This window comes from Carcharodon carcharias, chromosome 32 (assembly GCF_017639515.1).
Source record: "Carcharodon carcharias isolate sCarCar2 chromosome 32, sCarCar2.pri, whole genome shotgun sequence".
Lineage (NCBI taxonomy): Eukaryota > Metazoa > Chordata > Chondrichthyes > Lamniformes > Lamnidae > Carcharodon > Carcharodon carcharias.
In genome coordinates this window covers 20270164-20342252 of record NC_054498.1, presented here as the reverse complement: position 1 = coordinate 20342252, position 72089 = coordinate 20270164, and the positions used below count along the sequence as shown (strand labels likewise).

At 42.8% G+C, this 72089-nt stretch overlaps 4 protein-coding genes across 6 annotated transcripts in view; 1 reads left to right on the top strand and 3 right to left on the bottom strand.

Moving 5' to 3' along the window:
• crabp1a (cellular retinoic acid binding protein 1a) overlaps positions 1 to 737 on the bottom strand; it is a 16811-nt gene extending 16074 nt beyond the window's left edge. The window contains exon 1 of one of the 2 annotated variants that reach the window (XM_041178545.1): positions 607 to 737. The gene's annotated coding sequence lies outside the window, so the exon portion shown is untranslated. Of the gene's footprint in view, positions 58 to 606 lie in introns of those variants that run through there. The other variant, XM_041178544.1, reaches the window with a different exon arrangement.
• Positions 738 to 16720: 15983 nt separating this feature from the next.
• Positions 16721 to 29658, top strand: wdr61 (WD repeat domain 61). Its single transcript, XM_041178188.1, has 11 exons — positions 16721 to 16878; positions 17080 to 17137; positions 17226 to 17253; positions 19329 to 19434; positions 21676 to 21848; positions 23004 to 23152; positions 24405 to 24498; positions 27726 to 27819; positions 27922 to 28014; positions 29033 to 29111; positions 29250 to 29658. The coding sequence occupies exons 2-11, from the start codon at positions 17126 to 17128 to the stop codon at positions 29337 to 29339; spliced, it is 918 nt and encodes a 305-aa protein (XP_041034122.1). The 5' UTR covers positions 16721 to 16878; positions 17080 to 17125; the 3' UTR covers positions 29340 to 29658.
• A 5092-nt stretch (positions 29659 to 34750) lies between these two features.
• On the bottom strand, positions 34751 to 51756 carry LOC121272132 (dnaJ homolog subfamily A member 4-like). The gene is made up of 8 exons (XM_041178622.1): positions 51616 to 51756; positions 51241 to 51379; positions 43076 to 43256; positions 39469 to 39573; positions 38384 to 38611; positions 38057 to 38287; positions 35472 to 35572; positions 34751 to 35387 (listed from the first exon to the last, which is right to left on the bottom strand). The coding sequence occupies exons 2-8, from the start codon at positions 51370 to 51372 to the stop codon at positions 35175 to 35177; spliced, it is 1191 nt and encodes a 396-aa protein (XP_041034556.1). The 5' UTR covers positions 51373 to 51379; positions 51616 to 51756; the 3' UTR covers positions 34751 to 35174.
• Positions 51757 to 68236: 16480 nt separating this feature from the next.
• Positions 68237 to 72089, bottom strand: part of LOC121271973 — a 22411-nt gene continuing 18558 nt past the window's right edge. For both annotated transcript variants that reach the window (XM_041178234.1, XM_041178233.1), the window contains one exon: positions 68237 to 69061. In XM_041178234.1, the coding sequence (XP_041034168.1) occupies positions 68514 to 69061 (548 nt within the window). In that variant the 3' untranslated portion in view covers positions 68237 to 68513. The remainder of the gene's footprint in view (positions 69062 to 72089) is intronic.

Below are 72089 nucleotides of genomic sequence, written 5' to 3'. Positions count from 1 at the left end.
GATCCAGAAAAGATTCACAAAAATGGTTCCAGGGATGAGGAACATTAATTACGTAGATAGATTGGAGAAGTTGAGACTGTTCTCCTTGGACAGGAGATTTGATAAAGGTGTTCAAATTCATGAGGAACCTGGACACATTAGATAGGGAGAAACTGTTCCCATTGGCGGAAAGGTTGGGAACCAGAGGATACTGATTTAAGGTGATTGGCAAAAGAACCTATGGTGACATGAGGAAAATTTTGTATACGCTGCCAATGGTTAGGATCAGGAATGCATTGCCTGGGAGTGAGGCAGAGGCAGGTTCAACTGTGGCTTTCAAAAGGGAATTGGGTAAGAACCTGAGAAAGAAAATCAGGACTACAGGGAAAGAGTGGGGGACTGGGACTGAGTTGCTCTTGCAGAGAGCCAGCACAGACACAATGGACTGAATGGCCTGCTTTGGGTGCTGTAACCATGAAACGTTAATTGGTTTGCTGAACTGCACTCAGAATATTATAGGCCTGGGCTTAATGGATTGTTGGGGTTGGGAATAGAGGACAGTCAGGCGGGGGAGGGCATTGGGGGTGGGGAACCAGGCAGCAGCAAAGCACCCCACAATCCCCCCACCTGTTAAATGGTGCACTCCTTCATGATCCTTCCTCCTGGATGATTTGCAGGACTGTGGAGGAAAGAGCAGGGGGCAGTGGGACTACTTGGATAGCTCTTTCAAAGGGGCTAGTACAGCACGATGGGCAGAATGGTCTCCTCCTCTGCCATATCATTCTCTGATCCTTCCTGTCAGGCTCATTAAGAGGACAATCAGTCCCACCATTTGTTGCCTTTCAGCACACAGTGAGACATGTTGAACTGCAGAAGCCCCACCATAACACTGAACTAAAAGCAGGCCTGGATTGTTTTCCTTCTTCTCCCTTTCCAACGGAATACAAGATCCTCGTTGGAAATAAAAAGACTGGAACACAGGAGCACTCAGCAGTTCAGGCCTGTGGAGAAAAAAACAGAGTTAATGTTTCAGGCCGATGACCTTTCATCAGCTCCTTGTCAGAAGCCACTTCAGTGGAAATCTGGTTTTTATCATTCACCCAGCATTGCTTGGCCACTTTTCCAACAGTTTATTCACCCATTTGATTTGACGAGTAAACAATAAGCATTACAACAACAACTTGCATTTATATAGCTCCTTTAAGCAAAAAGGCACTTCTCGCGAACAATTATCAAACTGAGCCACCTGAAGAGATATTGGAACAGATGACCAAAAGCTTGGTCAACAAGGCAGGTTTTAAGGAGAACATTCAAGAAGGAAAGAGTATGAACTTATTAAATGTTCATTCACTAATATCATCAATGGGAATTCACAGGTTTTTTTTTATTCTTTCATCATGATGGTGGGCATCACTCATCCTTAATTGCTCCTGAACAAAGTGGCTTCCTAGGCCATTTCAGAGGGTTGTTAAAAGTTGCTGTGGGTCCAGAGTCACACGCAGGCCAGACCAGGTAAGGATGGCAGATTTCCTTCCTTAAAAGACATTATTGAACCAGATGGGTTTTTATGATAATCAATGATAATTTCTTGGCACCATTACTAAGACTTTATATTTTAGATTTATTAAACATAATTTAAATTCCACTACAGACCATGGTGAGACTTGAACCCATATCCCCAAAGCATCAACCTTAGTCTCTGGACTACTAGTCCAGTGACATAACCACTACACCACCATCACTCCTTACAGGAGATGGATATGCTGTGTTACACTGCACACAGCCATAGAGGGAGTCATCCATCCCAAAAGACAGTGAAAGAGAGCGCTGAGGGAAAATCCAGGGCCTGTCAGCTGCAAAATAGATGCCCAAGAGATAGGTGCATATGGGGCACTTAAAGGGATGGAGCAAGGTTGTGTGAAACAGTACTTGCAGGTAGGTTGGGCAAACAGGACAAGAGGTCACAGATGAAGAGCAAGTTTGGACAGACCAGGAAGTATTCCTTCCAGTGGGAGATGGTGGCATATTCAATTGTTGTAAAAACCCATCTGGTTCACCAATGTGCTTTAGGAAAGGAAATCTCCCATCCTTACCTGGTCTGCCCTACATGTGGCAACATGGCTGGCTCTTAACTGCCCTCTAAGCAGGCCACTTAGTTCAAGGGCAATTAGGGACAGGCAATTAGGGACTGGCCTTGCCAGTGATGCCAAACCCCATCCCATGAAAGACTCAAAAGAAAATATTACACAGAGCGTGGTCAATAGCTGGAACATACCGCAGGTCAGGGCACTGGACTGCTATACCAAACAACTGGACCGTGTTGAGGGAAGAGAGGATGATTGGGATTCTGAGGATCCTGAAGAGGTGAATTGCGCCATGCAGTTATCCTCAGTTTTCCTTTTCTTACCAGATGATGTGAATTGAGAAAATGCATGTCTGACTCCGTCCTATAACAGGGTCAGATTTCACTCTTGCGTGAAGATAAGGGCTTTGGATGACATGTTGGGCCTGTTGTAAATTAGGCTACAAAGCCTCTGTTTATTTTAGCAGAGGGAACAGCGCTGCTGAATTTGTGATGAGACAAGACACTGAAGAGGAAAATCTGGATTATATCGCTCACTTGAAGTATTAATTCATTCCTGATGCTTTAAACATCAAGGGTATTGAAAGAGATCGCATATCTGCAATGCTTAGATTGATGACTTTACCTCAGGTTTGAGTGTTAATGATGAGGATTTAAATTTCTCCTTGTAGAAGCCCATATGTGCACAGCATGCTCACAGATCAAGATTGACATCACTGCCCTTTAACAGCCCGGTTTTTGAAATCGCTCCCGGCAGTCTATGTGATTTCCTTTTCCATCATTAAGTACCTCTGAGGCTACTTTTGTGTTGAGAAAATTGGGTCATATGTTGTATTCAACATCTTATTGGTGAAGCACAGGGACCTTTACCATTGGAAGAAATGATTTCTTCAGATTTGCAGTTTTAGACAGGATACTTACCAGCCAGTGATTACGTTAACATCAATAGTTAACTAGAGATGTCACTACAAATATAGACAGCGAGTGTATAATCTGTACAAAATACCGTGTACTGCTGGTCACGCCCAGGAATTAATTTAAGGCACATGACTTACAGCATAACTTGAATATAAATTATTGAGAACAAAATTTTTAATATTTAAAGATTATTTTTCCTGCTACTATGCCTGTGAAGATTATTGTACCATTTTCCATTCTCTACCATAAATCATACTTAAGCACCTTTGAAGATATAAGTCTGTTCATGGTCACATCAAATTGACTCCCATATTATACTACTGGAGCAAGCAACTTGTGATCATGACACCAGTCCTTTGTGTTAATCACAGGATCACAGAATTGTTACAGCATAGGAGGTGGCCATTTGGCCCATCGTGTCTGCACTGACTCTCCGAATGAGAGAGCAATTCATCTAATGCCATTCCCCCACCTTTCCTCCGAAACCCTGCACATTCTTCCTTTTCAGATAACAGCCAAATTCTCTTCTGAATTCTTTGATTGAACCTGCCTCCACCGTGTTCTCAGGCAGTGTATTCCAAACCCTAACCACTCGCTTCATGAAATTTTTTTCTCATGTCATTTCGCTTCTTTTGCCAATTACTTTAAATCTGTGCCCTCTCGTTCTCCATCCTTTCACCAGTGGGAACAGTTTCTCCCTGTCTACTCTGTCCAGGCCCCTGATGATTTTGAATACATCTATCAAATCTCCTCTCCGCCTTCTCTTCTCCAAGGAAAATAATCTCAACTTCTCCAATCTATCTTCATAGCTGAAGTTCCTCATCCCTAAAACCATTCTCATGAATCTTCTCTACACTCTCTCCAATGCTTTCATATCTTACCTGAAGTGGGACGTCCAGAACTGGGCGTAATAGTCCAGCTGTGGCCGAATTAGTGTCTTAACAAGCTCAACATAACCTCTTTATGGGCTACTGCTGCACACTCTTCAACTCCTTGCCCTCACCCACCTTCCAGACGTACCTTGACGTGCCCTGTTGCGGCCTGACGGCAGAAGTCCCCAGTGGAGGGCTCTCTACCCGGGGGTCCACCCCCTTACAATTGGGGACCTGGGGTGGAGGATGTTGCACACAGCAATCCCATACAACCGTAGGTTGGTCAGTTCACGGACTTCCAAGACACCTGCGTTTGTTGCAGCCTTGTGGAATTAGTGGACCACACATAAAGAGGTTGTAGTCATTTGCACCCCCTTTTTACTTACCTTAAAAACTCATTACTTAATTGTTGGTTGCACTTCAGCCCCACGCTCCTGATATTTGGGCATCCGGTGTGGCGGGGCGGGAGGGAGGCACTTTCTCGTAAGCATGCTCCTGGGCCTGGCCAAGCTGCCAGTAACAGGCCCGGGCAGCAAGCGGTTGAGGGGGTCGCCCAGCCCAACTGTTTGCCCCTCTTTCACGGCTACGTTTGCGGCCGGATGTCCCTGGGAAGGGAGCACGCGGTGCCCACCGGCACACTTGGAGGTCTGTGGACAACGTGGGGGCTGGGGTGCATTGCTGATCCCCTAAATCACATTTTGATTTCAAGTTTGTATGTTTCATTTGTGATTTTGTCTTTTTTATCAAGCTTCCCTTTAAAGGGGTGTCCCTTTATTGTTAATTTGTCCCTCAGTTCATTTGTTTTATTTGTTCTTTTGTTATTAATTTTTGTTATAATTCAAAAGAGTGTAACCTCCTTGCTCTTGTACTCTATGCCCCTATTAATGAAGCCTATCATACTGTATGCTTTATTAACTGCTATCTCAAGCTGTCCTGCCACCTTCAATGACTTTTGTACAAATACACCCAGATCCCGCTGCTCCTGCATCCCCTTTAGAAGTGTATCCTTTGTTTTATATTGTCCCTGTGTTCTTCCTATCAAAATTAATTACTTCACATTTCCTGCATTGAACTTCATCTGCCACTTGTCTGCCCATTTCAGCAACTTGTCTCTGTTGTTTTGAAGTTCGACACTACCCTCCTCACAGTTTACCATGCTTCCAAGTTTCATATCATCCACAAATTTTGAAATTGTGCCCTGTGCACAAGGTCTAGGTCAGTAATATATATCAGGAAGAGTAAGTGTCTCACCACTGGCCCCTGGGGAACTCCACTACAAACCTTCCTCCAGCCTGAAAAATATCCATTAACCACGTCAGCTGGTGGAATTTAAATGCAATTAATAAAATCTGGAATTGAAAGCTAGTCTCGGTAATGGCGACCATGAAACTATCACTGATTGTTGTAAAAACCCATCTGGTTCACTAATGTCTTTTAGGGAAAAAAATCTGCCATCCTTACCCAGTCTGGCCTACATGTGACTCCAGACCCACAGCAATGTGGTTGACTCTTAACTGCCCTCTGAAATGGCCTAGCAAGTCACTTACTTCAAGGGCAATTGGGGATGGGTGACAAATGCTGGCCTTGCCAGCGATGCCCACTTTCCACGAAAGAATAAAGGAAAAAACAAAGCAGATTATTCCTTTAGCAGTAAACAGACTATGGCATGGAATTCTTTTTAACATTTCATTTGAGAAATTAAGGGCCGAAGAACATTGTGACCCATTTTTGGACCTCCTAAAGTTAACTTTGAAGAAGTTGGAGCAAGTTGAAAGATTGCACCATGTGCATATCATCATCTGGGACACAGTGAGTCAGCACGGTACTTGACAAAAATAGCTGAAGGCATATTTGGCGACAATGGGGGATTTCAACCATAACAAAACCATAACATGTCAATATGAACTAAGGCTGCACATTTGGTTGAAAGTGAATAAAATAGGAGATGAGGATAAACTGGGCTAGTTTTTACACCCTACCCTGCCCCAGCTGCTGGGCGTGTTTATGGCAAGGGTGCGTGTAAAATATATCAGGTGGCTAGCCCGCTGGCTGCAGGCTCACCCACCTCCAAGCTATTCCCCATCATATGGTGGGTTGGTAACGCATCTGCCAGCCCACCAGGCCTTAAGCCTACTGAGATGTTTAACAGCCCAATTAAGTGGCAAGTAAGGCCCTAATTCTGCCTTCACTACTATAACATGGTTGGCAGTGGAAGAGGGATGTAAGTGGGCAGGCCGATCTTTCATCAACTCTGGTGAAAAAGTGGGAAGGAGGGTAACCTCATTTGGGTGTGCTCTGTGTGCATCAGGGCCGCTCATCCCCCCACCCCCCACCAACATGGTACCCTTCCCTTTGTGCCTCCCCACACTGACCTTCAAAATCTGACACCCACACCCCTCCCTAGGATGCCCGATCCCTCACTGCCCAAAACTCTTGGACTTATGAGTCCAGTATCCATCCTGTCTTCTTCATGGAACTACTTACAGTCCCAGCAGCACCCACTACCAATATCTGGTGCTGCCGGGACTGCAAACTGCTGACAAATCAGATTAGCTAGCAGCTCTCAAGGGTAGGACTTCCTTCCATTGAGGGGCAGAAGTCTCACACAGCTTATTAAGGCCACCCACAGCACATTATCACTCCAGGGCAGCCTTTGTGAAAGTCAGGGGGTAGTGATCAATACACACTGCAAAACTCGCCCTAGTAAATGTTTTCCTCATCATGATGGGACCAGATGCTTTTGAGGCACTGCCTAACCAATGTTACCCACAAGACCCCAGTACTATGGACCGTTCTGAAATTAATGAGATTTTGGGTTCATATTATGGCACAACTAAGAATGAGATTTCACTAAGAGTTTCATTCTCACAAAGGAAACAGTTGCCAAGGGAGACTTGCAGGTTACATTCTCGAATTAAAGGAACTCTCTCATCACTGTGGGTATGGCACGAAGTTGGGTATCGACCTTGAAGACACGCTCGTAGGAGGCCTAAAGAACAATAAAATCCAGTCCAGGCCTTTATGTTTTGGTAGTGGTTACTGTGACTCAACCTGTTAAATTTCAGGTATTGTTGATATTGGTTAAGTCATATTTTATTCTGGGATATTATGTATGTGTACCATAATTAGATAAAGTTTTTTTTTGAAGTGGGGAGGGAATGTAATATATTGTAATAGCTGAACATTCTGTTATATTACCCTCTGTGTTTGCATGGTTCAATAATGGTTGCCTGCAGTTGAGCATGTGTTAATCATACTCAATGCAATACACAACACAAATTATTCCTTTAACAGAAGACTATTCTATTTACATAATAACACAAGAAATAAGAGCAGGAATAGACTTTTGGTCAATGTCAAGCCTGCTCCACCATTCAATACAATTATGGATGATCCTGGGCTTCAACTGTACTTTCCTGCCCACTCCTTATATTCCTTGCTTCCTAGAGAGACCAAAAATCTGACTATCTCAGCCTTAAATATATTCAAGGATGGAGCAACCACATTACTCTGGGTAGAGAATTCTAAAAAATCACAACACTCTTGAGTGAAGGCATTTCTCCTCATCTTAGTCTTAAATGATCAACCCCTTATCCTGACACTGCGCACCCTTGTTCTACACTCCCCAGCCAACGGAAATAATGTCTCAGTATCCACCCTGTGAAGTCCCTTCATAATATTGAATGTTTCAATGATAACCTCCCTCATCCCAGGGACCAACCTAGTAAGCCTTTGCTGTATTGCCCCTTATGCGAATATATCTTTCCTTAAATATGGACAGCAAAATTGCAGTTTTCTACCAGAGCCCTATACAACTGTAGCAAGGATTCTTTATTCTTGTACTCCATTCCCTTTGTAATAAAGGCCAACATGGCATTTGCTTTCTTAATTGCTTGTTGTACCTGCATGCTATCTTTTTCTGTTCCTTGTACACACATTCAAGTCTCTCTGAACAGCAACATTTTCAAGTTTCACGTTTTTAAAATATTCTGCTTAACTATTCTTAGGACCAAAGTGAATAATCTCATACTTCCCTATATTATACTCTACCTGCCACCTTGTTGTCCACTCACTTAACCTGTCCATATCTCTTTGCATCCTGTGTCTTCCTCACAGATTACATTCTCACCTAGTTTTGTATTGTCAGAAAACTTAGATACATTTCTTTCTGCCTCCCTGTCTAATTCATTAATATAGATTGTAAATAGCTGAGGCCCCAGCACTGATCCCTGCTAGTCAGTCTGCCAACTTGAAAATACCCATTTTATCCCTATTTTCTGCCTCCTGTCTGTTAACCAATTCTCTATCCATGCTAATATATCACCCCCAACTCCATGAGCCCTTATCTTATGTAGTAACATTTTGTTTGGCACCTTATTGAATGCCTTTTGGAAATCGAAGCATGCTACATCTACTGATTCCCCTTTATTGACCCTATCAGTTACGTCCTCAAAAAACTCTAATAAATTTGTCAAATAGGGTTTCCCTTTCCTAAAACCATGTTTACTTGTTCTAATCATACTGTGGTTTTTAAGTGCATCGTTAACACTTCCTTAATAATAGATTCCAGCATTTTTCCAATGACTGATGTCAGGCAAGCTGATCTGTAGTTCCCTGTTTTCTCTCCCCGTACTTTCTTTTACATTTGCAGGAGTGCACATTATTCCTTTAATAGGAATTTTTTTCTTTTAACAGGAGTGTATATTATTCTTAAAATGTTCTTACACAAAGAAGAATTTTAAATTTAAACTAATTTCTGTACAATCCATGCATTTCAGTCACAGCATGTTCATGAATTTGCAAGTGGGCAAGATTTTCAAATTTTAATGTGACCTTTCCTTATGTATAAAAACCCATTAAAATATATTAAAAATAGAGCAGGTCTCAGTGAGGATAAATATTTGAAAAACATTCAAAAGTTTTTAATAAAACATCAAGAGAATGTTTTTTTCCTGTGGCACCTGAAAACCTCAAAGTGAAGGTACGCTTTGAACAACGCTAACTGGAGTATACTCCCAGTTGGAGTTGGAGTACTCTCCGTTGGAGTACACTCTCCGTTGGAGTGTCAGAGACGAGTTAGTTTGAGGGGTGCAGCCTCATTCAGAATTCCATAGACTGCCACAAAGAAAATTCCGCAACTTGGACATTACACAACCACAATATGTGCAAGTTCCACCCTCCTTTAAGCCACGTAATTAGTTTACAGATTATGTTGTGCCTCTGGGTGCAAAATATCCAGACCTAAACCTTTAAAGGCTTGTATTTTGTATCTTTAACAGGAGTTAACATTCCCTTTGTGCTCACTTCTATATAGTGGCATAGAGAGTCCCTCATCTACTTCAAGGAATACAGAAGGACAACAAGCAATACGGAGACAGGTTTACAATGAAGTGTGTAAACGCACAGAATGTGGTGAATAAGGTTGGTGAGCTACAAGCACAAATACCCATGTTAGAAAGGCTGGCTATGCTTAGACTGGATAAGTCCGGATGGCTTGCATCCTAAATGCTAAATGCAGTGAGGGTGTAAACAGCGGAAGGGCTTACAATAATCTCCCAATCTTCCCCAGATACAGATGACTGGAGAGTGTGACACCCCTATTCAAGAAAGGGTGTTTGGATAGTCCTAGCAACTAAAGGCCAGTTAGTTTAAGATCAATGGTGGGTAAGGTTTTAGAAACAATAATCAGGGGAAAAATCTACAGGCATGTGGAGAGGTTTGAGTAAATTAAGGAGAGATTTGTAAAAGATGGATTTTGCTTAACAATCTAATTGAATTTTTTGATGAAGTAACAGAGAAGGTTGATGAAGGGAATGCAATGGATGTTGGCCAGATGGATTTTAAGAAAGCCTTTGACAAAGCACCACAAAAAGTGTTGTTGACTAAATGGTGGCTCAAGGAATAGGAGGGATAAAAACTTGGATAAAAAAATGGGCTTAAGGACAGAAAACAGTCATGATAGGTGAGATGGCTCATGGACACCCTTTCTGTCCTGCTGTCAATTGAGGCCCTTAACTGGGTGATTAATATCTGTTTAAAGGCTTCATCGTGCCAGTACGTGGGACAGTTGCACATGAGAAGCCCAAAATACAAAACTTGGGATTGCTTGCTGCCTTCTGGGGGTAGGGGAGGGCAGGGGGAACCCTCATTGTCAGGCACTCAGTATTGGGAAGGCAAAGTCCCTGACAGCCAACCCCTGCCTTTGCTGCTGACCCCCTTCTTCTACCCTGCAATCCACACCCCACCACCCTCCTCCTGCCATCACTCACCTCTGGGTCCTTCAATGATCTTGGGGCTCAGGTGGGTGCATTACTAGCAGCAGCCACCCTCTCCCCAGTGGTGTTGCCAAGCAATGCACCACTCCTAGCCTCTGATTGGCCAATAGCTCTTGGGAGGGCAGGATTTCTGTCAGGTGTCTTTGATCCTGGGGAAGGCCCATGACTACCTAGTTAAGTGCCTGATTGGCACTTAATTCAGTTGGACCTTCCTGAAAGTAGGTGACACAGGGCTCTTGCCAGCTCTCCAGACACTCCTCACCCACATTAAATTCTGCTCAATGATAATGATAAAAGTTGGAGAGGTGGCAAACAGTGAGGATGATACCAATTGTCAGCAACAGGATATAGATAGGCTAGAAGAGTTGGCAAACAAATGGCAGGTTGAATTTAATAGAGAGAGTTTTTGCAGAAAGGTAGGGAGAGGCAAAAATAAACAATGGCACAGTTTCAAAGAATGTGGAGGGACTCAGGGACCTGGGGGTCATGTGCATCGATCTTTGAAGGTGGCAGGATATATTGTGAGAGTGATTAGCCAAGCGTAAGGGATCTTGGGCTTTTTAAATAGAGAGTAGAAAAGTAGTGAAGTTATGCTAATCTTTATAAAGCTCCAGTTAGGCCCCAACTAAAGTCTAGTTTCCAGTTCAGGTCACCCACTTTAGGAAGGATGTCAGGGTCCTTGAGAGGGTGCAGAGGAGATTTACATTCTGGTTCCAGGGATGGGGCATTTTAGGTGCAAGGTGAGGTTGAAGAAGCTGGGGTTGTTCTCCTTGGAGCAGAGGAGATTGAGAGGAGCTTTGGTAGAGGTGTACAGGATTATGACAGGTTTAGATACAATTGATAAAGAAAAACTTCCCATTAGCAGATGGTACAAGGACTAGGGAACTCAGATTTAATATTTTGGGAAAAAGGTGCAGGGGGAATGTGAGGAAGAACTGTTTTATGCAGCAAATGGACTTGGGACTCGCTGCCTACTAGAGTGGTGAAAGTGCAGATGATGAATGATTTTAAAAGAAGATGGTTGGGTGCTTGAGGGAAATAAATGACAGGGCCACAGGGATAAAGTGGGGGATGAAACTAATTGGATAGCTCTACAGACACACAGCATGGATTCAACATCTGTTATGGCTGCAAGGGCAGGATTTTCATGGTCCCAATGGGACAAAATGGCATTGGGAATGGGAAACAAAAAAGAGACCACTGAGCATTTTTAAATGAAATGAAGACACTAAAATCTCCACAGAAATTGAGACAATTAATTTGAATTCATTTACACATATATAGATATGGGACTGGAGTTTAATTTTAAAGATTGAAATGGTATCAATTGAGTCAGGGAAATGAGTATCATATTTAGAATTCTGAAAAGGAAAATGAATTAAACTGAGGCAAGGTGACTAACTTTCAATTATGAGAAAGGTTTTGAACTTCAATTTAAAAAAACTGTGAATTTAAATTAAGGAAAAGCATATAAGTGAAACAATGCATTTGAATTGCCTAAGAGATTGGGAAGAATTTAATTTCACAGAATCTCTCAGAATGGTACATTGGCCATGCGTCCCAACAACTGGCAGATCATATCAAACAGCACATACCTTCACCTGTTTGCAACTCAATCACCGTTTGCTTGCAAACCTCAAAACATAGTGTCCAACATTAAATGTGTTTCCACGATTGTTTAGCAAGTGTTGTCCAATCCCAATTGTGCTAAGAATTACGCCAAAAACCAATTTAAGATTATCAGTCGGGCTCACAATGTGGCTCACTTATACATGCTAGAAGCCACGTATATGCACACACAGAGTCCTGTCCTTTGCAGATAGAAGGAGCATGTCCACGTATTGCACCTTTTTCAACTAAACAAAGACTTGGGGGACAGCCATTCCCTGGTTCAGAGTTGACCTGCCTGGTTTGAAGTTGAACAATAGCTTGGCATTTAACTGCTGCATTCTCCATCGCAATGCCCCTACCAATCAGCATCCATTTGCCAAACCAATCAGCACTCTCTTCTCATGCGGTATAAATTGTTGTTCCCTTTACTGTTGGTAATCTTGCGATCTGTCCTGATGGGTGTAAGACAAAAAGCTTAGACCTTATGTCTCTTTTTTTCAGTAATAATTGTAGAATTGATACAGCACAGGAGGAGGCCATTTGGCCCATTGTTTCCATGCTGGCTCTCTGAAGGCACAATTCACCAAGTGCCATTCCCTCGCTTTCTCCCCATAACTCTGTACATTCTTCATTTTCAGATAATAATCCAATTCCCTCTTGAATGTCAAGATTGAACCTCCACCAGGCACCCTCTCAGGCAGTGCACTCGAGATCCTACTTTCTTCTTATATTCCTACTTTCAAGGCTTTGAAATCGAATCAAGAAAAGGGGATGAGGGGATTTTTAAAAAGGAAAGCTGCTGGACTACACAAGAAAAAAACCATTTGAACTGGCAAAAAAGATGTTTCAATGAATTCTGCAGAAATCAAGTTTCCCTGATTGTAAAACTCCACATCGCTGGCAATCATGGGAACACCATCACCTGCAAGTGCCCTTCCCAGTCACACACCATCCTGACTTGGAACTATATTTTCACTGCCACAGGGTCAACATCCTGGAACTTCCTTCCTAACAACACTGTGCGTGTACCTACACTACATGGACTGCTGTGGTTCAAGAAGGCAGCTCACCACCACTTTTGCAAGGGCAATAGTGTCCTCAGCCCAACCATCTTCAGCTGCTTCATCAATGATCTTCCTTCCATCATAAGGTCAGAAGTGGGGATGTTCACCGATGATTGCACAATGTTCAGCACCATTCGTGATTCCCCAGATATTGAAGCAGTCTATGTCCAATACAGCAAGACCTGGACAATAACATTCGCGCCACACAAGTGTCAGGCAATGACCATCTCCAACAAGAGAGAATCCAACCACTGCCCTTTGATGTTCAATGGCATTACCATCACTGAATCTCCCACAATCAACATACTGGGGGTTATCATTGACCAGAAACTGAATTGGACTAGCCATATAAATACTGTGGCTACAAGAGCAGGTCAGAGGCTAGGAATAGTGCGATGAGTAACCCACCTCGTGACTCCCCAAAGCCTGTCCACCATCTACAAGGTACAAGTCAGGAATGTGATGGAATACTCCCCACTTGCCTGGATGAATGCAGCTCCAACAACACTCAAAAAGCTTGACACCATCCAGGACAAAGCAGCCCGCTTGATTGGCGCCACATCCACAAACATTCACTCCCTCCACCACTGACACACAGTACACACGGCTGCTACTATATACTAGATGCACTGCAGGAATTCACTAAGGCTCCTTCGACAGCACCTTCCAAACCCTCGACCACTACCATCTAGAAGGGCAAGGGCAGCAATAAATGGGAACACCACCACCTGGAAGTTCCCCTCCAAGCCACTCACCATCCTGACTTAGAAATATATCGCTGTTCCCTCAATGTCGCTGGGTCAAAATCCTGGAACTCCCTTCCTAACAGCACTGAGGGTGTACCTACACCACATGGACTGCAGCTGTTCAAGAAGGCAGCTCACCACCACCTTCTCAAGGGCAACTAGGGATGGGCAGTAAATGCTGGCCCAGCCAGCGATGCTCACATCTCACGAAATAATTTTTTTTAAATCTGGGAAATAGAGAAAAGCTTCAACTTTTCTGCCAAGCATGACTCTCTCTTCACAGTTGATTGTCTGATATACTGATTGTCACGCTGATTGCAAGTTCCTGTACATGGGCTCCTGTTCATCACCTATTTTATATTGCTGAGCTTTTGATCTGGCTGTGTTTAATCATCCTCTCATTCTGCTGGTTACTGCCTCTTTCAGCTCTTTTCTGCCATCTGGTGGTTTAATTGCAAACATAAAAGGCTGATCATTCTGCACACATTGTGAATAAGATGTGGATAATTATATAAATGTAATTCGATGTTCATGCACAGATCCATAGTTTGTATATTTGTATCAAGCCCTTTTGTGCTGTAAATCACTCACGTACAGTCTGAATCTCAGTTTTAAAATTCTCATCCCTATGTTCAAATCCCTCCATGACCAATCCTCCCTCTCTATCTCTGTAACCTCTCCTGCAACCCTCCAGGAATGTTGTGTTTCTTCAATTTTGGCCTCTTAAAACATGCATTCCTATTTTTAATTGCTCCACCATTGATGGCCGTGTCTTTAGCTGCTGAGGCCCTAAGCTCTGGAATTTCCTGTGCATGCTGCTTCTCCTCTCCACCTCACTTTCTCCCCTTTTTAAGATGCTTCTTAAAACATACCTCGTTGTCTCAGCTTCTGATCAATCTGTCCTAGTATCTCCTTCTGTGGCTCAGTGTCAAATTTCATTTGAAAACACTCCTGTAAAACAGCTCAGTACATATGCCTGGATGGGTGCAGCTCCAACAGCACTCAAGAAGTTCAATACCATCCAGGACAAAGCAGCCCCCTTGATTGGCATGCAATCCACAAACATTCACAACCTGCATCACCGACGCACATTGGCAGCAGAGTGTACCATCTACAAGATGCACTGCAGCAACTCTCCAAGGCTCCTTCGACAACACCATCCAAACCAGTGACCTCTACCGTATAGAAGGACAAGGGTAGCAGATGCATAGGAACACGGCCATTTGCAAGTTCCCCTCCAAGAGACACATCATCCCGACTTGGAAATATATCGCTGTTCCTTCGCTGTCAGTGGGTCAAAATCCTGGAACTCCTTTCCTAACAGAACTGTGGATGTATCTACACCACATGGACTGCAGTGATTCAAGAAGGCAGCTCACCACCACCTTCTCAAGGGAAATTATGGATGGGCAACAAAAGCTGGCTTTGCCAACAATGCCCACGTCTTGTGAAAGAATAAATAAATGGTGCTATATAGATGTAAGCTGTGTTGGTGTTGTTTCTTTTTTAATTCTTTTCAGAGAGGATGAGAAATCCCTGGTTCTACCAGTTAACACATTAACAATGGGCTAAATCTATCATGGAGTGGCAATCACTGTCAGTTTGCAACTCCGTTCCTACTTACTTACCTTAGACTGGAGCTGCACATTTCTCACCTGGACCTCTGACCTGGGTCTCCTGAGAAATGTGCAGTGCAGCTGCTCCAGGCGTCCTTTCTGTGTCAAGGAAGTGAAGCTATGCCACATTCTTAAGGGTCAGGAGGGTAGTGGGAGGTTTGGGGGTTAGTTGGGCAGTGGGGGGTAGTCAGGTGGGTGAAGGGTGTAGTCAGCAGAGTCAGAAGGGTAGTCAAGGTTGTGGGGCAGTAGGTATCGGGGCTAAGGGTGTAGTTGGGGGGGTGTCAGGAGCATAGTCAGGGGGTAGGTATGGGGCAAGGGGGTAGTTGGGGGTGTCGGAGGTTAATCAGAAGGCTGGGTTGTGGGGTGAGGAGGTAGTCATGGGCTCAGGAGGGATGGGTTAATGGTCGGAGGTTGGGAGGGTGAGGATAGTCGGGAGTTAGGTGGGGGAGGAGGATGTGGAGTTTTGCTGGGGGTTGTGAGGTTATCCATTTTGTTCGGAAGAATAAAAAGGCGACTTATTATTTAAATGGAGAGAAACTTCAGAATGCTTCAGTGCAGAGGGATCTGGGTGTCCTCGTGCATGAATCGCTGAAAGCTAGTATGCAGCTACAGCAGGTAATAAGGAAGGCAAATGGAATTTTGGCATTTAGGGAAGTGTTGTTGCAACTGTACAAGGCATTGATTAGACCACACTTGGAGTACTGTGCACAGTTTTGGTCCCCTTACTTGAGGAAGGATGTAGTTGCATTGAAGGAGGTTCACTAGATTGATTCCAAAGATGCAGGGCTCGTCTTATGAGGAGATTAAGCAGTTTAGGCCTATACTCGCTAGAGTTTAGAAGGATGAGAGATCTAATTGAGGAATATAAGATGCTAAATGGGATAGACAGTCGACGTGGAGCGGATGTTTCCCCTTGTGGGGCATTCCAGAACGAAAGGCTATAGTTTTAGGCTAAGGGGTGGTAGATTTAAATCAGAGATGAGGAGGAATTACTTTTCTCAAAGGGTCGTGAATCTGTGGAACTCACTACCTCAGAGTGCAGTGGATGCCGGGACGCTGAATAAATTTGAGGAGATAGATAGACAGATTTTTAATTAGTAATGGGTTGAACGGTTATGGGGAGAGGGCGGGAAATTGGGAGTTGAGGCCGAAATGAGATCAGCCATGATTGTATTGAACAGGCTCGAGGGGCTGAATTGGCTACTCCTGCTCCTAGTTCTTAGTTGGGGTGGCCATAGGGTAGTCAGGTGGGGCACTGGGGTCAAGAAGGGCTGGGGGATATTAGGCCGTTGGTCAGGGGTCCAGTGTTATCGTCACCCAGGAGTTAACAGTGGTTTTAATCCTTCTAACTATTCCGGTAAGAGAGTCGGGACCATAAGGGTCGCTGCAATTTAAATCGGGAGTGTGGGGTGGTTCCAGATGCGGGCTAATTGCCCATCGGAAGTTTAAACTTCCCTCGCAGTTCCTCCCACTTGGCCGCTTTCCCGAAGATTCCGTGCCCTTCACATCACCCCGGCCGCCCGGAACGCGCGTTTGCGCACGCGCAGTCCTGGACCGGAAGTCCCTTGCCGGGGCGGCGGCGTCGTCATTTCCTCTGCGCGCGTTGTCATGGCGCCCGAGGCCTACTGAGTCTTAGCGGAGCCTGGAGCTGCTCCTTCATCCATGCCACCCGGGGCTTCAACAGCAGCAGCAGCAACAACAACAAGAAGCGCAGGTTAGTCCCCACTCCGAGGAGAGGCATAGCTAAATCCGTGGGCCCGCCCCGGCTCCCAGGGAGGCGAGTCCTCCCGCGAAGGAGCAGTGCATATTCACTCAGTAACTGCGGGATCTTGCTGTGCGCATTGGGGGCGGGGGCTGTAGCTTTTGCCTCAGAGACTGGGGGCTGTTTCAATCCCAAATCCTTCTCTCTTTGCAGAGTAAAGTCATCGGCCCACGGTGGGGGCTGGCCAGAAGCCAGGAGGATGACCACACAGGTAGAGCAATAAGTTCATCTTTGTGAAAGAAGCGAAGTGTCTTGCGTTCCACTGATTTGTACACTGACCTTTACCTTTCTGTTTCCAGTACAGTATCCTATTCAAGCAAGAGCATGGTGAGTAGCTCTTAATATTCATATGAATGGGCAAAAATACCCGGAGTTTTGGAGAAAATATATTTAACGTTTCAACAATATAACCATAACCTTTGTGCTAAAGGGGAGCCGAATGCTAAAAATCAAATTCTGCACTGAGCATACACTAAAAATGAAAAAAAACCTTGCATTTATATTGCATCTTTCATGATTTATTTCCCTACAATTCACACTGATATAATTTGCGCACCATACGAATGATTGTGATCACAGCATTTATGATAATTCAAATACAGCAGTACATATGGATTGTTTTTATCCCTTTGTAAGGGAGGGGAGGTTATAAACATTAGCTTGAAAGTTTAATGTTTTGATTCCAATATGGCCAAACTTTCTGCAGATGCTGCTAAACCTGCTAAGTTTTTCCAGTACTTGCTGTTTTTATTTCAGACCTCCAGCATCTGTAGTAGTTTGCTTATATTTTAGCTTGAAGGTTGACTCCCCTCAAGGGTGAGAAACAGAGAGAGAGATGAAAGTCAGTTGAACCTTCACATTATACACTGGGATACTTACAGTTAATTACCATAGATGAATTTACACATTCACAAAGAGAGATTCAAACAGGAGAGCAAGAAGGGAGACTACCTTAGAGCATTTTAAAAAATGTGAGTGATATAGGAGACCAATGGTTAGGTATTTACCAGTATATTGTCATTGATAATATCAAGGAGAATTTTTTCCACGTTAGACACAAACAAGAGTTTTGTTGAACAGGTTTGTATGTCCAGGGGTTTGAATTCCACACATCTGGGTTAGCATGTTTTATGGAATTATGCACAAAAGCAGTTTGTGGATTGATTAGATGTATATAAAAGGAATTTTTGATCTTGTGATATTCCAAAGTGCTCTGGAGCCAATGAAGTCCTTTGGAAGTTACTGTAGGAAAGATTACAGTCAATTTGCATATAAGCTCCCACAAACAGAAATGTGGTGAGTATATCATCAGTTTTAGTGATGTTGATTGAAGGATAATTACTGGCCAGGACATTGGGCCTTCCAAATAGTATCGGCAGAACACCCCCCCCCCCCACCCCCCTCGCTAAAACGTTATGCCTGTTGTACACAAAATCTCAATGTTAGCTTGCACAGGGACTGTTTCTCAATCTGGCTGGATGTTCTGCTGTCCCTGGTGCACACCCTCCTACTTAATGTTTATTGATGACTTGCTTTTTGCTTTTGCTGATTCACATCGCTGCTAACTCCTCAGCTTTTCATCGTCGCATATCAGGCTTCTGAACTTCTTAGATGCTGCTTCTTTGGTTCAAAACTGCTTCCCGTTGGGAAGCAGCCATTTCTCATTGTCCAGGTCCAGGGAAGTTTGAACTGTTCTGCCTAGTCTTCGTGAACACAGAAACTCAAATAATCCACAGGTTAGATTAAAAGGTCTTGTGGCATAGTTTTGCACTATTGAACTGTGTTACACACTGCTGCTTTTGATACATATTCGGTTGGTTACAACAACAGTCACTTGACAGTACAGCACTTGAATATTACTGAAAAGAGATACATATTGTCAAAGCTTTTCACCTTGCACTCATCAGGACAAACACAAGAATCCAAAAGTTCAAAGGATCACAATTTTATACTTCTGGAGAAAAGTGTGCTAATTGGTTGGCAAATTGACTCTGATAGGCTAAGGTGTTGCCATGGAGAAAGCCATAGGGAACTATAGGCCCTCCCAACTCCAGGTAATTCGAAAAATTGTGGCAGCATAAACTAATTTCTTAAAAGGTGTGCTTTTGACCTTAATTGCTTCAAATAATCCATCAGTAAGACCTGACCGATATTAAGTTCTTATCAGCTATTTCATTGTTTTCCCAATTTTTTTAAAAGAATACTGGCATCTGGAGGAATCATCATCTGTCAAATATCCAAAAAAAAGTAGATTTTTTTTTTAGGAAATGGATGTTTCCTGACTCTGCAATTGTACTAGGATTTTGTGATCCTTTCAGCCATTTACTCCAACTAATAGATCAGAAAGATAAAGATTCACATTAACATGCAATAATGAGCCTCTGGTTCTTATTTCTTGAAAGCTCATGAAGACTCCATCTGGTCTGTGGCTTGGGGAAAGAGTGAGAAGGACAGCTCAGAGACTATAGTGACTGGATCACTGGATGACCTCGTTAAAGTCTGGAAATGGTGGGTGTAGAATATTTCAATTCATGGAACTTAAAACTTTGTTTTGGTTGCTGCAAATGCAAACTTCAGCATAGTTGGAGCAAATAACTTTGTGGTTTATTTTAAAAGAATACTGGCAGTATGGGTGTGATAAAAGTAGAATTTTTTTTGTCTGGCTTGGTGCCTTTTCCCTTTGATCTAGACCTGGGAACAACTGGCTGCTGCTCAGAACCTTCTGCCAAACCTATGTCAGCACAGTGTTACAAACATTCATCGTTGCTGAACAGAGGAGTAAATAATTCAGATCAGAGATTTGCTGTGTGACTGGTGACTTTTTATTTTTGAATTCTCAGATATTCAAGATTCTGGGTAACCCAGTAACTTTTACGGTTTCTGTTCTGGGGTGGTCAGTTTGAAATTCTTAGAAGGGAGAGGAATCAATTTAACATTTCCACGACAAACTTTAGAATCTTATTATCTGTCATGTGATATTTTGTATTGTCCAATAGGGGAGTTGGATAATAGGCTTTCTTCTGTAATTAGAAGTCAGTTTGTTTAGTTGCTTGTTTAATAAATTTGCGTGGTGCTTAAAACAAGGACTTGTGGATGTTTTACCACCCCTAGGAGGTCTAGATACTTCCAATAGTTGAAGTAAATTAACAAGTGATTTTGTTTTTTCATGGATATTTTCCTGAAAGCGAACCTAGAATTTAAGGCACAGATAGACATTAGGATTCTTCCAAAAAAGTGAGAATTGAAATAATCTACCAAGTACAAAGATTAGATAAAATCCAAAAGTGTGTAACAGCACAAATAGTTATTCTAATCTATTAATCTTACTATAAAATTTAAATATTTAACCACTTCACAAACAGGCTGTCTAGTACCAGTTTCTGTCATTTTTTTCTTAAAAATAGCCATTTGCAAAGTGCACAAATTTTGAGAAACTACAGTGTTGACAATCGTTCCCCAAATAAAACCATGGACAGAATTTTATGGACTCCCGTAGGTGGATTTGCAGGTGGGAGGGCACTTGTAAAATTCTGTGGGTGACTTTCTTGCCACCTACCTCTCTGCCCCCAATGATTTTATGGGTGGCGGACGAGGCTTAGGGCTTGCCCCAATTGAGGGCCTTAGGGTTTATAACATACAAATGATATAGAATGCAAATATATACTATTCACTTTATATGTTCTGTAGTAAACGTTTGCGTGCCTTCATTTGATTTAAACAGTATTTTCTACATCTATTTTAACCATGTGGAGATATTCTAAGCCACAGATGGTAAAGCAATGTCCCCCTCCAACTCACCCAGCAATGCTACTTGAGCTCTGTTGGTAATATATACAAACATTAGGCCTGTACATAACCTGATCTGTACACAATCTAATTGAATGGTGGAGCAAGCTTGAGGGGCTGAATGGCCTACTCTGGTTGCTAGCATATTTCAATTTGCAAAATTCTGAGACTAAACAGTCCAACTGTGGATGACCTGAAACTCTGAGTACTTGATGATTAGACCTTGTGGTCTTGATGAGACATCTGCCAAGTAATACACTGCGTGTTACATGAAATAAAGCTGCTATTCTCCTAAAAGAACCTATAATCAGACTGACTAAGAATAACACCAAAACAGATTTTCTAGCAGACCTCTAGAGATATACAAGCAGCTGGGTAACCTCCAGAGGAAGAAACAGGAGGAGAGCATTAGTCCCTTGAGCCTGTTCAATGAGATCGTGGCTGATCACGATCAAACTCCAATTATCGTCTTTGCCTCAAGTCCCTTAACAATTTTGTTTAACAAAAACCCATCAATCTAAGATTTAAGATTAAAAATTGATCCAGCATCAATTGTCATTTGCAGAAGAGAACTCCAAATTCCACCAACGTTTGTGTGTAGAAGTATTTCCTAATTTCACTCCTGAAAGGTACAAGCTTAAGTTTTAAACCTAGTTCTAGAGGCCCCAACTAGTAGAAACAAATTCTCTCCATATACCCTATCTGTTCCCCTCATTATCTTAAACTTTGATTAATTCACCCCACCAACAGAAATTATCCTCTTATTGACTTTGTGGTTTGCCTGTTTTCCTATTTACAAATTTGAGCTTGTGCTTAAAGGTACTGGTCACCTTTAGCAGCTGAATAACGAATTGTGCAGTGTGGGTTATTGGGCTGCTGTATACTTTGACTAGCTCTAAGCAGTATAAGGAAAACTAATATTCTTTGGTTTTGCTTGAGTTTCATGGATTTCCTTTGCTACAGGGCGGATGAGAAGCTTGAACTCCAGTGGGCTCTAGAGGGACACCAACTAGGAGTCGTGTCAGTTGACATTAATCACACAGGCACCACTGCAGCCTCCAGTTCTCTGGATGCACATATCCGCCTTTGGGATTTAGAGTCAGGCAAACAGATTAAGTCGTTGGATGCTGGGCCAGGTAATACATTTACAACCTATCTCAATAAATTACTGCTATTTGCTCGTGTGACTATAACTTGTGCAACTAACGATGTATTAGTTGAATCCTAATGATTGAAATCAGCAAAAATAGCCTACGTATGAAACAATCTAGTGGATTTGGCTGCTATTGTGGATATCGTCTACAGTCACTCCTGGAATTGATTTAATACTGAAACTTGTCGGTTTATCCTATATGTCTGTACTTGACAGCACCCTCTGTAGTCATTTCAAGTCAATCCATTAGAGGTCAGCACATATCCAGTATAAGGTCTGGGTTCGGTATGCCACCAGTGATAATACCCTGAGCAGATTACTAGATGCTATCCTGCATAGTAGTTCTGGTTTTAAGAGAAGAGAAACTTCGATTTCAAACAAATTAGTTCAAAAGCTGTTTGATGTTCTTAAATCTGTGAAATTTTTCAGGGGATGGGGCATAAAATAGAGGAATCAAAAGTTGCGAACCAAATAGTAAACACAGCCAATGAAACCTGATCAGTAAATGTTTAAAATCTCAATAAACATCAAACAATAGTCGTAAGAACCTACAGATTCTGTGAGGAATCAGAAATCGGTTCAGTATACCCTGCAATAATCTGTGGAGTAAATCCCTTGTTTAAATTTGGGAGTTTTTAGCTGTAAAGTTGTAGATAATTCGCGGTTTTCCATGTAATCTTCACCTTTATACCACTGTGCAACCTGATCATGATGGGCTGGGTTAAACTCCATTGAGCCCTCAGTGAAACTTGAGAGAAATGAATGACTGGTTCTTTGTAACACTGGAGTTCAAATGTGTGAGGAAGGGGTAAGATCCATGACTGCCTTTCTATTTTTCCATGTTTGCCTTTGACTTGCTTTCTATTTTTTTTTTGTTTTTTTTTCTGCCACAGTCTGAGTTTACTGCTGTTCTGTTGCCCCCCCACCAACCTCCCACCTCCTATCTTGCTGTGCATCTTCTTGTCCCTACCCCCTCGAACATGTTGAAACTCTGCAGTTAGATCTGTAGGATCACCAAACCAAAATGTAGATTTTTCAGCTTTTTTTGCAATGAGCTTATTTTTCTTCAGAGATTTTTAATGCTGTCTGTTAACCAACTAATACTGTAGTTTTAATGAAGTCTTTTATTCTCTTACAGTTGATGCTTGGTCAGTGGCCTTCTCTCCAGATGGCAAGTTTTTAGCAACAGGGAGCCACTTGGGAAAAGTTAATATCTTTGGTGTTGAAAGTGGAAAGAAAGAATCTTCCTTGGATACAAGAGGAAAATTCATCCTCAGTATTGCATATGTAAGTCAAACTAGAGGAGTAATTTTATTCACGGTTTTACATGTGTGCTGAGGGAGAACCGAACCTCTGGTAAAGAATGTGTTTGTGTTAGATTAGGCCGACTAGATGTTCTCTTTGATTCAGCTTCAGTGGTTTCTCCTGTAAGTGGAGCAGACATCCACTACAATCAGCAAGAGTTTACCTCCCAATATCTAGTCATGTGATGGCATGATCTGGAGCCATTAATATTAAAAATCTGGTGTTATATGAACTGGTTGGACTCCATGACCTCACACCACACACATGTGCACACTATGGTAATCACCAGCCATACAACTCTCTGAAATGTCTCTGTTCCTCCTATTTAGGTATTTTGTTTCATCCGCAATTTTCAGAGCTGATCATTAATGGCAGTGTCTTCAGCTGCCTAGGCCTTAAATTCTGAAATGCCTCTGACTGCTCTCTGCTCATTTAAGACACTCCTTAAAATCGACATCTTTTCACCTGTCCTAATATCTCCTGATGTGGCTTGAAGCCAAATTTTGTTTGATAATACTGCCGGGAAGCGCAGTGGGACAGGTGACCATGTTAAAGGTGCTATATAAATGCAAGTTGTTGCTTGCTTTAGTCGCTCGCCTGTAACCGCGTGACTTTCTCCAGTATTCTGGGAAAGAGGCTGGTTAACACTTTAATGGAATGAGACCAGATAAGCATCAAACTGCTTCACTTCACAGTCAGTAAATGAGCCTACGGAGTAACAGTTGTACTAAATCTTGCCTGCCTTCCTTAACCTGGCCAAACCTGAATGACCAATAGCAAATAGGCATGAGAAGTTAGTGAAGCCCACACCCCATGAACGAATAAAAAACACAAGCTCTTATCTGCTGGCTGGACAAGAAGTTAGCTGTTTGATCTCTGACCCTATCCCTTTTGCAGGGATTGTCAAATAAAACTATTAAATAAAATTTGCTCTTGCAGAGAGCCAGCAGAAACCTGACAGGCCAAATGGCCTCTATCTGTGCTGTAACCGTTCTGTGATTTCTTATGTACTGTGCGCTGTATTAAAGCTTGATATCTGATGGGGTTGAATGGAATTAATTAGCTTCAGTGAATCATAAACTGTTTGATTTTTAACATTTACCTATGTTTTGTGCCTAGTATACGTTGCTCTACAAAATATGAGAACAGATGTGTAAATTGTTATTTTGTTGGAGTAGGGGGTGGAAACCATGTTGATTCACTTCATAGGACACAAACCTTGTGTTCACTGCAGAGTCCTGATGGGAAGTACCTCGCTAGCGGTGCTATAGATGGTATCATCAACATTTTTGATATTGCAACTGGAAAACTGCTGCATACGCTGGAAGGTAAAATAGTAGAGTTGTATAGAAACGACAAATAGAAACCAATTCACTGGTGCAGTGTGTAATCACTGCACCAGGTCAGCTTGTTGGAACATGATGGAATTCCCTCCACTTGCTTGGATGAGTGCAGCTCCAACAACATTCAAGAAGCTCAACACCCAGGGCAAAGCAGCCTACTTGATTGACACCCAATTCAACATCTTTAAACATTCACTCCCTCTACACCAACACACAGTGGCAGCAGTGTGTCCCATCTGCAAGATGCACTGTAGCAACTTGCCAAGCCTCCTTCAACAGCATCTTTCAAACTTGCAACCACTACCACCTAGAAGGACAAGGGAGTAATATGCATGGGAACACCACCACCTACAAGTTCCCCTCCAAGCCACACACCATCCTGACTCTATCACCTTTCCTTCACGGGTCGCTGGGTCAAAATTCTGGAATTCCCTTCCTAACAGCACTGCGGGTGTTCCTACACCATGTGGTGGGCTGCAGTGGTTCAAGAAGGGCCGCATATGCTGGCCTTGTCAGCGACACCCACATTGGTCACTTAGGCTGCGCCCACCATTTTTAAATAAAAAGAGCAAGAATTTAAAGGGGCCTTTCAGCTGTTAACATTCAGTTGGAGCTTCATAGCAACTTTGCTGCCTCGGACTCTCAAGCCCACAATCTCGCCTCACGACCCCACTGGGGGTCATGACCCACAGTTAGAAAGCCCTGAAATAAACTATCCTGACAATGCTTTTTAAAATATTATTAAAATTTAGCTTAAAAAATTATGAATCAATAAACAGCACTCTACATGATAAATTTTTTTTCAAGGTCAATTCAGTTGTTCAACAACAGTTAATAATTGCATGGCCATTAAAAACCCAGTTGTACCTGATTAAACGAGATTTAATGCCTTCAGGGTTTCCAGTGGCGTTATGGGGATGAGGGGGTGGTTGGGAACATTGAAATTCTCACTAATTTCAGTGATGACTGGTTCTATGTTGGGGTTTGACGGGGGGGTGATGTCCACAGCACAGATTGTGTCAAAGCCCTGAGTGACAGACGGGCAACGATTTCAGGATTTCCTCACTAATCTGCACCTGCCTGACTGTTCATTAAGTAATGATAGTGACTACTGATGGTTTGCTGTTGAACCACCCCCACAAGATCCAGCCCATTGTTTCTGAGTCACAGATGGTGTCTGATTAGAAAAAGAGGGAGACTAGCTTGAAAAAGAGTTTAAAACAAAAACAGAATTACCTGGAAAAACTCAGCAGGTCTGGCAGCATTGGCGGAGAAGAAAAGAGTTGACGATTCGAGTCCTCATGACCCTTCAACAGAACTAGTTCTTTTCTTCTCCGCCGATGCTGCCAGACCTGCTGAGTTTTTCCAGGTAATTCTGTTTTTGTTTTGGGTTTCCAGCATCCGTAGTTTTTTGTTTTTATCATTGAAAAAGAGTTTCCCTGGGAAGAAATCATGATTTCCTCCCAACCTCTTTCCCCTGTGTGTGTTCCCCACCCCGCCCCAGCAGCTCCATTTACCGAAAGGGGCTGTGGAAGATCTAAAATTCAAAATCACCTCTGCCTTGACTATATTGTGTTATTTATGGGAGAGAAATGACCAAGTTAGAACTTCTCAGTTTCTGAGTCGATTAATTTTGAGACAGATTACTTGTCATGTTTGTCAGTTGGGTTGACTTTCAGGATTTTCCCATACCATAACTGTGAAGGTTCTTGTTTAATATTTATAAACATAACAAAAGATAAAGGAGCAAGAGTAGGCCATTCGGCCCCTCAAGCCTGCCCCGCCATTCAATAAGATCATAGCTGATCTGCCCCAGGCCTCAACTCCTCTTTCGTGCCAGCTCCTCATAACCCTCAACTCCCCAATATTTCAAAAATCTATCTACGTCCTCTTTAAATACTTTCTGTGATCTAGCCTCCACAACTCCCTGGGGTAGAGAATTCCAGACATTCACTACCCTCTGGGAGAAGAAACTCCTTTGCATCTCAGTTTTAAATGAGTGTCCCCTTATTCTGTAACTATGTCTCCTAGTTCGAGATTCCCTCACTAGTAGAAAAATCTTCTCAACATCGACCCTGTCAAGCCCCCTCAGAATCTTGTACATTTCAATAAGATCACCCCCTACCCATTCTTCTAAACTCTAATGAATAAAGGCCTAACCTGTTTAGCCATTCTTGATAAGTCAACCTCTTCATCCCAGGAATCAGCCTAGTGAATCTCCAATGCCAGTATATTCTTAAATAGTCTCCAGTGTCCCTGTGCCCTGCTGGATCTCCTTTCCAAACCTCATCTCTTTGGTGCATTTCACCATTCACCTGAAGGATCTTGATTCAACCACAGCCCAAGCAGATACCTCTCAATCTTTCATACAAAAATATGAATAAGAAGCAGGAGTAGGCCATTCAGCCCCTTGAGCCTGCTCTGCTATTCAATCAGATCATGGCTGATCTGACAATAACCTCAAATCTGCATCCCACCCACCTTTAATAACCTATCGCCCCCTTCCTGACCAAAAATCTATCTAGTCTTGCCTTAAAAATATTCAAAGATGCTGCTTCCATCGCATTTTCAGGGAGAGTTCCAAAGACTCATGACCCTCTGAGAGAAAAAAATTTCACATCGTCGCTGTTTTAAATGGGCGACCCCTTATTTTTAACAGTGAACCCTAGTTCTAGTCTCTCCCACAAGAGAAAATATCCTCTCCACATCCTCCCTGTCAAGATCGCTCAGGATCTTATATGTTCTAATCAAGTCACCTCTAACTCTTCTAAGCTCCAGCATATACAAGCCTAGTCTGTCCAACCTTTCCTCATAAGACAACCCGCCCATCCCAGGTATTAGTCTGGCAAACCTTCTCTCAACTGCTTCCAACACATTTACATCCTTTAAATAAGGAGACCAATCTGTACGCAGTACTCCAGATGTGGTCTCATTAGTGCTCTGTATAACTGAAGCATAACCTCCCTACTTTTGCATTCAATTCCCCTTGCAATAAATGACATTCTATTAGCTCTCCTAATTACTTGCTGTACCTGCATACTATCTTTTTACGATTCATGCACTAAGACCCCAGATCCCTCTGATTGTCAGAGCCTCTAAAGCATCCTATCTTATGTGACTGCTTTTCCTTGTTGTAGAATATTTGGAAATTAAATTGTCATCAAGTCCTCCGAATCTTTATTTTGTAAATCATTCAATTCTTTGACTTTCAGGTCACGCCAAGCCAATTCGATCTCTGACTTTCTCTCCAGACTCTCAACTTCTAATTACAGCCTCTGATGATGGTTACATCAAGATTTATGATGTGTAAGAGATGTTATTACAATTGTTTCATTTACTTGTTATAGATGAGGCTTCGGCAGCTCCGGTCCATTGCAGTTAATATAATTCATCTGATTCTCCCTATAGCCAACATGCAAGTCTTGCAGGTACCCTAAGCGGGCACGGATCCTGGGTACTGAGTGTGGCTTTCTGCCCAGATGACACGCATTTTGTATCCAGGTAATTATGGATTGACTGTGGAATAAATGTTCTTAATTTTGAAATTCTATTTGAAACTCCCTGAGGCCTGAAATTATTTGGCTGGATACAAGCATACAAAGACTTAAGACCGAAATTCCCTTTCTGCTATTTCAATGGGGGCATCAACCAGTTTAAAATGAATGGGTCAGAGGAATTTCAGACTAGCTTTAGTTGTACCCTATTATCCAGTAATGTAGTTTCACGGCTCAAGTGTCCTACTGAATTCTAGAAATGTAATTTATAATGCTATTCGGCTGACCTAGAGTATAGTAAAGCTAACAAATTAGCTACATGACTGCAGTACAGCTTCTATTCTGTAAACCTTGGTTTGATCCATGAGAGCAGTATTTGTTCATTGCTTTCCTTTTTGCCAACAGTTTCTGTGTGCTGTGGGGCAAGTTACCTGTCTAACACTAAGGGCAGCGAGGTGGCTTGCTTTTGAAACCTTTGCTAATTCCCCAATAAAACCAGTGTTTAGACAATGTGTGAAAACGACTGGGAGAAGGGTTGTGGTGGGTTGGTGGAGGTTGGGGGTGCAGGGCCAGGGTGAGACTCCAGCCTTGAGAGGGAGAACTTGATCTGAAGTCAGGTCTTCTTCACACTAATATGACTAAGATCAGGAGTGGTGGAATGTGGTGGGGGTGGGAGAGGGTGGCGGGGAGGTGTTTGTATGTGCGCACACTTACCATTTCACAATGCTTAGGCTGTGCTATATTTTTAACAGTTCTGCAGATGATTTTAAACTGTGTTCTGAGCAAAGTAATTTCAATTGAAAGGTAAATGTGCAAATGCTGCCCATTGTATTTATTTTTGTTCACTTTATAATCGGGGTGCTGACTTATAGAATCTTACATCACTGGAGGCCATTCGACCCAACATGCCTGTCCTGGCTCTTTAAAAGAACTATGCAATAATTCTGACTCTGCGGTTCCCATAGCCCTTCTTTTGAGTTAAAGCAAAGTATTGTTTGTAACCAGCTGCTTCTATTCTGCATCAGCTCTTCTGACAAAAGTGTAAAGGTTTGGGATGCTGGCTCAAGAAGTTGTGTGCATACATTCTTCGATCATTTGGATCAGGTAAACTATTATTTCAATCTGCCAGTGAACAGTTTCAGCCAAATTGAGTAATAAATGTTGTAGTTCTGTCCCCTTGTTGTTTTATAATGCCTTACTAGATAAATCTTTTAAATAAAAGCATTTTGCATTTCCAAACAGGTCTGGGGTGCTAAGTACAATGGGAATGGATCCAAGATAGTCTCTGTTGCAGATGATCGTGAAATCCATATTTATGACTGTCCCATCTGAAGTTTTCTTCCACTATTCCCAATATAAGCCTGCTTCCAAAGTTCTCCATTCACAAGTACAGACTGGTGCCTCGGAATGTGTAAAAGCCAGTAACCTGCTTTTTATAATTGAAATCTGCAGTATATTGTGAAACCAAAGGAGCCATCATGAAGTCTTGTTTGGATTAGATAAACAATTCCAGGTTTCATTTTAATTTGGTGTATTTGGCTTTTCCCATCTAAGGAACTTTTATTGTATTTGAGCTTATGTTGTACCCCTTGTGTAAGGTGTATTTTTGGTTCTATTTTTAAAGTTGCTAAAATAAACCTGGTTTTATAAATGTGGTTGTGACCTGAATTCATGCAAATGCGGTGGTGCACTGATAGAAACATTAGCTGATGAGCTGCTTTAGACTGTTACGAGGATGAATTTGTCAATGCCACTGTGTTCTTGGGCTGAAACTTTGATTATTTGCAGAAAACTAATTGTTGGCACTTCCATTTGAATCCAGCCTAAAGACCATCATGATAATCTGTGATGTTAGTTCCCCACATTGAAGATTTTACCCACTCCTTTCTATAGCAGCTCTCCTCCCATCCAAAAGCTGCAGTGTCTTCTAATACAACTTTGTTCCTTCATCAAAGTCAGTAATATATATATTGAAACGCTAAGGTCCCCATACATACCATTGGGGAATACCGCTTGTCACATCTTGCCGATCAGGGAGAAAACCTTTTATCCTGTCTCTCTGCTGCCTGGCCAATTACCCATCCATGTCACAAGGTTACCTTCAATTCCATGCACTTTCATTTTTGTTAATCTCTTATGTGGAGCTTTATTCAATGCTCTCTGGTAGTCGACATAGAAATAGATATGGACAGGTTAGGTGAATGGGCCAAAATTTGGCAGATGGAGTTTAACGTGGATAAGTGTGAGGTTATCCATTTTGGTCGGAAGAATAAAAAGGTGGCTTATTTAAATGGAAAGAAACTTCCGAATGCTTCAGGATCTGGGTAGATACTTCTGCAACTCAATTTACTCAGGCAGTGTCACACCTTCTCCTTGTTCCCAGTAAAATCTTTTTGTTTTCCCATCTTATACATTGTCTCTGGTATGACATTTGTACTTCAAGTACAAGCAATGTAAACTTGTATATGTGTGGCCAACCACCACCAATTTTAGCTGGTTTACATCAAGCACTATTGAGCTTCATTCGCCTCTACATTAAAAAACTACACTTTGATCAGGAAAAGCAAGATAACCCCTCTCCATCCCAGTGTCAGGAACACAGGGATATCTTTGTTGTCAAGATTAAGACCATCCGTTCAGCTTCTACATTTCCAGCCAAGCCTCACTCAAGGCACAATATCCTATAGCTGTCTAATTTCCTTTGTATCTCTACTCATCTGGACAAGCTGGGCATAGAGAATGAGATTGGCTAATCCTACTAAACATATGACCATCTAACTTGCATTCCTTGTTGCCATGCTAGCTGCAACTTCCCTCAAATACTAATCCCCATCCTTTACAAAACCATCTGCTCTTGCAAATTAGCACCCCACCTCCAAAGTCCAAATTCATGCCAATCTTTCCTGCTACTCCAGAATCTCCTACAATCAGATTTGTATCTGTCACAGTGCTGAAACAGCATTAAAGTTGTAAATGACATCCTCCATTGACTTACAGTGGGTGTTTTTTGCCCCCTCATTCCCTCTGCAATTTGATAACGTTGACGACATAATTTCCCTCCAGCACCAAGGGAGGACCTATCTAATTGTAGCTGCAGCATCTCCAGAAATAGATTCCCTTCCCTTTACTGTTATCATTGCCTCTGGTGTACTTCAAAGATCTAACAATGGTCCCCTCTTCATCAACACCATTTGACATGGGATTAGCTTCCGTTTCTGCAAGGTCAGTGTCCAACTCTGTTTCTCCACTACCACCTCAGTGTTATCCAGTCTTGAATGAAATGTTTTTTTCCAAGTTAAATATTGAGCCATCAACTTCAGCCCATACTATAAATTCCATATCTTTGCCACTGATTCCACCTCCCTCCCCAGCCAGTCTCAGGTTGAATCAGACTGTTGGCATTCAATTCCAAGTTGATTTCCAATCCTACGTCCTCACTGTTGGATTCCTATGACATGGAACGTAAACCCAACACACTATGTATATTAAAACTTTATCCTTTTGCTATTTCATATTTTTAAACTGGACTTTCCTGCTGAACAAAGACAATTGAGATGGTTGATTTTCTGTCTGGGGAGTCCCCAGCAGTCTCCAGAACAAAAGAATTCTCTCCTCAGTTTCAAGAATGTTGCACCTTGTTATGACTAAGGAGCTATTAACGGACAACCTGGGACTGTTCAGACCAGTTTCAAAGGGAGCTACAGGAAGGTAATTTGCATTTGATAAGTCAATCTTGCTAGCGGAGTTAGTGGGTCTACTATTGGCATTCCAAACACTAGATCCTCAATACAGATAATACCACTTTCAACCCATAATTGCTGAGATGTTATCAGTCCTGAAAACAAAGCCAAATTCCAGACCCTAAACATCCTTTGTTGCTAAGTCATTGTGGAGAAGGTCACATGACCCAAGACTTTGGCTTTTGGAACAGTTCAATATTACTTTTCTGGCCTGCAGTTTGTTGTTTCAGCATCCGACTGGCAAGCCACAAAGAAGCCAGCTCTGTCCAGACAGGACAACTGGTCCATCTAACCTGACTGATAGAAAATTTTGAACCATTACCCACAGAACCAACTCAACCTGTGTGCCTACTTCATCTTGCGACAACACCACCACTGGACAGCAAATCTTACAATACCGGTCTCCAGCCAGCCTAACTCAAAACGCCTAGGTGAAAGAGTTCCTCGTTGGACTTGGACTTTGGAACTCACGTGAACCAATGCTCTTTTTTTTCTGTGAACCTTGCTGTGGAATACTAGTAAAATTGGATCTCACAAAAACCAAGGGGTTTGAAAAATACATCACTGCTTATTCTTTAAAAACTAATTCAAAACACATTGTTTACAGATGGGTGGTAAGAGGAAAACAGTGCTGTTTCAACTGACCCCTTCCTGTCCATAACATCACCATCACAAAAAACACCTATTTTTATCTGTGTAACATCACTCATCCACTGTCCCTGCCTCAGTGCTTCCTGCTCTTTTAGGCCTTTATCACTTTTAGGCTCGACAATTCCAATGGGAGTCTCATCTTCCATCCTTTGAACTTGAGCTCATCCAAAACACTGCTGCCCATATCTTATCTTACACCAAGTTCTGCTCATCCATTACCCCTTTCCTTCCTGACCTACATCCTGGTTTGCAGAACTTCCGATTTAAAATCTCATTCTATTGAACAAATCTCTTCACAGTCACACACTTCCTTAACTTTGAATCTCCTAACCTGAAAAGCTCTCCCCCACAAAGTCTATTCCAACTCTGGCCACTTTGTGCAACCCCCACCCCCTTTGGTGACCATATTCAACTATTGCAGGCCTCACATTCTTGAATACTTCATCTTTCCTACCTTAAAGGCTCCTTTAAACTCACCTCTTTGATCCCTCTATCTTTAGCAGCTATTTTCTCTTTGATTACACCTCTGTGAATCACCTTGGAATATTTTCTACATTAAACATGCTAGATAGATGCAATTCAAAAATAGAAAATGCTGGAAAAACTCAACAGATCTGGCAGCGTCTGTGAAGAGAGAACAGTTAACATTTCAAGTCTGTATGACTTTTTCATTGCTAAAGAGAAATAGAAATGTGATGGAATTTAAACTGTTTAAGGGGGGTGGAGCAGGCAAAGCAAGATAGGTCAGTGATAGGTGGGGGCTAGGGGGACATTGACAAAGATGTCATTTGCAAGGGTTAAAAAAATAAACAAATACATTTTTTAAATGGGAAAAGGTTTTAGAAAGGGTTAAGAAAGAGGAGAGAGTTCATGGTCTGAAGTTGTTGAACTCAATGTTAAGTCCAGAATGCTGTCAAGTGCCTAACTGGAAGATGAGGTACTGTTCCTCCAGTTTGCGATGGGCTTCAGTGGAACATTGCAGCAGGCCAAAGATGACATGTGGGCATGAGAGCAGGATGGTTTAGCCATGCAATTTCAGTTCAAAGCCTTGATGATCAGAGCATTAGTCTGATTTTGTGCTGACAAATTTTATGCTCTTACAATTTAAATTGTGTCATAGATTTTTAATTATTTATGGCATTCTGAAATGCACGATACCAAATACTGAAATGTGATTCAGCCTTCTAATGACAGTTCTTACACAGGATTTTCTGCAGCGTTCCACAAATCTGCGTGATTGCAAACATTCTCACCTTGCATCAGCTGTATTCTGGTATTCATTAAATAGACAACTATATCACATACTGCATACTTTTTCCAGTCTGTGCACTTAACTATTCCAACGTTCTCTTGGCTGGCCTCCCATCTTTCAAAATTCTGCTGCCCATATCCACACCAATTCCTGTTCACCCATCATCCATGTACTCACTGACCTACATTGGTTTGTGGGTCACCACCACCACATGCTACAAGCTCCCACAATGTGGGAATGATCAAGTAATTTGTTTCTGTGATGTTGATTGAGGGATAAATATTGGCTAAAAACATTGGGAGAATCCCCTGCTCTTTTTAAATCATGCCACGAGATCTTTTACACCCACCTGAGTGTGTAAACAGAGCCTCACTTAAACATACACTTGCTTCTGACAGAACGGTCTGTTGATCTTCCACCTGTTTCCTATAATACTTATTACCATTGATGTACAATTATTACAGTCCACAAATGTTGGTCAAGATTTCAGTGCCATCTCTCTGCTTTTATAAAAAATACCTAGTATCATGTGCTATGACAAAATATGCTATTTTCTTTGAGGGGAAAATTTTATTAAAAATATCTCATACAGCACAAGCTTTCTTCATGTCAGCATGACAATGGAAACAGGATTTAAAGACATCATTGTGGAAATTGATGCTATTAAAAGAATTCTTCCGTTAACAACAATGCCCCTATTGATTTATTGCACTATAAACATCTCAGTGCTGGAACTAACTGGACAACATGTATAAGTTACAAATATATCTGATCCTTGTTATTTCTCTACTTCTCCAATATTTCAGCAGAGTCTTCAAAAGCCTTAGGTTCATATACTGCAAACATTTGCTTTTTCCTTTGGGAACACATCTCTCTTCCAAATTCTTACCTCTTCAGCTATGCTTTGTTACTTCCCCTACTACTTGTAGTGTCTCTCTTCTGTGAAGCACAGTGGGATGACTGAAAAAGTTGCTACATAAGTGGCAAGCTGGCACAATGTTCAAAAGATACTGTAGTTCTGCTTTTTTTCAGCTACAAGAAATGTTTTTTTTGGGTAAGACTGAATTATTTCAAATACACTCATATGCAGTAACAAGTGATTAGTTTTCATACTCCCACTTTAATATTGGAAGACCAAAAAAACAAAACATTACTCACTTATAAGCAATACCAGAAATGACAAATTGAAGTACACTTAGACATTGATAGAATGGCCATGTGTTGATGTCCATATTCAATTCAGATATTGACATATTATCACGTGAACAGAAATACATTAAACACTGGGCAAATGACAAGGAAGACAAAGTACATTGTTTCAGTACATATAAATTCTTAGGTAACAATAAAAACTGGAGTTCGTATTCTCCACCAAAGCAAAGGAAAAAAGAAACTAGTACTACCTTGTGGTCATATGATGCATAAGAAATTAGTCTTTTTTGGGGATAACCAATGCAATGCTTTTTAATAAAATAGTTTTGAAGCATTACAGAATCTATTTTTCTAACACTAGCCACACATTGTTTAGGATGTTTGACATTGAACACCTCCTCTAGGCTTTTGATCTTCCTCATATACTTCCCCGCTATAACTTCTGTGTTGCTCTTCCAAGAGGCATTCTGTTAACTCCACTGGTTCCATGTCGTCAGTGATCATTACCTCTTGACGTGGTGGAAGTAGATCCTCTAACTCAGCCAAGTTTTGTGGTGGAATCCAACCATATGGTGGAAACTTCACCTACAGATGATGCAAGAATAATGTAGCTATATAAAATTATAAATCCTATCTTAAGTAACCATTACATTCTCTGATAATACTTACTGAGAATTGAATAATCAGCAGTCCTTTCTCAAATGGATCTCTGTAAATAGGCATACCTTCATTAAGAACACATTTAAGGCTGCCAACTTTTATGACTTCACCTAAAAAGATAAAAATTCAGGTTCAAAATAAAATAAACAGTAAAACATCAGACCATTTGGTACAATACATTTTATTGATCCTTTAAAGGTAAGAGAAAAGGGCACTAGATTGGGAAAAATTTATATAGCAAATTAAAAAAGGGACTTTGCCCAATGAATGAACAGACTAGCAATGGGGCATATTCAACAGAAGCGGTAAATTATCACAGAAAAAAAATATATTGAAGGCTGAGGTTTCATTGGAGAATAAATCTGAAACTAAAAACGAACCATTCAGGGCACATTAAACAAAGCTAGGTCAAGCTAAAAGCTACTAAAGAGTAAGAGAAATTTAGCTTAGAAAGTCTTTGTCTAGGTCACTGCTAATAATGATTACAAACAGAGTCAGCAATCTTGCAAGAGTGGAAGAACAGCAAACATATTCAATAGTTTTATGTAAATTTCAAAAAGATGATGAATTTTGGGATATTAGAACCACGAGCTGGATGAAGATTTCAGAGTTCATTATTCAGAAAGATAGCAAAGAATTTGTTCAAATTCTGGGTTAAATCATCAAGATCTGGGAACAAAAGGAACAGAATAGTCCATTCAGTCCCTTGCACCAGTTCTGCCATTCCATTAGATCAAGATTAGATTTGTATCTTAACACCATCTTGGCTCCTTATTCCTTGCCTAGCAGTAAATCCAATTGCTTACATACAAGGATCTATCTGGAGCAGAAACAGAGGCTGACTACAATGCTAAACATCCTTGGAAAGAAATTATGCCAGAGGACTAGAGGATAGCTAAGGTAGCATCTCTCTTTCATAAAGCCAGCAGAGATAAGTCATTATAGGCCAGTTAGTCTTTGTTCTGATGTTGGTAAAGTACAAGGTAGAATTCCTGTACTCCTGATTGCCTGTTGTCATTTTGATGGAGGCCTGGGAGAAACAACCTAATCACCTGTAAAGGCTATTCCTGTTTAAGTTACAGCAGGATATTGGGAGCTTCAAGCCTTAGAGACTATATAACATAGGATGAAATTACTAAGCATTTGGAGAAACAAGAATTAATTAAAGCCAACCAGCACAAATTTCTAAAAGGCAGGTCATACTTGATCAATCTAAAAAACAATATGAAGTTAAGAGGATAAAGGTAACGCAGACCATGTAATTCATATGGATTTTTATGAAGTTTTTGATGAAGGTAACATTATGGCAAAGATAATAGCTCCTGGGATTATAGGGAATATTGGTGGAAAGCAAGTAAAATCAAGTTTCTCAAACTTGAAAGAAGTGCTCTTCAAGGACCTATGTTAGGGTTGTTTTAAATTTACTATACAGGCTTTTAAAGAAAATTCGTTCTTGGGATATGGGTGTCACTGCTGGGCCAGCATTTATTGCGTATCACCAATTGTCCATGAGAAGAGGGTGGTGAGCTGCCTTCTTAGACAGCTGCAGTCCATGTGGTGTAGGGTACACCCACAGTGTGTTAGGGAGGGAGTTCCAGGATCTTAACCCAGCGACAGTGAAGGAACAACGATATAGTTCCAAGTCAGGAAAGTGTGTGGCTTGGAGGGGGAACTTGGTGGTGGTGTTCCTACGCTGCCCTTGTACTTCTAGGTGGTAGAGGTTGTGGGTTTGGATGGTGCTATTGAATTTGAATCAACAAATGTTAATGAAATTACCAAGGAATCAATTACTAATCTGAATTGAAACAGGAATAAAAACTTCGATAACAAATTTTGACTGGGATTGTGAAATACTGCAAAGATCACAGTTGGGATAGGTGGCCAATCCACCCAATGTTTAATATAGGAGAATGTCACAATACCTTTTGGATGAAATAGGGAAATTATATAATCCTTAAATATTAACATTTTAAATGGCATAAAGGAGTACAGGGACACTGGAACACAGATACACACTAAAAATTAATGGTATAAACAGATAAAGCCACAAGGATACAAACAGAATTTTGGTATCTAGTAACAAAAGGAGTGTAATGTTGAACTTGTACAAGAGCTTTGTTGAGTAAAAAAGAGTGTTTTGTACACAGTTCTGAATATCCAGACATTCAAACAATGAAAACAGTGCATGGGATGTTGCCAGGGTTGAGGGATTAGTCAGGCGATGTTATAAGTTAGTACTTCACACCCTCCAAACTAATTCTGAGAAAGTTAAGGGTAACTTGATGACAATCTTGAAAAATTATCAAGGATTATGATTAGGTAAGTGATGGCAAGATTGATTTCTCTTGCACCAGTGGAAACAAAAAAAAGTTTTGCACAGTAGGTAGTTAAAACTCAAATCTATTAAATAGTCTATTTTTGCACCAGATTATTTGAAGTGAATTTTAAAGTGCTATTGCAACCAAATATAAAATAATATAATTGTGCCAAACCAAACCTGAAAAACGTTAGTGGATCTTTCAATAATATTAAGATGTCATGCTTTAGAACTTCTATATACTGCTAAAAAAGAAAATGATTTCTCTGATATTAACCTGGTTTTGAAGTAATCAGCAGTGTCCTTTTGTCGAGTGTTTCTATTGTTCTTTTGAAGCCACATAAAGCTTCCACCAGCAGGATTTCCATTTTCATTACTAAGTCATTTCCATGCCTTCGGAATGTGTCATGGTCCTTTTGATCCAGTACAATGATAACGTCACCAGGTTCTAATCCAGGTTCCTGATCGCCCTCTCCACGGAATGTTATCTTCTGCCCATCTTGCATACCTGAAGTAAACTCAGTAATTAATTCCACCAGTCATTAAAATAATCATACAGAACAGCTTTAAGATCCAAACATCACAAGTACCCTTTATATCTTACCTTTGTCTACGTAAACTTCTAGTATTTTTCTCTCTTTTACAATTTTGCGTCCATTACAATTCTTGCATCGGTCTTTTGGATTAATCTGTTCACCCTGTCCATGACATTCCGAGCACATTGTCTGAATCTGTTGTACCATTCCGGGTCCAATTTGTTGTACATGGATTTCAATCCCTCTGCCTTTGCAGTTTGGACATTTTTCCACAGCTCCTTTCTTACCTCCACAACCTGATAATAAAAATATACAGGTAAGATGAAAAAAAATGAAATAAACCCCTTTTCCTCTTTTGTCATACAGAGCACTGTATAATGAAACAGTGTACACTGGGGATAAAAAATTAGAAATATACATTGTACTATGGCTTTCCACTTAACTCTAGCTCATTTAATGAAGATTTATTTCTTTTGATCACTCCATACCATGTCTTCCAATACTTCCTAAATTATCTTAGCCCCTAATTATAATATCGATAAAGTAGAATGCTATTACATTTGCTAACTGCCATGCTGCTCCATTCGAATTAGTGTCTCCTGTTCCTTGACTATTTTGAATGCTCTGTGCAACATATAAATAACCAGTGCAACCTATTAATACTCCAGCAGCCTTTCCCAGCTTTCTCTTATTTCTTTCCTTCACCATAATTTGTTTCTCCATACCTTTGTCTTCAACACTTCCCCTGAACTTGCTGGTAGATCAGTCCTTCACTATATTTATCTTCATCACTTTAATGAGTGCTACAAAAAAAAATTCTGCTGCTATCCTCCCAACCATCTTATCAGGTGAAATCCCTCCCTTTCAACTGTTAGTTAGATAAAGACCATCCCATCTCTAGAGCTTCCCCTGCTCCAGAACTCATTCCACCATTCCAGAAACAAACCTTTCTACTACACCATTGGTCCGGCTATGTGTAGATGTATGCAAGACCATTTTGAGTTGTCAGCGTTTTGTGGAATTGTGTCAGCTAATTTGAAGGTGTTAGCCAGTTTTTTCCCCCCACCCTCCCCAGAGTTAGATGCTATTTCAAGTTAAAGCTTCAGCCCAACTTCCTCTTACTTAATGTTTTGAATGAAATTTGTATACTCACCATCACATTTGTCACAAATTACATTTTTCTTCAATGCCAGCTTCCTTGTTGCTCCATTGTAAAGATCTTCAAGTGAAACAGCCAACTGGTGAACAACATCCTTACCTTGATACAAATAAGCAACACAGTCAGGACATGTGAAAATGTACATCCAAACATTACCTTACAACTGAAATTCTTTTAGCATCAAATGTAAATTATGAGATTAATTTAATACTGAGAAAATTTAGTTAAATTATTTGGAGATCACGCAACTAGATTGCTGTCTATACTGAGTTCAGGCTGCTGAGCAAGCACACTTGAAAGAATCCTGTTTGTGTTCAAACTGATTGCCTTGGTTCCTCTGTCTGACACAAGACAAAGCCATCGATTGACATCTTTATCAATTTTATAAAGTTAAACATGATCTCTGAAAATGAAGCAAGCTTTTAAACCGATGTACCATAGAAGAATTAAAGTAGCCAAAAACCAAGGCATATATTAGACAAGATGCTTAAACCTGGTATCCTTGGCTGGCATCTGCTGGACTGCACAGTCCTACATTGATATTTCTGCAATGTCTCAATCACTAGAGCACCCATTAGTACCACTTGCTGGTTGAATCATTCACCATTCTGACATACTATCACAAGATAAATCTTGAAGTCTCAATATTACATGTTTGGAAGATTCGCAATATCACTCTACAGTTGTGCACTGGACCATCACTCCGATAAACAATGCTAACACGCAATACCGTTTTGAGTCACCAAGACCGGTTTGACAAACAAAAACTTGGAAAGCGATATGCTCCTGGCCAAAAGACTAAGAACCTCCAACAGTTGATTAGCTGACAAGCACTCAATGCATAAAATAGATCTTTTTTTGACTTGTGTCATTGTGTACAACTTATGGTGCATGCAGAGTACACAAAAGACACATACTTCAAGAGTTAGGTCACTCGGACTCTTAACTCATGATTCTTTCGAAGTGTTGTGTAACCAAAAACACAATCTCTTCTATGCAACGGCCTTATCACAACAAAGCATATACCTTGGAAAGGTGGAAAGAGAAACTTGGTAGGCTATTGAATAGTGTTGAACATTATGGAAAATACCTTTGTGTTTTACTCTAGATTATTTCTTTCAGGTTCAATACCACTGCATGGCAGAACCCTCACTCCCTGAGACCCACTCACTATCTTAATCATTCATAATGAGCCCAATTATCCAACAGAAAACCTTCATTAGTGTATTTTGGAACAAGATGGAATAACCACAGTGTAAAGCGTGTATTTGGTTATAAATTTCTAAACAGATTTATTGTTGTAAATGAATAAGTAAACAAAGAAATGATGTACTTTAGACTTGCTTAATTTTAACTAATCCTCCTTAGATTCAATAGAAAAGTAACAAATCGTATCAAACTAGAATGGATGAGCAAAGATCCATGATTATTAAACCTTTACATGATGCTTTGTTGCTGATTGTCCATGGCACACTCCCTGGTCTATATCTCAATCTGAGTTTCAAATGTATTAGCAAATTTGAAGAAGTTGAGAATTTGTTTTTTTTAAAATTACCAAGATAAAGAAAATATAAAAGCATGACTTCTAAGGTCTGTTCCACAATGTCTGCAGCAGGAATGCCCATTTACAGCTTCAAATTCAGCCAGTCAGCTTTAATAAAAAAGGATGCATTATCAGCTGACATTTCACCCCCCGCACTTATTGGCAGCACAAAGCTGTCAGATACAGCTTGAGTTCAGCTATCTGGAAAGGATATTCTCCAATGCCATGCTTAATGCTTAGAAATTACATTAAAGTGAGGTCAGCATACAGGAATCTACATGAATAGATATGGATTCAGCACAGCATGCCCTTGAAGACAAAGCTGAATGTCTATACCTCAGTAGCGCTCTCAGCACTAGTACAGCCAGATATTTTACAAGCAGCAAGTAACTTGCTAATTTCAACAGAATTAGTTGACTGGGTTTTATTGTATGACAGTCAACAGACAAACATTAGACAACTTGAAATATGACCAATATCTACTGGAAAGGCGCACTGCTTAATAGACTGCAAAGTTAGCCCCACTCCATCTGTTGATGCTTTTTACTTCAGAAATTAAATGCCTGTTGACTCAAAAATAAGATCAGTAAACTACTTATCAGGTACAACTAATAGCTTAATTCCAACCTGCGCAAAGAGATTTCTCTGTCCTCAGCCTCCTACAATGTTCCAATGAAACTCAATGGTAACTCCAGGACTCATCTTTCAATTGGGCATTTTACAGCCTTCTGACTCTTGGGTTCAACAAATTCCAATCATAACCTCTACTGCCATTTTTTTTTTTCAGACAGTAGCTGCTGGTAATGGTTCTTTTTTCCCCCCTACTTTCTGCTCTAGACTCACTTTTGTTTCTTTTATTGTTCCATGACCACCAGCTTTTGCATTGTATCATCAACCCTTTTGTTATTTAACCACACCTACCTTCCATCCTATCATAGACCTTCCTTTTTTTGTTCTTTCCTCCGTCATCCATTTCCCTGACTCTGTACTTGCTTAAAGTCTTTTGCATTTGAAACTTTTCCAGTTCTGATGAAAGGTCATCATCCTAAAGTGTTAATTCTCCACAAATGCTGTCTGACCCGTGAGCATTTCTAGCATTTTCTGATTTTGTTTCAGATTTCAGCATCTGCAATATTTTTGCAAGATGGGAGTTCCCCTAAGTACATGGTGCAAAATTCAAAATTTGCATACAACAAAAAAAAAAATAGCATGCTAAACTGAAGTGATCTCTGGAGTCAAAGACAGAGTAGTAGATTGGGCAAGTGGATGTCAGATGGAATTAATATGGAGAACTTTCATGAAAGGATAAGAAGCAAACATACACATGATAAAAATTTGAAAGATATTTAGGAGTTCTGATAAAAAACATCTTTAAATTTGAAAGACAAGTTGATGAAGCTGTGAACAAAAAAGCATATAGCACATATTTCTCTATTAAAACTAAATCAAAACAAGGTCTATATGAATCGTTGGCCAGGATACAATTAGAAAGAACACTGTTGCCAGATTTGGGAGCTTTACCTCAGATTAAGACAAGGCCACAAAGAGGCTGCAGAAGAAATTCAACAAAGTGGGGCCAGCGATGAGAAGCATTTGTTTGGACGAGAGTCCAGAAAAACTTGGACTCTATAACGTCTAGATGCACTACTAAAGTCAGAAGCTATCCTTCCATAAATTAGAAATATCCAGAATATATTCACAATAGAAATGATATTTCCATGAACCACACATTACCCATGTCAAATGGCAGCACCTCAACTCTAACCTAGTCTATGAATATTTAGCTAGGCGAGAGAGTGGCCAGGTTGACCTTTTCTAGCTTTCCTTCTGGAAAATTGTGCTCCAGCCAGAAAATGGTATTTCTAGATTAACCAGAATATATGGAAATTGCTGGAACAATTTGTATTTGAGTGTACGGTCATCTTATATGTGGGGAAAAATGAGCCAACACAAAATTGCTTACCAGCTATTTTGTATTTCTACGAGAATAATAGATATTTCATTTGTGAAATTTCTCCTCCCAAACCTCTATTGAACTAGGGAAATGACTTTGTGTACCTCTTTTCTCCCTTTGCATTCTGCCACCACCACCAAAGAACATGTCGAAGATGTCCATGGGCGAGGAGAAACCACCACCCCCTACTCCTCCTTCCTTAATGGCTTGTTCACCACCTTGGTCATATAGGTCTCGCTTCTTAGGGTCTGACAAAACCTCATAGGCCTGTGATATAAGCTTGAACTATTAAAAGGAAGAAAAAAAAAAGTAACTAGAAATGAATAAGAACATTTGAATTATCTACTGCAGATGTAAACATTTCTAACATCAATAAATCAAGAATTTAACATAAAACTGAAAGATTTTGTTAGGGTCTTTTTCTCCTATGAGGAGCTTTCTCTTTGACATATGATTTGAGAACAAAATCTTTTGGAAAACTGTTGAACTGATTTGCCCAAGTAAATTCAGATATGAAAAAACAATCTTGTTTTAGAATAAAATGGTAATTATTTTAAACTGCTTCCATAAAAGGAACTCAGCACAAACCAAAATAGTGAAATTCCCATTATGTCACGACTCACTGTAGATAGTGCGCTGTAATATCAAACCCCACTGTTCCCTGAGCCACGACAAAGGTGAAAAGTTTGACCAAACCACCAGATTGCCCCAAAATTTATGTTAACAGAATACAAGCACCAGGTTAACTTAATAACTTAATAAGTAAATAACTGTTTATTGAACAAACTGTCATTAACCAGTGGCAAAAGAAAGAAATATGAACTGCTAACTTCTAATACTATAACTTAAACTCTTCTTAAATCCCTACACACACATGACACATAAGACACACTAAACGTGGATTTTAAGAGTGGGATAAAACAGTTCAATAGCCCCAATTCTGGAGTACAGGATTCGATGGGTTGATTTTGATCAATGTCTTCCAAATTCCTTTCAGTTCCTGTTGATGATACAAGGTGTTCTTCCAGCACTTTCAGTATTTAGTTCACTCGTTGAACACTTGCCTTTCAATGTCGCCAACAGTGGTTTTGCCCTTTTTCTTTTCACAGGGGTTTCCTCAGAGAGGTTATAGAGATATGAGGAAAAGAGATTTGAGATGTTTTCTTTTTGCAGGCCAGGAGCTTTTTTGCTTCCCTGCCCTCAAAACCCTGGTCAGGAGCCACTTAAAAAGATGTTGTCAGGCAGCTCCCTTGGTCCAGGACTCCTTTCCGGCACCATCCTGTCTTTCATGGCACACTGTTCCAGGACTGCAACATTGTATATATCTCTCATCCTGTCCCAATGGACATGTCCTTCAACCTGCAGCCTTTGCAATTCTAATCCACAGTCCAACAGAAAATAAAAAGATACGTTCCTTACAATTAGAACACTCTTCCAACAAGGGCTAACTAGGACACTAGTCTAAAGGAGTTCTTTAATGAAGTTATTAAATAAAAGTACTGCCCAGGTTGTTGGGTATTCTTGGTCATCTAGACAATGTCAAGTCTAAAAGTTAACTGAAAAAAAATCATACAGTAGATGATATCAATGATGCTGTTTTGCAAAGCAAGAAAAAATATTTGGGATTTTCCATGACTGCTCATTATAATCCTCAAATTTAATAACAAAGATTTGGTAACAGACCATTACTCACTAAATCTGTAACAAGAATCAAACAAACATTAAGGCACCAAAAACCATGCAGATTTAAAAACCAGAGCACGGCTTACAAAAAAAAACAAAGCTTCAAATTCATGGCCTGCCATTGATAATGGATACCACTGAGCCTTTAAAACATTTCTTAACAATAGCAGATATTGCCATGTGAAACATGAATAAGTTATAGACATCACTCCACTATTGTAACTGGGACATAATCCCCAAATATTAACAAACAAAACCATTCTAATATAAATATAGTTTAAGCTGTTGCTTTTACCCAATCCATGGACTTAAAATCTTCCATCCACAGTATCAAGGCATTTCCAACATTCAGGCTTGCAACAAACTTTCAGAAGGGTCGGTGTATTTTTTTTTAACGATTCATTCACAGATTGTGGGTGTCACTGGCAAGACCAGTGTAATTTATTGGTTATCCCTAACTGACCTTAAGAAGATTGGGGTAAGCTGCCTTCTTGAATCCCTGCCATCCACAGTTCTGTTAGTAGGGAAGGAACAGTGATATATTTCCTAGTCAGGATGGTGCATGATTTGGAGGGGAACATGGAAGGTGGTAGTGATTCCATGCACTTTCAGCTCTTGTCCTGGCAGAAGCATTTTCAAACCTTAGCAAGTTGTAGAAGTGCACTGTATATAACATGCAGCGCATTTTATATACATAATGCAGTATATATAGTATATAGTATGCACTAGGTTGTGGGAGGGAGCAAACGTTTAAGGTGGTACATGGTGTTTCAGTCATGCAGACTCTTTTGCTCTGGATAGCATTGCGTTTTAACTGTTGTTGCAACTGGCAAGTGAAAATATTCCACCATACACTTGGCTTGTGCCTTGTAGCTGGTGAAAAGCCTGAAGACTAGCATCCTCAAATATCACAATTGTTATGGTGTAGGAGGCCATTTGGTCCATTGTGTCTGCACCAGCTCTCTGAGCATTTTAGCTTAACGCCAATCTCCTGCCTTTTCCCCCGTAACCCTGCACATTGTTTCTATTTAAATAATCATCCAATGCCCTCTTCAATGCCTCATTTGAACCTGCCTCCATCACACTTCCAGGTAGTGCATTCCAAAGCCTAAGTACTCACTGTATGAAGAAGTTCCTTCTCACCTCACATTTGCTTCTTTTGCAAAACACAAACTGTGCCCTCTAGATCGCAATCTGTTTATGAGTGGGAACAGTTTCTCCCTATCCACTCTCTCCAGACCTCTCATGATTTTGAAAATTTCTATCAAGTCTCCTCTTAACCTTCTCCTCTCCAAGGAAAACAGTCCCAACTTCTCCAATCTTTCCTGATAACTGAAGTTTCTCATCCTTGGAACCATTCTCATAAACCTCTTCTGCACTCTCTCCAATGCATTCACATCCTTCCTAAAGTGTGATGCCCAGAACTGTACACAATACTCCAGTGTCTTATACGAGTTATTCATAACCTCCCTGTTCTTATACTCTATGCCCTTATTAATGAAGCCTAGAATACTGTATGCTTTAAAAACAGCTCTCTCTCCCTGTCCTGCCACCTTCAATGACTTATGTACATATACACCCAGGTCTCTCTCTGCTCCTGGACACCCTTTAGCATAGTATCTTTATTTTATAATGTTTCTCCATGTTCTTGTACCAAATTGTATCACCTCACACTTCTCTGCATTGAACTTCATCTGCCACTTATCTTCCTTCATCATTTGTATTGTGACTCATCTTGGCAATTTCAACCTCGATCTCAATTCATCTTGCCCTCACTCCTCTGAGATCACCACTGTCCTATGTACCTAATCCTTTCATTCTATATAAACTATCCTACCATTACTCATAGGTATCCTGTCAAAGTTGCCATCTTACAGCCTCTACTCCCAAAGACAAAATTGCTGGAAATTATCAGCAAGTCTGGCAGTATCTGTGGAGAGAAACAGTTAACACTTAAGGTCAATGACCTTTCACAACAGATGCTGCTAGACCTGCAGTATTTTCTGCCTTTATTTCAGATTTCCAACATCTGCAATATTTTGCACACTACTCCCATGGTCTCAATCATAACAATGTCATATGTAATTACTTCCTGGTATCCCTCATCACGCACATACTTCAACTTCCTCCTAAGCCCCTTTTCTTCCACTTTTGGGAAAAACTTTCCTTCAAGGAATTTGCAATTTAGATTATTTTGCAGAAAGATACACGTGTTATTGAGGTCCTTGGAATTTTAAAACAGAAGAGGTTGAGAACCCCTGTTGTAGATAACATGGGATATGAAGCTCAATTCAATCAAATGGGACACTGAGGTTGCAATGACCAGGGAAGGGCGCTAGGGTACAGAGTTTGTGGCATGACTTTGAAGACCATGATTTCAGCCTGCCATGGAGGAAATTGTCTCAAGTAAGACTGATGGTCAGTTTGACAACACAGGGGCAGTAGAGGGGGTCAATAGATGGGGTGGAGGTTGATCTATGTGTCATGAGTTATATTTGGAAACTGGTCCCATGCCAAGGCACAGCACAATGCTGAGAGGGGGAAATAAATAGGGGAGCAAGGATTCCCTTTATAAATTCTAGCAGCAACAGTGCAGAGGCAGGAAGAGAAACCATTGCTGCAGATGTTCTAGTTATGATTGGAGAGCTAAGAGCTGAACCACACAAATGTAGGTCTCTTAGAGTCTGAAACGGGAGAATTTATAATAGAAAACAAGGAAGTGGCAGAGCAATTAAACAACTACTTTAGTTCTGTCGTCATGGAGGAAGACAAATAACTTCCCAGAAATACTAGGGAACCAAGGGTCTAGTGAGGAAGAATTGTAGGAAATTATTATTACTAAAACGATATTGCTGGAGAAATTAATGGAACTGAAAGCCAATAAATCCCCAGGGCCCAATAATCAACATCCCAGGATACTAAAGGTGGTGTCCATGGAAATAGTGTTTGCATTGGTTATCATCTTCCAAAATTCTGTAGATTCTGGAACAGTCCCAGCAGATTGGAGTTACATTTGTCACCCTCCACTATTTAAATAAGGTGGGAGGGGGAAAAACAGCGAATTACAGACCGGTTAACCTAACCTCAGTAGGAGGGAAAATGCTAGGGTCTATTATAAAGGATGTGACAACAGGACACTTAGAAAATACCAACAGGATTAGACAAAGTCAACATGGATTCATGAAAGGAAAATCATGTTTGACAAACCTACTGGAGTTTATTTTTGAGGGTGTAACTAGCAGAATAGGCAAGGGAAAACTAGTGGATGTGGTGTATTTGGATTTTCAGAAAGCTTTTGATAAAGTCCCACATAAGAGGCGTGTGCGTAAAATTAAAGCACATGGGGTTGGAGGTAATTATTGGCAATGGATTGAAAACTGCTTAGCAGACAGGAAACAGAGTAGGAATAAATGGGTCTTTTTCAGAGTAGCAGGTGGTGACTAATGGGGTACCACAAGGATCAGTGCTTGGACCCCAACTATTCACATATATATCAATGATTTGGATGAAAGAACAAAATATAATATTTCCAAATTTGCTGATGACACAAAACTAGGCGGGAATGAGAGTGGTGAGGAGGATGTTAAGAGGCTTCAAGGTGATTTAGATAAGTTGAGTGAGTGGGCAAATACATGGCAGATGCAGTATAATGTGGCTAAGTGTGAACTTAGCCACTTTGGTAGGATAAACAGAATGGCAGAGTATTAATTAAATGGTGCTAGATTGGGAAATGTTAATGTCCTTGTACACCAATCATTGAAAGCAGGCATGCAGGTGCAGGTGCAGCAAGCAGTTAAGAAGGCAAATGGCATGCTGGCCTTCGTTGCGAGGGGACTTGAATACAGGAGCAAGGACGTCTTACTGCAGCTGTACAGGGCCTTGGTGAGCCCACATTTGGAGTATTGGTCTCCTTACCTAAGAAAGGATATACTTGCCATAGAGGGAGTGCATTGAAGGTTCAGCAGACTGATTCCCGGGATGGTAGGATTGTGGCATGAGGAGAGGTTGGACCGATTAGGCCTGTATTCACTGGAGTTTAGAAGAATGAAAGGAGATCTCATTGAAACAAAATACTGACAGGGATGGACAGACTTGATGCAGGGTTGATATTTTCTCTGGCTGGGGGTGGAGTCTAGACCAAGGGGGTTACAGTCTCAGGATACAGGATAGACCATTTAGTACTGAGATGAGGAGAAACTTCTTCACTCAGACGGTGGTGAATCTATGGATTTCTCTACCAAAGAAGGCTGTGAAGGCCAAGTCACTGATTATGGACTCTAAAGACATCAAGGGGTATGGGGAAAGCGCAGGAGTACGGCAGTGAGATAGAGGATCAGCCATGATCATACTGAGTGGTGGAGCAGGCTCAAAGAGCAGAATGACATACAAAACATTTTCTATGTTTCTGAGGGAAGATACTAAATGAGGATGGTGTGATAAATTGTGTCAAAGTTGCAAAGACTGAAAATCAATAACAATCACAGGTTTCATTTTTAACATTGGTGAGGGCCATTTTGGTTCTGCAGTAGGGGTGGAAATCTGATTGTAGAGTTTTAAACAGGTCCTGGCCACAAAAGCAGGACACGTTCAACCAATCACTGCTCCATCAGTCTACTCTCAACCAACAAAGTGACATAAGGAGTTGTCAACATCAAATGCTATTAAATAGCACTTGCTCACCAATAAAATACTCGTCAATGCTTTGTTTGGGTTCTGTTAGGATCACTCAACTTCAGTTTTCAAACATTGGAACAAAAGCTGGATAATGAAGAATGAGGTGCCAGTGACTGCCCCTGACATTAAGGCACCAGGGAAATAAATGTCATAACAGAGCTCTGGTAAAACTGAAAGCTGGTTGTGATAGTTGAATCTAATCAAAGCTCCCACATGACATCACTACAGCTGTCAATTTTAGTTGTTACATCATAAGATTGTACAGATGTTCCATTCCATTCACAAATTCCTCAGATAATGGAAGTAGCCCATGCCTGTATGCAACAAGAGCTGGCAGATAATCAGCAAGTAACACCACCCAAGTGCCAGTTAATGACCAAACAAGGCATCCATTAACATCCTGGTGGGCAACAGTGACCAGAAACAATTGGACCACCAACCTCACACACCATAGCTACTTGAACAGCACAGAATTCTACACCAATGACTCTCCATTAATGTCCAGCTGGGTGGGAACTACACTCACCTGGTTCCATCCTGACCTACCCAGGTGCAGCATCATCTTCAATGGTTTCTCTCCCACCTCACACTCTGTTACCTCTGGTGTCCCTCAAGGATCTATTCTCGGCCACCTCCTATTTCTCATCTACATGCTGCCCTCAGTGAAATCATCCAAAAACACAAGTTTCCATATGAAATACTGGAAACATCCAGCTCTACCTCACCACCTCTCTCAACCCCTCCACTGTCTCTAAATCATCAGTCTGCTTGTCCAACATCCAGTACTGGATGAGCAGTAATTCTCCCCAATTAAATTTTGAGAAAACTAAAGCCATTACAACCTCGGTTTTCCAGCCACTAACTCCATCCCTCTCCTGGGCAAGTGTCTGAGGCTGAACCAGGCTGTTTGCAACCTAGATGACACATTTGACCCAGAGTCGAGCTTCCAATCTCATATTTGTGCCATTACTAAGACTGCCTATTTCCATCTCTAACATCACCCGACTTTATCCCCTGCCGCGGTTCATGTGCTACTGAAACCCTCATCATGCCATTGTTACTTCTAGACTTGACTATTCGCCTGGCTGGTCTCCCACATTCTACCCTTCATAAAATAAAGGTCATTCAAAACTCTGCTGCCTGCCTGTATCCTTACTTGCACTAAGTTCACAACCCTCCAACTTACTTAATTCGCCTTTGTCTTGTGTCCATAATATTTTTTATCAATCTCTAACCCCTCACTTATCGCTGACCTTCTGTTCTACTTTACCTGCTGCAGTATAAATTCCATCACATTTCTACTTCTCTTTAAAGTCATACGGACTTGAAAACATTAACTCTTCCTTTCTCCACAGATGCGGTCAGACATGCTGAATTTTTGCAGCAGTTTGTTTTTGCTTCACTTGATTCTGGCCACTCGAGCATTCACAGTTTTAGCGGTTGCATGATAATAGGGCAGCGGTGCCTTCAGCTCCTGAGACCCCGAGCTCCGGAATTCCCACCCCCAACTGCCCTCTCTCTGGTTTTGGGACGTTAAATCTACCCCCCTGACCAAGCTTTTCATTGCCCTTAAAACATGTCTTCAACTCTGCACCTGCAAAGCCTGTTAACTACATTGAAAGGCGCTGTACAAAGGCATTAAGCGACTGAGCTGAACAGTTTATGATCAGAATATATCAGAATAGATCAGTATATGATCAGAATCCACAAGTCAGTTCGCACACTCAGGTGAATGTCCAGTGTGAAGGTTTGGGGTGATGGGACTTGGGTTTGAGCGTTTAAAAGGGTCTGGTGGTTGTGGGGTTTTTTTTTTCATTTCCCCGTGTTAACTCGCTGTCCAGGGTGAGCTGTTGAAAGCAAAGTTCTGGAAGCTTCCGTGCGACAAGTGCACGTCCCTCCCTCTTACTCTTACCCTTTCCCCCTCGTCCGGGTTTTTGTCGGGGTGATACTTCAGGGCGAGTTTCCGATACGCCTTCTTGATCTCCTCGGAGGGGGCGTTGGGTTTGACACCCAGGATTTCATAATAAGCGGTTTCCTTCACCATCGCTGCCCTAGAGATGAATTAAAATAATAAAAGTAAACTTTTTTGTACAGCATGCTTTGTTGTTTGCCCCCCCCAACAACAACAACAACAACAACAACAGTCCTTCTCCCGGACAGCAATGAAATCGCTGGAAATACCAGTTACAGCACTAAACCCAGAGAGGTTAATATTGTTCACAGTCAGCAAGTCCTGTCACTGCCATTATGATGACAGCCCCCGGGTATAGTCACATAAAACACCCACCGTCAATGCTGGATCACAAGCCGATGTTTTATTGATCCTGGTTGTTATGATTTGAAGGGAGCTGCCACCAAACAGCCGATCGGAGAAGCCGCCGAAAGCCTCGAACCGCGCACGCGCGCGCCGGCTCCGGGCGTTTAAACGTGAGCGGCAGAAGATTCTAGATCGGTCCCGCCCCTTCCGGACTCGCCCCGCCCCCCCCCCCCCACCTTCCAGACTCGTTCCCCCACCCCACCCCCGACCTCCCTAGATCAGCGTCGCCGCTCCGGCCCTGCCCCCGCCCCCTCCCATAATCAGCCCCGCCCCCTTCGGGCTTGCCCCGCCCCCCCTCCCGCGCTCAGTCCGCCCCGTCCCATGCTAGGCCCCGATCCGTCCCATGGTGTGCCCCGCCCCCCCTCCCGTCTTCAGCCTCGCCCCTCCTCCGGCCCTGCGCTGGGTTCTCCACGGTTCACAGCCCTGCCCCTCCTCATTGACGTTCGCGCGCCGGTTTCCGTGGAGATGAGTTCCTTCTACCGGCCGGGGATTCTGGAAAGTTCCGCGGTGAGCCAGAGCTGTTCTGGAACTCCCCCCCCCCCCCCGTCGTCTGCCGCGGTAGGGAGAAAGTCAGTGGTGACTTTGATGGTGGAGATTTTATTTTCACCCAGAGGGTGGTTGGAGTCTGGAATAAAGCTCCCCGGAGGGCGGTGGAGTCAGGTTCGAGGTATTCAAAAGGGAATTGGATTGCAATCTGAAAATAAATAATGTGCAGGGTGGGGATGGGATGGTGGGGGGGGGGGGGTTGCTAGGTGGAATGCTCTTTCAGAGAGCCAGCACAGACTCAATGGGTCGAATGGCCTCCACTGCAAAGACACGGTGACGGAGGGGTTTGTGACGGTCAAAGTGTGAATTCCCGGACCGGGTCCCGCGTGTGGCTCACTTCGTGTGAATAATGCCAGCGCTTATCGCCCTTCCTTCACTGTCGCCGGAAACTTCCTCCTCAGCAGCGCTGCGGGCACACCTGCACCACAGGGGCTGCAGCGGGTCGAGAAGGCAGCTCACCACCACCACCTTCCCAAGGGTAATTAGGGACGGGCCGTAAATGCCGGCCTAGCCAGCGAAGCCCACCTCCTGTAAATGAATGAAAAATAAAACTAGGAGGGTGAGGGACAGGCCATGTAGCAGTGGGAGAAAGGGGGTGGAGAGTAGAGGAGAGGGTGTCCGTTTTCCCCTCCCCACCCCCTGAGTGACAGCTGCGGGGAGGGACAGCACACTGGGCTGACGGCTTTCTTTCCCCCCCCCCCAAGTGATTGATTGGGGGGGGGGGGGGCGGTAGGGCTGGGCTGGGCTGACTGTCCTCCTGAGATTGGTTGGTTGGTGGGTGGGGTGGTGAGGTCTAAGGTGACCATTCAACCATTCCCCCCTCCCTCCAACATGTGAGGGGATGGAGGTGGAGATTGACTATTCTCCCATGTGGGGGTGGGGGGGGGGTGGGGGTAAACTGATGACTGGAGGGGTGTGTGTCCACCCCCCCCACCCCGGGCCTGGTGACTGTCCCCCTAGAGGGGGCGTGGGGAGGGCTCCTCTTTGGAGGGTAACTGCCTCTCTGGGGGAGTTGGGAGGTGTGACATGCCCCTCTCCTTGTTCAGAGGGGCTATAGCTTCTACAGCTGCATCTGCGCCTGAGTGTCCCTGGAGACGGCGCACTGAAGTGTCCGCCAGTATGCTGGAGTCTTCCCAAGAGTGGGGGGGACTGGAGTGCATGAATAACCTGGCCAACATGCTTATAATCTGATACATTTTGTTTTTCCCTGGATCAAATCAAAATAGACCTGGTTTTAGAAACAGAATATTTTCCACACGGAAGGAGGCCATTTGGCCCATTGTGCTGATTGAAAAAGAGCCATCAGCCTAATCCCACTTCCAGCTCATGGCCTGTAGCCCTGTAGGTTACGGCACTTCGACTGCACGTCCAAGTATTTTTTTTTAAGTGTAATGAGGGTTTTTGCCTCTACTACTCTTTCAGATAGTGAGTTCCGGACCCCCAACACCTTCTGAGTGAAAAGATTTCTCATCAACTCTCCTCTAACCCTTCTACTAATTACGAATTTAAATCGATACTCCAGTTATTGACCTTTCTGCTATGGGTAATAGTTCTTTCCTATCCACTCTATCTAGGCCCCTCATAGTTTTGTGCACCTAAATAAATTTCCCCTCAGCCTCCTTTGTTCCAAAGGAAACAACTCCAACTGATCCAGTCTATCCTCATAGCTAAAATTCTCCATTCCTGACAACATCCTTCTCTGTACCTTCTGGTGCAAGCACATCCTTCCTGTAATGTGGTATCAGAAGTGTACACAGTACTTTAACTGCAGTTCTAGCATAACCTTCCTGCTCTCATATTCTATGCCCCACTAATGAAGGAGCGTATTCCATTTACCTTCCTGGCCATCCTTTTTATCTTACCTACTCCCTTTAGGAATCTGTCAATGTTCTTCTACACTCCTTCAGGGATGAGAAATCTCTGTTGTTTGGTGGCATTCCAATTTTTGGATCGTTGAATTGGGCCCTTTAATTTTTTTTTGACCTCCGCTTGGCCCAGGGAACTGTCACTAGCACCTCTCTTTTAACCTGCTGCCAATTCTGATCTGGCTTTGAGTTGCTCTCTGTGATTGGGAGATGCAGAGACCTTGCCCCCAGTAGCTGCAGCTCCCATGTGCAGCCTCCAGAATGCCTTCCTGCCCTGGGCCAGCTTCCTGGTGCAGCCTCCAATGCGGGAGTCGCAGGCACAGGGCAGTTGCATCTTCTCACCCAATCTAAGACCCGTTTACCGAGGGAGCAACTTAACCCCGACCAACCATAACCTGCTGCTTGGCTTCAAAGCCTGTCTCCAGTAAGATTCCATCTGGCTGTGGTCTTGGCTACATCCCATCCTCAGCAGTAGTCGCCACTTTGCGCTGCCTCTAGCTCAGTCTACTCAGGAGCCCAGCTCTGCTTATCCGTCCGGTGCTGCAAAGGGCTGTCCATCTTGTCCTGCTGGCGTCTGGGGCCCGAGTTCTTGTCCGCCAGAGAGGTGCCCCCCTCCCCACTTCCCTGGCAGTGTGGATCCAAGTGGTGCTGGTTGAAGAAGAGCCACAGCCGCCCACTGACAGGAACAGCAGCAATCGTAAGATGCCAAGTCCAGGAAGGTAGAAAAATCCAGGTTGGGGGCACGGCAGGGGAGGATGGAGAGAATGACCGAGTTGGGGGGGTTGGGAGGCAGAGAAGGTTTGAGTGAGTTGGGGGTGGGGAGGGAGAGAAGGTTTTGAGTGAGTTTGGGTGGGGAGGGAGGGAAGGTTTTGAGTGATTTGGCAGTGGGGAGAGGGGGGTAAGGTTTGAGTGAGTTGGGTGGTGTGGAGGAAGGGATATTTGAGTGAGTTGGGGGGGTGGGGATGAAGGGAAGGTTTAAAATGGGGTCACATTGGGTCACACATTTAGTGAAGCTCTGCCCTGTCCTTTGCTTCACTTTGTATGTACATAATCTAGCAAGGCCACGTTGTGTTGTTAGTATGAACTTCATTACATGCACAAACTACATTGAATGCTCAAATGATGAAGTCACTTTGGTGATTTGAAACAAATGCATTAGTCAACAGTCTTGAAATAGAATAGATGGTAATAGAAAATAAACAAAGGGTGAACTAATGTTTCTACCCACTTACAGTCTAATAATTCCACCCATTTTGAAGTGGTCTGGAAATAGGTGTATTTCACTACAGATCATATAAAGTGCTATTATTACATGATTATTTGTCACAAAAACCTTTTTGTCTTCAGTCACGCTCACCCCTCCATATCCTTCCATTTGTTGTGTATTCCCTTTCCTTGCCATCCTCAAATGCATTACCTCATACTTCTCAGTGTTAAAATTCCATTTGTCACTTTTCTGCCCATCTGAGCAGTCCATTGATATATTCCTGTAGTCTACAGCTTTCTTCCTCACATAACCACATGGCCAGTTTGTGTATCATCTGCAAACTTGTTAATCATGCCCCCAACATTTAAGCCTAAATCCTTGATCTATACATGAGAAGCAAGTGACCCATTACTGAGCCCTGCAGAGCTCCACTGGATACTTCCAGTCTTGAAAATGGCCATTGATCTTGTTGGTAATTTGTTGGATCCAGGGCCCTTGGTTTGTTGGGGCTAAAGGATCCGGACTACACGATAGTTTTGGGGTGACTGAATTGGTACAGAGCCAGAGAACATCCAGAGATCATTGTTAGAATAAACACATGCTGTTTATTTACAAACTAAACTCAGCAGCTACACTTGTGTGCTCACAACATAAAACTCTTGTCTTCACACATTAGTGACTAACGTAAGACTCTCTCATGTGCAGGTAGCTCATGCTACTCTGCTATTGGATATCATCCAAATAAACTACATTAAGGGGCAATCCCTGTAGTGAACTTTCCATGGTTCTTTGGAATATGGTGCAAGCAGAAGATACGCCGAATGGTAAACGGGTGTATTGGTACAATCCCCTATGTGCATTTATGGTGACAAATTTCTGGATGCTTTCTCTAATTCCAATTGCTGGTAGGTGTGACTCATATCTAACTTTGTGTAAGCCTTTCCACCTGCCAGTTTAGTGTATAAATCTTCAATTTTAGGTATGGGGTGTCTATCCAACTTTGCCACTTTATTAACTGTTAATTTATAGTCCCCACATATTCTGATGCTTCGGTCAGGTTTGAGAACAGGTACAATTGGAGCTGCCCACTCTGAAAATTGTATTGGTCGTATCAGTCCCAGTTGTTTTAATCCGTGCAGTTCGGTATCTACCTTACCCTGCATTACATAAGGTCCTGGTCTTGCCTTCATGGATCTTGGTGTTGCCTCTGGATCTACATGAATTTTTGCTTGTGGCCCTTCAATTTTTCCAAGTTGTTCCTTGAAAACAGGCATATTTTTATGGTAGCTCTGATAATCCATCAGTCAGAAGATTTCAGTCCATTCTAATTTAATTTCTTTCAGCTAGTTTCGTCCGAGGATATTAGGTCACTTGCCTGCTGCTACTAGCTAGGGTAATCTTACTGTTTGACCTCCATAGCGTACTGTGACTTTACATACGCTCTTGACTTGTATGCCTTCTCCTATGTAAGTTTTTAATTTGGCATCAGTTTCTAATAAATTCAGCTTACATTCTCCATGATTCACATATTTAAATGTATGCTCACCAATCACCGTAGTGGCTGCACCAGTATCCACCTCCATTCTGATTGGCTCCTCATTCATTCTTATGGTTACATAGGCTCCATTCTTTCTACCTTTAAATTATACAGCGACTAGATATCAGCATTTATTACTTCAGGCTTTTGAACACTGTTTATCTCATTTAGTTTTTGCTTTTGTCTGAAAGTCTGCTTGATTGTGTCTTTACAATGGCTCATGAGGTGTCCATTTCAATGGCAGAAGAAACATTAATTACAGGGCTATCTGCTTCCACTTCTGTCACTATTATGCCATGTTTTTGCTGCTAAGTTTTCCCTTGTAATTTTTCTGCGAGCGGTGGCTGCTACCCGCTTCAGAACAAAGCTCTGCACCTTCGCGTTCTTTTTGGTTGAAGCTCCCCTCCCAACATGTAGGATGGCACCATTTTACACGCCTCGAATGGGTTCTGAGTCTCACACTGTACCTTTCATTGCAAGAGCAATTTCCAATGTATTCTGAAAATCTAGATTTGTTTCAGCCACTAATCTCTTCTGAAGCACATTTTGTTTATACCGCACACCAAATGATCTCTAAGCATATTATTAAAAGAAGTACCAAACTTGCAATATTCAGTTAATTGCTTCAGACTTGCCACATAACAAGTGGCTGTCTCCCCTACATCTCTATTTCTTGAGTTAAATTTAAACCGTTGCATTGTCACCAATGGCTTGGGCTGGTAATGATTCTCTATGAGGTTCACTAAATCATCAAAACTTTGAGTCTGTGGCACTGGGTGCCATCAGATCCCGAATTAGTCCATATAACTTATTCCCACGCATGGACAGAAGGATCACACACCTCTTTGCTGCCGCCACCTCAATATCGTTCACCTGGAAGAAGAACGCAAGGTTCTCAACATAGAGAGACCAGTCATCTGAGGTTGGATCAAAAGAATCCACTCTTCCAAATTGTGGCATGCTCTGAGGGGATCACTTCGATGCTCAGAAGGAAATTTTCTTTTACTTACAATTACCATGCGAGATTTCAGTTCTTCTGGATTCCTTTTTCACTTTTTACCTCATTTTTTTCCAAGATTTTTCGTGCTTTTACTCTCATTGTCAGTTTGTTGGATCCAGTGCCCTTGGTTTGTAGGGCCTAAAGGATCCGGGTTGCATCCTTGTTTCGGGGTAACTGAGTTGGTACAGAGCCAGAGAACATCCAGAGATCATTGATAGAATAAACACATGCTGTTTATTTACAAACTAAACTCATCAGCTACACTTGTGTGCTCACAACATAAAACTGACTTCAGTCATCAGTGACTAACTCAAGACACTCTCAGCCTGTGCTACTCTGCTACTGGATATTAAGATCGTGTGACCTTACGTTACTTGTCTTAAAGGTATATTACATTTCAGATTAGTGCACCATTTAATTGACTTCTGATTTGTCCATGGGTGACTGATATCACCAAAGAGAGGACAGTGATGCAAAATTTTGCCTTAAAGAAAAAGATGTAATTTCTTCGTCTGCTGAAATGGGCAGACACATGGCAGATGCAGTTGAATGCAGAAAAGTATGAAGTAATGTACTTGGGTGAAGGCGGGGAGCATAGGAAACAATATGGGGAAGTGATATAATCTGAATGATTTTAACTCTTTGAGAGTGATGCAAGAGCAATGGGACCTGGGAGGATTCCTTTGAAGGCACAAGTTGATAAGATGGCTAAGAAAGCATGTGGGGCACTCAGCTTTGTAAACAGGGACATTTAAGACAAAGTCCACAAATCTTCATAGTTCTAGGGCTTGAAGACCAATTGTAAAACTCTTACTCCCCCGGCTGGGAGAAGCTAACCCAAAAAAAACCACAGATTGAACCAGGAGCTTTCCTTGTGTGTTTGGTTCAGTTTCACGCTCTTTACAAGCATTTTGACATTTCAAGGAAATTGTTTGATGATTATTAAAGAGCTGTTGATCCAAGATGCTGCGCTACTCCAGGATCCAGAACAGACTGTACTTCACATCTGATAGTCTGTACAGGCATTTCTCCAAACATCCAAGCAGTGGCCAACTATGTTAAAATGGAAACTAGTGACAGCTGCTATGTTGCATACTTTCCAAATTATGTGACTCTGAAATAGACCTGTGTTCATTTGAAACTGAGTTTTTAGGATGCACAGAACCACTGTGTCCAGTTCCAGCCACGCTGACTGACAAGGGGGGAAAGTGTGTAGAATGGTTGACCTGATTGTAAAACACCATAGTTTGATATTTGCAAAACGATAAGCAGTGCAGGGGTGGAATCAAATTTAGCCAGTATCAGGGATGAGCAATTTCTGCAGTGAGGAGGCTGGGGGACGGCAAGGAAATTAAGGGGATATTGAGTGCTGAGGAGAGGGGTGGCCGAGGAGGGCGAACAGGTCCGGAGGAGTACTCCTCAAGGCATAAGACTAGTGATGTTGTCAATGGTAATCTACCTAAATTATCGACTCCCTTTAAAATGTAATGCACATTCATCTCAAAAACTATCAAGGTGGAAACAAAATGGCTTTCATTGCGTTGTTTCATAATTGTTGGTGGCAATGGAGCAATTGGAGCTGGGTGTATGGATCCTGCTACAGCTCTGGGTTTGCTGGTTTTTAAATACGCTTTTTTATTTTTAAAAACCCTCCAGATCAGAGTGTGGCAGGACCAGGGACTGATACCGCAAACCCTCATGCCCTCATAGCAGATAGAGCAAAAGTCAGGCGTGGGTGATTGACCAGAGACTGAGAGGTTAAAATGCTAAGGCCTTGGTTGTTCTGTGCAATGACAACCAGCATTTCACGATGTGGGAAAGAAATGTGTGAATTGGTTGGCCAGGTTGCACAGTCCGAGAGAAATTTGCAAAACGCCTGGTGGGTGCAAGCATAAATTCAAATCTAATGAATAATAAAATGGAATAAAAATGAATGGCAAAGTCTATGATTGAGATCCTGAAATAATCATTTTATTTGCTGTGATATGGAATCTTGCCAATGTTTTAGTTGGCGTAATTACCAAGTTTGATTCTCGAGTCAAGATCAGGTTTACATTTCAACGTGTGAGAGTCCGATAAAATTGTCACTAATGTAATTCTTGTAATTATGTTTCTATAAAAAAAAATTTAACTGAGGCAATGAACATTTGCTTCAAATGGAACTTCGTGAGAGAATACTCCAATCACGAGGAGAGTCAATATAAAATAAAAGGTAGGGGGTTCAGGAGGAGAGAACAGAAGGGAAATGTGCACAAATCATTGAATGGCAGGGCAGATTGGGGAAGTTATAGGCATAGGGGAACATGGGCTTTATAAATGGAGGCATAGAGCACAAAAGCAACCTCCATGAAACGTTGCTTTGGCCTCAGCTGGAGTATTGTGCCCAATTGTAGGGGGGGAGGGTGTGGTGTTGAGAGGATGGAGAGGGGAGAGAGAGAGAGACACAAACTATGGGGGCGGGGGAAGCAATAAGAGATGCTGAGAGCAAGACAGCTGGAGGGGACAGAGAAGGAGAAATGAGAGACAGACTTTCGCTGGTGTATTGATTTAAATAAAACTGACAGCAGGTTAACTGGTTCCAGTTGAAGTTGACAGAAAGTACTGGTGCCAACTGAGCAACTGGGAGCCCCAACTGGATTTCTGATTAGCCCAATAGAATTACGTGTTAATTTCATCATCTCCAGTAGAATCCAACTGAGCACAGTTCAAAAGCAGTTACTCCAAGTTCAAACAAGTTAAATCTTGAACTGGTCCAAACTGATTTTTCCCCAGACTGGAATGGAGGATAGTGGGTAATGTTTGAACTGTTTTTTTTGTTGAATATCTTTCTCCCACCCCCTTTTTCTTGCCCCTCCCCCACTTTTAATCTGCACTTGGCCTTGATATCTCTCTGTTGCATTGACCATGATTTAATGAGCTGATAAGATAGATCAGAGTGACCTTTTCATCAGTTCATCATCTGGCTCTTGCCTCTTGGGATCCTCCTTGACATTGACCCCCATTGACAAGAGCAGGAGCAGATTCTGTATGCTTTTCTAGAATTGGGACAATTCCTTCTGCCTCTGGCCTTCTGAACACCTTTTGAGGATGAAGAACCTCTTGATGTTCACTTTTATCGCTTCCCGCCAGGACATTAAGGACTCAAAATGGGGCTTCATGGTTCATCAACCATTGTAATCACCTTTTGAGCTCCTCAATGTTTTCTGGGGTCAATAGTTTTGCCTTCTGCTTCCATGCCCCCTTACTGACCCTCTTATCTACCTGTAGGTGACAGACTGCCAGGAGGTAGGAGGCAGCAATGAGAGAAGAACACCAGCTTGATGTTGGTGGATCTGACCATGAACATTGGGACACAGGAAGTCCATCCTGGAACAACTGATCAGTCTGGCATTGACTAGGTGTATCTGCAGAGAGCTCCCATCTGCAGTGTTACTAAAGACATCATGTAGCTTGACATATTTTACCATTTTCATTGGGATTCTTGCTGTGGCATCCAGTTTGCTGTTGGCCTTGTTGGATTGTCGAACTGCAATGATACATTTGAAGTCACCACTTAGAATGACTGGCATGGATATTGCCAGCATCCACTGGAAGACCATTAGCCATTTGCTGTTTCGAGCCAGGATGTACATGTTGATTAAACACAGCTGAGCGTTTTTGTGGATTACATCTGCTAGAAGGGGTGACTACCCTCCACCTCCTAACTTTGGAAATGGTGAAGTTGCCTCCCCACAGCAGATTACCAGGCTGGAGGAACAGGAATTATTTTCTCCTGATCAAGGGACCGCTATCGTGACTATTGGCTGTAGTTGCTAAGGTGCAGTATTCTGCATTCCTGCAAAAACAGCATGTCAGCTTTGACCTTGGCAAGGTACCCCAGGTTGAAACACATCATGTAATAGACTTAACACTATGCACATTGTTATGATCCTTGGCCAGACCCCAGGTTGTGGGGTATATTGGTTAGGGACCAATAATGTTTTGTTTGAAGTAGACAAGAGATTCAAGACGCTTACTAAGTGAATAAAGCCACAAGATTCCAAAGGTTTTGAACAAACAAAAATGTACTTTACTATACAAGTTCAGAAAGATAAAACAATTTACAATATCTATCTTATACTCTAACATTCGAGGTAAGTATGATGTAAATTAACAGACTAACTATGGTTGAATACACCACACCACAGATTAAATGCCAAATGTGACAAAAATGGATTCCAGGGATTTCTCTACAATCCACCCAGACGTTAGTCGCACTGTGAGCTAACCAATCTCACTGAAACTTCGTCTTTCTAACGCGGGTTTCCAAATTTCACCTTCGAAAGTCTCATCTTGGAATTCTGTCCAACAGTCGCTCCCACTCAGATGGCTTCAACGACAGCCCACCTTGCAGGGTTTCAGTCTCGCCTTCTGAGACTATGTTCCCCTGGATTTTTGAGTACACTCAAGCATCATTTTATAAGCACGATTTCAGATCTTCGACCTGCCAAGCAGAACACTGCTCCAAAGGGGTATTTCACCCTAACGGCCCACAGCACAGAGTCACAAACCTTCAGATGCCTTCTTGGATCTTCAGGACTTATTCTGAGCCCCCTGCAGCTCTTACTTTAATTTGGAGCCTATTTCTCTTCTCCTTTCTCTCTGATGCCCCTTGTCCTTGGACGCTTGCTGGCTGATTTACTGACTAAACTGACTCCTCAAGAAGTGTTGTTTACTGACGCTTGAACTCATCTGCTGACCTATCACAACACTCCAAGAGGGTCCTGCCTTTTTTACTAGGAAGGAACAAATGTAATCCTGTACCTTAAATGCTACAATCTCCACAGACTATGGGCTGAATTTTGCCCTTGATGGGCGGGCCTGACCGACTTGGCAGCGGGCAGGCAGCCAATCACCACCACTGAAACGGGCCGCCCCGCCGTTTTGCGTGGGCGGGCCAATTAAGGAATGCCCAGCGGGTTTGCAACTCCCGTGTACAACAGGAAAATTGAATCGGCAGTGGGTGTGTTCAGACTGCCGGTTCCAATGGGGAACCGGCAATTTGTATAAAGAGGGGCCAGGCAGCCTCCTTGAGGCAGCTCACCATGGCCACTCATAGAGAAGGACATGCTGGTTTGAGGGCAGAGGAGGAGGAGAAGGAGGGGGGCAGGCTGCAGGATAGGCCAGCGGGGGGCCACTGTGCCCCTCGGTTCTCAGATGCCTGCCTTGCTGTCCTCCTCCAAGAGGTGTCCAACCGTTGGGATATTTTGTATCCAGAGGCTGGGAGGAGGAGGGCCCCCCACATCACCAGGCAGGTGTGGCAGGAGGTGGCGGTGGCTGTAAGCACCCATGATGATGTGCAGTGCAGCGCACCGCAACACAGTGCTGCAAGCGCTTCAATGATTTGTTGCGCTCTGGAAGGGTGAATACCATGTCAGCCTTGGCCACTTGACCCAGTAGATAGCTTTGGCCTTTGAGCCCCCCCCACGTCTTAATGTCGTTACTGCATTGGGCATTTGGTGCATGCTGGGTGGGCAAACAATTACCATGCTTACGTCTGCCTTAGCGGTTGAGGAGAAGATGGGTTCTCCCTGCAGCATATGTTGGTGTTTGTCGCATTTGAGTAGCCTGGGGGCAACCTGCAGGGGAGGCAGCTAGACACATACTCAGAACTCCAACACATGTCTTATTGATGGTGGAAGGGGAACCTCAAGGTGTCGTGGCCAAGAGCCATCTGCTGGCCTCAGCGCCGCACCTAGTTGCGCCTCCTTGCCATGGGCGCTAGGACCCATGTGTTATTCAAAGTGATGGACGCCGAATGTGTCCAAGATGTCCATTGGGGGAGGGGGTTGGGACCAGCCGTACTATCTTCTGGGGACTGATCACCGGTACTGTGGACAGGAGCCGCTGGAAGCCTCAGATGCGCCACTGTGGTTGAGTGCGGCGTGCATGTGCAGAGTACATGAGTGATCAGCCCCAATAAATGCTCTTCTCTGTTCTACAGGCAAAAACAGAGCACAATCTGAGGGAGCACCAGTGAACTGGGACTGGTGGTGGGCATGCCGTGCTGCAGCGCTTCACCACCTATGAAGAACAGGCCATGGAGCTGGGGAGGAGGCAGGCAGCCAGGGCGGCAGGTGTCAGCAAGGTTGAGGTGCAGCGGCCAGGTATTTGAGGTCCATAGTCCCATCAACTCTGTCTCCCCACCATCCAAAGCACTGATGGTTGCTGCAATCGTTAATGCTGCAACACTGCTCATTCACAGACTGATACAGTCAGACGTGTGGGTCATACACAAAAGTTCCTCGGACCCTTGAGGATGCATGTCTCCAGCACCTTCCAAAGTTGCCTTTGTGACCACTATCCCCGTGGCCTAACATGCCATGGCATCGCTGCTGCACATCCAAAGACGTTTTGCATCTTAGGAGGGTTTGCACCTCCACCACCCTTTCAGCCAGTGCGTCCCACATTACTCTGTCATGGCACTCAACTTAAATAAATGCCACCACGTGTCATCGCTGCACCAAGGAGAAATGTTGCCTTGTGTCCACCTGTTCTATGCCCCTCATAACGGTATGAAGGTCAATAATGTGACCTCTCAATCTCCATTGCTCCACGGCAAATGTCGTAAGTGTATGCAATGTTTCCTCATCATTCCAACTGTCCAGGCCAGCATGCATCCAGGTCAGGTACCTCTGTATTCTCCCCACTCCAATGCCAACCCTCCCATGAAGTGCAGGTCACAACTGGATGCAAAAGTGCAGATGTGGCCTTGACAGCGTTTTCTGCACTTGCAACATGACCTCCCTTTTCCTACATTCTGTTCTTCATCTAATGAAGGCATGTTTGGCTTCTACCTTGTTAAACGCCTTATGTTCCTGTTCTGCTACCTTAACAGGTCTGCCCTGCAAGGTCCTTGTAATCGTCGTGACTTCCCATGGTCCTAGCATTACTCATGTATTCCCGTACCTTGCTTGTTTTGCCCAAGTGCTTAACCGAACACTTATCCACATAACATTCCATGTGGCATTCCTTAGGCTGTCTGCATGCACGTGTAATGTTTGGGCCTCCTCTTGACTATTTACCACCCCACCAATGTTCGTTTCCTTAGGTTCTTGAAGGGTGAGTGACTTATGAGGCTGGGGGGAAAAGGGATGAAAGGTGTTACTGACTGAGTGCTAACTGATGCACTGTCCTTGTTGTTAATTTCAGCATCACCACTGCATGGCCACCCCCAACACGTCCAGAGCCCCCCCCTCCACACCTGAGGGCCAAGACTTGCAACTTGCAGCACATCATTTCAGTCAGCCAGCCAGGCACCAGCGCAGTGACAAACTCTTTGGTGGGGAATATAACATCGGCTAGTGTCCCAGGGCACAATGGAGAGGGCACTTCACAATTGCTGGAGGAGATGGCACGGACAGAGAGTGCCGATGGCGCCAGCAGCTGAAGGACTGCAGGGGACCAGGCACATGCTGAGTCCGGCAGTGATGATGTGCCTCTGGAGATGTCACCAATGCAGCAGCTGCAGGGCAAGTGGCAGGATGCATGGGAGCATCTGGCAGAGTTGCATGAGGGTGTGCTTCAGTTGGTCTCTGTGGTGGAGGAGTTCAGGCAGAGTAACAGTGAAGGCATTGACCTCAGGACAGAGCTTCAGGCTTTCTCCACTGAGAGATTGGCGACTCTCATGGAGAGGGGCTTCGATTGGATTGAGACTCTTCTGATTGGGTTACACTTTGACCTGCAAGCCTTCACAGCAGTAATGGCCACAGGTGGTCATTCCCAATGTGGGAGATGTTCTGGGCACCAAGTGTCGCTGCTTGGTGCCTATGCATCTGCGGTGAGCAGGGAGGTCCAATGTGACCTCATGTCAGAGCAGCACCTGCCTGTCGTTGCTGCGAGCTCCTCTCAGGGCGCTCTGGATAAGGGCAGCAGCTCCTCCATCCCTCTGCTAGTGACCGTTGCATCCGTTAAGGCTGTGACAACTGGGGAGGAGCCAGTTCTGGAACTGGCCACTCCCTCCCAGGCAGGGCCATCACAGGCTCCACAGGCCAGAGGACGCCGGCCAAGGTCATTGACGCCAACAGGACAGCAAAGTCAGCAGGCTGTCTCACAAACCACTCTGAGCGATGGGGCGGCCCTAGACGTAGCACCTGCAAACGAAAGCATAAGGCACGTTCGGCACTCCACGGGTACGTCGCTGGTGATTTTGTGTTGGCCCTAGATTTGGGAAAAAATAGTTATGTACGTCTGAGCGATGTTCGTGCTTTATTTTGGACTGAATAAAGGCCACTTTTCTGACCATGGATGAGGGTGTTTGTATGTTTCACAGACATCTCATGAGTGTTTGTGTGGACATTGATGTTTCTGTACTAAGCCCTTAGTTGCAGCCGATGAGGTGGAAGATGTAGCACCTAAGTGCCATGTGTGGAAGTGCCAGGCAATGCTGGTCCTGCTGATCCATGTGTGTGGAGCTAGCTGAACGTTTGTTAAATTGAATTGTCCCGGGTGTCCCTGCCTCCTTGGTGTAGTAGCAGGTTGGCATGCTGCCCTTCATCGCCCTGTGCTTCATCTTCCTCTGAGACACTACTGGATTCATCATGTGTGGTCTCATGCAGTGCGTCAAGGTCTTCATTGTCAACTGCATCCCTCCTTTCCAGCGCAAGATTGTGCAGAGCGTAGTATGCTACCACTATCATAGAGACATGATCTGGGGGGTATTGGAGTGCGCCCCCTGAGCGGTCCAGGCAACGGAAGCTCATCTTGAGAAGACCGATGGCTCTCTCCACCATAGCCCTTGTGGTGCCATGGCTCCTATTGTAGCGCTTCTCAGCTTCTGTTCTTGGATGGCGGAGTGGTGTCATGAGCCACCTTCTGAGGGGATAGCCCTTGTCACCCAGCAGCCGTCCATCCAGCCAGATGCATAGAAGTGGAGGACAACTGTGACCTTGAGAGCCACTGGCATGGGGTGTCCACCCACACAGGGGAGATCTCAGGGCTAATCATCTGACAGATATAGTTGACTGTTTCCCTTGACAGACGGAGCCTCCTTTGGCACTGCACCTCATCATATCGAGTTGGCTGCATCGCCGTCTGTATACGCTGGCAGCAGGATAGTGGCGTCTTCTGTGACCCACCTTGGACAACCTCTTGGCGCTGTGCCCCTTGCGCCTGGCCTCCCAAAGGTGAGTCCCCTGGAGGCTGATTGTCTAGTCCTGGCTTCCTCCTTATTCTATCCCTCCCTTCCTCCATCAGAGATGTCAGAACCCATACCCAGGCTAAATGGAGGCCTCCAGAAAGCTGCAGGCCCGATAAAGATTACTGTATGCAGACCAGTGAGCTGAAGCTTCAAAGTACAGAGAAAGCTTTTGGAAATCGTTCTGAACTGGTAACAATCACACAGGCAAGTTTAAAACACTTCCTGCATTAAATACTTCAGAAAAAACATGAACAACCCCTCTGAGCCCACATATCCCCGCCAGTGGATGAGGTTTGTTAAAAAACCACTTACCCGCCTGCCTGTTGGGCCTGTGTGCCGAGCTGAAGTTCGCACGGGCTCCTCAAAATCAGTGTCAGTTGCCGAGTTAAGGGCTTTAACAAGGCCTTTAATTAATGGTGGGCACGTGTCGCGCTGCATAGCGCGCCCACCCACCTAGATATCGCAATGCCACATGCTGACGTCAGAAGGCTCGCGTGACATTTTAAGCACTGATGTGCGGGCACCGCCACCTACGCATCAGCTAGAAAATTCAGCCCTAAAAGCTTCCATTGCGCACAGAAACACAGAATAAATTGATTTCATAACAACATTAATGGAGGTAACCTTTATACTTATTAAAACTGTATCCCTCAATGTATTGAATCCCCCTCCTGCCCGGATTGTGAACTTGATCTTTTAATTCTGTCCACATCCTTTGTCCTGATCTTTTGGCTCCCCCTCTTGATAGTGGCCCAGAGCCTTGCCTCCCCAACTGATTTTTCGGGAGCGTCACCATAGGTACCCTCTGCGGACTTCTGGTAGCTTCCACTCCCATGTGCCAGCCAGGCAGATGATCTGACCAAGTGCCCTGTGCGAGTCTGCCCAAAATTATTCAGATGAGGCCTTGCTGGTCATATCAGTAGGGCCTTCATGTTCATGGCCTTGCTGGGTTGTTTGCCTGCTACCAGGTTTCCCTGTACCCTCCCCGTTAATATTGGGGTCGATATGTCAGTGAGTGAGTGGTCATTCAATGGAATGATGAAAGCAGTGGTTTTGATTCATTCAAATGCCCATGAGATAGATTTCTTTCAGAAAATAGCTTCTTGGGATACGAATAATTTGAGGTTCAGCATGTGTGGTAAGTATGGCATATTTTGCAGGAACGTGTGACTGAACCTAAAGTTCTAAAAACTCTATACTTTTATTTTCCTTTTAAACTATATTTTTAGCACAGTCAAAATGAAATATCATGTAATAATTAAATGTATAACTGGTTTACTTTTATTAACATTTTCAGATTAACCCTTGAGCTGCGATGCTTGGTAGCATTGACAATGTTAATATTGCTGACATTTTCAGAATTGCTATACTTATTTTACAGATTTTCACACTGCAATAATTACAAATATTTGCTGTTTGTCCACCAAAAATATGCAGGACATAAAATTATATAATGCTAGCATTTTAAATTTTCTGATTGAGCATAGTGTCAGAGTGTGCTTTATTGCAATGTTGCTAGAAGGAACCATTCTCAGTTACTTTGGTCGCCAACCTTCACGGAAACGTATCATTTTGAGGATGTGGAAGTTGCTCATCCCAAATGTGTTCTGCATTATGTCTCTGTCTAGATCAAAAAGCAAGTGGCCATCAATCTGCTGTGACTGAAAGGTCTCAATGTACTTTCCCATATTGAGTAAATTCAAACAGTCACAGACCTCATCCACATTCAAATGCTGTAAGTCATCTGGAACCTCACTCATAGAGACGATGCGTTTTGCTTTTTGTTTTTGTATATAGCTTGATCTGCGAGAGGTCTTGAACAATGGTTTGATTCTTAGTGTGGGTCCTGCAACAAGGCAAGAGGAGCCTGTTTCTCTGTTTGGTTTTGGGGGTATCTGTGGCTTATTTTCTCCATGACTTTGAACTAAATTGTCGTTTGGAGCTTCTGCTAGGCTTTGCCGAGGCTGTTTTACCTGATACTTATATCCTGGATTCTGTGGGTTCAGATCAATATATATTGGTTCTATTTCAGCATATTCTCCTGTGTACTGATCCAGCTTATCTTTGTCCAGCAAAGTTATGTCTGCAAAATAGAGTGTTAGCAATCATTTAAAACTTTAGTAAATCAATAGGCAATCAGTATTTTGTATTTCAAATATTTATTTCAATACAAGAAAAACAAAGGTATTATTAAGCTACACTGTACACTAAATCATGTTGTCTCATTTCCTTAAAATTGGAAAATGAAACTGATTCTTTGTCATTTTACTACAGCAGTTTTATTACAAAGATAATCCATTGTTTCCACTAGCTAAATGCTATAAGATGGCAACTAGGAATCCTCCTGCACTGCTGACTGAATTGGATGAGTGACAGTTCCCTCACAGGTCACATTGATGACCTCAGTAGTGAGCCAGCATTGGGAGATTGGTAATACCATGGGGGAGTATCATTGGATGACATTGTTTCAGCATTTGCTAATGAGTATTTTCAGAATGAAACTTTCAAAGGTCTTTGGGTAGGATGCCATCCTATGCTTTTGACTTCTGATATGTGGGCATATTAAAATGCCTCAAAAAGAGGAGCAAAATTTTGTGACTAAAATAAAATTATTTTCAAATTCCATATTCTTTTGTTTTCTAAATTTTTCTTCGAATGCTTTTCCTTACATTTGGCATTCAGTGTCACCACATTCTCACATCTGTAGGGCATGAGTGAGATAAAGTAAAGGTTTCCCCTGCTTTACACTGCATTGACTCTCACATAAAAAAGAGTCCCCCACTGCCAACACAGCAACAGTATGAATTTTTTTCTTTGGCTGGAATTTTCCAGCCCTGTTGACCTCAGGCAGGCAGGGGTGAAGATATGACAAGACAGCCAAAAATTGGTTTCACGCTGTCATGAAACCAGTTTACAATTAACTGCCTTACCTGTCAATGGCAGGCTGCATTTCCTGCTGCCACATGTCGGGAACCAAATTTCAATACTTTCGTATCTCATAAGCCCTGCTCACTGGTATCACCCTCCCCCTTCCTTGCTGGATTATCCAGGCACACTGGCATTCACAATTACACATAAGCGATGCGCACCTGGTGAGCTGCACTTCGCTCAGGACATCAGGGCTGTTTGCCTACCTTGCTTCAGGCAGCACTTGTGGTCATCAGCACCAAGCTTCACAGGCAGCACCACATCACTTATAGGGGAACTCGCAGGCAGGTCTCTACCTACCAGACCTGCTGTAACGTGGCGGTGGCTTTTCATTGGCTGCAGAGCTAGGGCTTGCTTGGCCTCAGGCAAGGGAAGAGGTTGCAGGGCGAGGGCTGTACTGGGGAAGGGAGGTTTCCTAGAGCGTGTATGGGGACACATATTGATCTGTGTAAGTGGCCTCAAGATGGTGAGGGCTGAAGAGGCAGTCTCCAGAGATGAGGCCAGATGGAGATGTGAGGGAGTGCGTGAGAGAGAGAGAGTGATGATGTCCCTTGAGCTGGCAGTGATTGTGGTGACTGTGAATGTGTAATGGCCTTGTGAATGCGAGTGTTTAGAGTGATAAGATGGTTGCCTTTCCCTGGGGGCATAGATGAAATCATTCATCCGTTTTCTGTGCTGGATGGCTGACCTCGTGTGCAACATTTGCACTGACTACCTCTGCCACCATCTCCCAAGTCGGAGTAGTGAGACCGATGGGCCTCCTGCGGCCAGAGCCAAGGTAGAGCACATTTCGGCGGGCTCCTGTGGCATCTAGAAGGCACCCCTGGGATGCATCACTGAATCAGGGGGCTGCATTCTTCTCGGCTTTTGACTCCATGTCTTCACTGGAGCAGTCTTGGACTGCAAGCATTGAGAAGTGTGTGCGCGGCTGCAGTTTCAATATGGTGCCCTGCGTGAGGAAGCAACGAGGTAATGGCTTGTCAGGCAAATCAGAGGTTGCCCTCCAGCGAGACGGTGTTTCTCCTGTGGCTGCCTAATTAATGAGGTGGGAATGGGATGATACAGCGTGAAAATCCACCATTGCGGCTGGCGGTTAAAACGATTTTTTTCCCACCTGCTGCTGCACTTCGTGTAAATCTGGGACGATTCTGCCCTTTATTTCTGCACCAGCTATGTTGTCTCTGTGTAAAACAAGCACCATGCTTTCAGCTGGGACCACCTTGTATCACCTTGTCATTTTAGCAGGAAAGGTACTGCATAATTTGTTCACGTTCTTTTCCAAGATAAATCAATCAAAAATTTTACTGTAGATCTATATATTCTATAGGTCCATGAATCACTGTTTAGATGTAATGGGGTAATTTTAACTCAAGAATGGGTGGATTTTGGGTGAGTGTTAATCAGGCTAGCTGTACAGACTGGAAACCTGCAGAAATTTTTTTTAAAGTCACCTTGCTGCTAACTTCTGCAGGATGTTAGGGAAGCCTGTACTTCCGAGTTTCCCTTCTGGAAATCATCAACTCTGCTTTCTCTATAGGCCAAAGTAAATATAGGAAGTCCGGAGCTAATATTTGAATATCACAACAACTCATTATCCACACTGTATTCAATTACCTCTGTCATCGCTTACTAGGCTTCCAAAGCCCATTGTTATGTGGATATTATTTCAATTCTTTAGCTATTCCATTTCAGGACTGGAGTGCATAAATCAAGGCTGATTCTCCAGTGCAATACTGAGGAAGTGCAGTACTGTTGGAGGTGCCACCTGAGACATTAAAATGAGGACATTTAACTACCTGCTTGCATGAATATAAAAGATCCCTTGGCAATACTTCGAAAAAGAGCAGATGAGTTATCCCTAGAATCCTGGCCAATACTTATTCCCCAATCAACATTACAAAAACAGGTTATCTCTACGGTATCACCGTGCTTTTTATGGGAGCTGGCTGTGTGCAAATTGGCTGCCACATTTCCTGCATTACAACAGTGACTATACTTCAAAAGTATTCAATTGGGTGTAAAGCACTTTGAGACCTCTGGTGGTTGTGACAAGTACTACATAAATGCAAGTCTTTTTATATATACTAATCAAAACATGACTGCTTTTGGAAATAAAATTTGCAAGTGGCAGGCAATGACCATCTCCATCAAGAGAGAATCAAACCATGTCCCCTTGACATTCA

What these genes read in the sequence shown, in the direction of transcription:
- LOC121272132 (XM_041178622.1), bottom strand. Translation starts at nt 51,372, where the DNA reads ATGGTGAAGGAAACCGCTTATTATGAAATCCTGGGTGTCAAACCCAAC. An exon ending in AATGCAAAGGGAGAAAAGAG is followed by an intron (nt 39,574 to 43,075) that starts GTACACAAAGTC and finishes ATTTGTATCAAG; the next exon opens with GTAAGGATGTTGTTCACCAG. An exon ending in TGCTGATTATTCAATTCTCA is followed by an intron (nt 35,388 to 35,471) that starts GTAAGTATTATC and finishes CATCATCTGTAG; the next exon opens with GTGAAGTTTCCACCATATGG.
- wdr61 (XM_041178188.1), top strand. An exon ending in TCATCCTCAGTATTGCATAT is followed by an intron (nt 23,153 to 24,404) that starts GTAAGTCAAACT and finishes TGTTCACTGCAG; the next exon opens with AGTCCTGATGGGAAGTACCT. An exon ending in GACACGCATTTTGTATCCAG is followed by an intron (nt 28,015 to 29,032) that starts GTAATTATGGAT and finishes ATTCTGCATCAG; the next exon opens with CTCTTCTGACAAAAGTGTAA.